Here is a 71,214-nt window from a genome sequence, read left to right on the forward strand (position 1 = left end):
CAGTCACTGTCCGTGAGTCTGGATGGACACCCTGTGGTTGGTGGTTGGTGGTTGATTGGTGGGTGGCTATAACTGGAGGCACCAGTCACTGTCCATGAGTGTGGATGGACACCCTGTGGTTGGTGGTTGATTGGTGGGTGGCTATAACTGGAGGCACCAGTCACTGTCCGTGAGTCTGGATGGACACCCTGTGGTTGGTGGTTGGTGGTTGATTGGTGGGTGACTATAACTGGAGGCACCACTCACTGTTCGTGAGTCTGGATGGACACCCTGTGGTTGGTGGTTGGCGGTTGGTTGATTGGTGGGTGACTATAACTGGAGGCACCACTCACTGTCCGTGAGTCTGGATGGACACCCTGTGGTTGGTGGTTGATTGGTGGGTGGCCATAACTGGAGGCACCACTCACTGTCCGTGAGTCTGGATGGACACCCTGTGGTTGGTGGTTGGTGGTTGATTGGTGGGTGGCTATAACTGGAGGCACCACTCACTGTCCGTGAGTCTGGATGGACACCCTGTGGTTGGTGGTTGGTGGTTGATTGGTGGGTGACTATACTGGAGGCACCACTCACTGTCCGTGAGTCTGGATGGACACCCTGTGGTTGGTGGTTGGTTGGTTGGTGGATGACTATAACTGGAGGCACCACTCACTGTCCGTGAGTCTGGATGGACACCCTGTGGTTGGTGGTTGGTGGTTGATTGGTGGGTGACTATAACTGGAGGCACCACTCACTGTCTGTGAGTCTGGATGGACACCCTGTGGTTGGTGGTTGGTTGGTGGATGACTATAACTGGAGGCACCACTCACTGTCCGTGAGTCTGGATGGACACCCTGTGGTTGGTGGTTGGTGGTTGATTGGTGGGTGGCTATAACTGGAGGCACCAGTCACTGTCCATGAGTCTGGATGGACACCCTGTGGTTGGTGGTTGATTGGTGGGTGGCTATAACTGGAGGCACCAGTCACTGTCCGTGAGTCTGGATGGACACCCTGTGGTTGGTGGTTGCTGGTTGATTGGTGGGTGGCTATAACTGGAGGCACCAGTCACTGTCCATGAGTCTGGATGGACACCCTGTGGTTGGTGGTTGGTGGTTGATTGGTGGGTGGCTATAACTGGAGGCACCAGTCACTGTCCGTGAGTCTGGATGGACACCCTGTGGTTGGTGGTTGGTGGTTGATTGGTGGGTGGCTATAACTGGAGGCACCACTCACTGTCCGTGAGTCTGGATGGACACCCTGTGGTTAGTGGTTGGTGGTTGATTGGTGGGTGGCTATAACTGGAGGCACTAGTCACTGTCCGTGAGTCTGGATGGACACCCTGTGGTTGGTGGTTGGTGGTTGATTGGTGGGTGGCTATAACTGGAGCCACCACTCACTGTCCGTGAGTCTGGATGGACACCCTGTGGTTGGTGGTTGGTGGTTGGTTGGTGGGTGGCTATAACTGGAGGCACCAGTCACTGTCTGTGAGTCTGGATGGACACCCTGTGGTTGGTGGTTGGTGGTTGATTGGTGGGTGGCTATAACTGGAGGCACCACTCACTGTCCGTGAGTGTGGATGGACACCCTGTGGTTGGTGGTGGTGGTTGATTGGTGGGTGGCTATAACTGGAGGCACCAGTCACTGTCCGTGAGTCTGGATGGACACCCTGTGGTTGGTGGTTGCTGGTTGATTGGTGGGTGGCTATAACTGGAGGCACCAGTCACTGTCCATGAGTCTGGATGGACACCTTGTGGTTGGTGGTTGATTGGTGGGTGGCTATAACTGGAGGCACCACTCACTGTCCATGAGTCTGGATGGACACCCTGTGGTTGGTGGTTGGTGGTTGATTGGTGGGTGGCTATAACTGGAGGCACTAGTCACTGTCCGTGAGTCTGGATGGACACCCTGTGGTTGGTGGTTGATTGGTGGGTGGCTGTAACTGGAGGTACTACTGTCTGTAAGTCTGGACAGACACCCTACGGTTGGTTGGTGGTTGGTTGGTTGTTCGGTGGTTATAACTGGAAGCAGCGCTGTCCGTGGTTGAACACCCTATGGTTGGTGGGTGGTTGGTTAATTGATGGGTGGTTACAACTAGAAGGACTGTTGTCCGTGAGACTGGACGCCGCCCTGTGGCTCAGGAGATAAGGCTGCTCCTGGAGACTCCAGGACTTGGTGTAAGAGAAGCAGCAAGAGGACACCTGGTGGAACAGGGGCAGGAATGAAGACCTGGGCGATCCGCCCACCCTGGGAACCCACCGCCTCCCACTGGGCGAGTGGGGACGTGTCGGAGGTGGAGACCCTGGGTGGGTGAGATTTGGTCTGTGCACAGTGGGAGCCAGGTGGCCTTGACCACCTGCTTCACCTGTCCTGCAGGACCTGATCATCCACGTACGAGATGTCAGCCACCCCGACACGGAGCTGCAGAAAGCCAGCGTCCTGTCCGCGCTGCACAGCCTGCACCTGCCCACCCCGCTGCTGGGCTCGGTGGTGGAGGTGCACAACAAGGTGGACCTGGTGCACGGGTGAGCCCCTGCCTCCTGGATCACCTAGTTCCAGTGTGGTGTGGTGGGGTGGGGTGTGCATGGGCCCCTCCTGACCCCTGCCTCCTGACCTCCGTCTTCTGACCCCCGTCTCCTGAGTCGCCTGGTTCCAGTGTGGTCGGGTGGGGTGGGGTGAGCGTGGGCCCCTCCTGACCCCTGCCTCCTGAATCACCTGGTTCCAGTGTGGTGGGGCGAACACCTGTCTTGCTTCCTCCTCTGTGACGTCCACACCTGTCAGTCCTCCTCAGTCTCCTCAACTCACCTGGCTGGTGGTAGGGTCAGCCCTCTTTGCCTTGGTCTCTACTCTTTCATTGATGTCCACAGATGGATTTAATGCAGGGCTGAGTTCAGGTGCCCTCACCTGACACCTCTCCACCTTTCTTCTCCTGCACTCACCTGGCCAGCCACTGGGGTAAATAAAGTCATACATCCATCCCCCTTGGTGGGGTACCCCTCGGTCTTCACTCCCCAGCAGCCGACCTTGCTGCAGGCTTCACACGAGTTTTTGCTTCACAATTTCCTTTGCCTTCATCATCCAGGACCCATGTTCCTTCTCAAGTAAACCCACGGCCAGCAGGACCCCGAGCACCCAGGGGTCGCAGCAGCTGCTCAGGGCCTTGCAGTGACCTCGGCCACACTCCCCGGCTTGGGTGTACAATTGAGTAGGGTCTCCCTCACACAGGTACAGCCCCATGGACCCTGGTTCGCTGGCTGTGTCCGCCCTCCTGGGGTGGGGGCTGGAGGAGCTGAAGGCGGAGCTGGAAGCCGCTGTCTTGAGGGCTACAGGGAGGCAGGTCCTCACCCTCCGAGTGCAGCTGGCAGGGGATCAGCTGAGGTGAGTGGGCGGCCAGCCCGGAGGGGGCGGAGATGGGGGTCTGCCGAAACAGCTCTGAACACCTTAGAAAGTGGAGGTGGGCGTCCCCTGAAATGGCCATGAATGCTTTATAAAGCGAAGGTGGGTGTCCGCTGAAATGGCTGTGAACACCTTGTAAAGTGGAGCTGGGTGTTTCCTGAAATAGCCATGAATGCTTTATGTATAAAGTGGAGGTGGGGTCCCCTGAAACGGCTGTGGACACTTTATAAACTATGTCTCATTGTCTCTGAAAAAGTCCTTCTTGCCACCGATAAGTCTGTGTTAATTACTCGCATACACCAGGTACCTAATCGGTGCTGTTTACATTCAGGCCTGCTGATACCTCCCCAGCCGCAGTGAGAGGAAGCTCTGGCTGATGGGCTTGGGATGGCTCTTAGGGTGAATGTTTATTACGACTGGGTTGGGTTTGACTGGCCTGTGCTCCTGACAACAGCAGGCTAAAGAGTGCCCCCTTCGTGTCCCAGAAACACACATTGCAGAGAGTCCCTGCTCCCCCCATGTGATTCAGATAAGGCTCACGGATGCCCCTGGTCCACCTGGGACAAGGCTACACACACACACACACAAAACAAACCCGTTGCCGTGGGGTCAACTCTGACTTAGGACAACCCCACGTGTCACAGTAAAACTGCTCCACAGGTTTTCAGTGGCTGGTTTCTCAGAAGTCGATCATCAGCCCTTTCTTCCAAGGTACCTCTGGGTGGACTTGAACCTCCAGCCTTTGGGTTAGCAGCTGAGTGTGTTCGCCATTCGTGCTGCCTCGTACCTGACTTGCTGAACTGTGTGTTCCCACTCATCAATAGCAATAGATTCTTGTTAACCACACCCTGGCTGGGATTCTCTCCTGCCCCCCGAACCCTAAACTCCGGCCATTCAACCTGAACCGGCACACAGCCCGTCCTCAAGGGCCCCCCAGAACAGGCCGGCCTCCACGGAAAACATTCTCTGACCCGCAGCCTGGTCACACCACCCTCTGCCCATTCCCCACACACTTCTAGCCTTGTTTTCTCCTCTAGAAAAGGGGAGCCCTGGTGGCTCAACAGTTAAGTGCTCAGCTGCTAGCCAAAAGGTTGGTAGTTCAAATCCACCCAGCGGCTCTGAGGGAGGAAGAACTGCTCCTGTAAAGATTAAAATAGATAAATAAACCTGTCACCATCCAGCTGATTCTGGCTCATAGCGATCCTATAGGACAGAGTAGAACTGCCCCTTAGGATTTCCAAAGAGTGGCTGGTGGATTTGAACTGCTGACTTTTTGGTTAGCAGCTGAGTTCTTAACAACTCTGCCACCAGGGCTCTCTGTAAGGATTACAGCCTAGAAAACCCTATGGGGCAGTTTTACTCTGCCCTGTAGGGATCCAGAAATCAATTCAACGGCACCTAACAACAACAGAAAAGAAAAACCCCTTTTGCCTCTCCCTAGAGACACAAGTTTCTGAGATCAAAGCTTCTCCCTACTGCAGTTGTCTGTTTGTCTGAGTCAGGCCACCTGCTGTCTGTGTCCAGATTTGTTCTCTATCTGACATTATGAAAGAACCGTCAAAGAAAAAACCGCAGCAGACAGGGTTAAAACGTGGAAGGGTGACCTTTATTCAGAGGGCAGTCGCAGAGACAAGGAAGGGATAAGGGAGATGGGGGAGACCACAGCTGTGTGACCCTCACCCCACTGAGACACATACCTGCGAGAGCGTTAGGGGGCTGGGGGCGAGGAAGGCGCCTGCAAGTACCGCAAGGCTCCAGTGTTTTCTTTCTCAGGACGGGGCCCCCTGGCTCCTGGGAGCCCAGAGGAATTGGGGAGGGAGGGACAAAGAAGGGGAGTCTAAAAGTTACTCAAACCATAAATCAGGAAGCCCTGGTCAGCCCTTTGCAGGAAGCCCTGCCGGTTTCCAGAACATAAAAGGGTGGGGGGTTTCTAACAGAGGACCTAGGTAAAATCCAAACTCATCTTAACTGCCAGAGGAGCCTGTGGTCCAGGCGTGTGGCAGGACGGGAGACATCCCATTCACACCCCTCAGACCAAAACCAACCAAACCCACTGCTGTCAAGTCGATTCCGACTCACAGCGACCCTATAGGACAGAGTAGAACTGCCCCATAGAGTTTCCAAGGAGCGCCTGGTGGATTCAAACTGCCGACCACTTGGTTAGCAGCCGTGACACTTAACAACTACGTAACCGGGGTTTCCACACCTGCCCCTCAGAGGTGACCACAAAACGCACCTGACCACCAGTCAGCAAACCACCCACCCACCTACAAACCACCCACCTACCCATCATTCACCAACCAACTAACCACCTGCTCACCCACCAACCATTCCCCCACCAACCAACCACTCACCCACCAATCATTCACTTACCAGCCACCATCCAACCAAACCACCCACTCACCTGCCAGTCAACCAAACTACCGACCCATCAACCAGTCACCCATTTACCTACCAGCCAGCCACCAACCGACCACCCACTTACCCACCAGCCACCATCCAAACCATCCACTCACCCACCAGTCAACCAAACTACGGACCCATCAACCAACCACTCATCTACCTACCAGCCAGCCACCAACCAACCACCCACTCACCCACCATCCAACCAAACCACCCACTCACCCGCCCACCAGCCACCTATAAACCAACCACCTGTCCACTCACCAGCCACCACCCAACCAAAGCCCCCACTCAACGGGCCCTTAGGTCAACACTTTGGGGTATTTTTATCCGCAGCTGGTTGCACCGGGAGGCCACCGTGCAGGCTGTGGACGTGATCCCCGAGGATGGGGCGGCTGACGTGACCGTCATCATGACCAACAGTGCCTATGGAAAATTCCGGAAGCTTTTTCCAGAATAAGACACCGCAGCCTGTGGGGTTGTTTGGTTTGAACATGTGAGATGGAGCAGGACGGCCGCTTGTCCCACTCACCCCCCCCAGCTCCCCCCAGTGTATTTGCTGCTGAGTGAGCCTGACGTGCCAATGTGTTCACACTGAGGTGGGCCGGTCACACCAAGGTGGGCTGTTCACCCCGAGGCGGGCCGGCCACAAACCAAGCAGCTGCCATGGAATCGATGCCAACTTACGATGACCCCGCGTGTGTCAGAGTAGAGCTGGGCTCCACAGAGTTTGCAGTGGCTGGTTTTGCAGAAGTAGATTGCCAAGCCTTCTGAGGCATCTCTGGGTGGACTCGAACCTCCAGCCTTCTGATTAGCAGCCAAGTGCTTAACCATCTGCGCTACCCAGGGATTTCCCGCCAACCTCGGGACCTGCTAATTCTAGATTATTCCACGTCGAGAGCCCACAAGTCGTACGAATTAGTTTTCTCTCTGGAACAATTGTTAACGAGACTTTAAGTGCTGTCTGGCTTTGTTCTTCTCTCCGTGAACCAGGGTTTCTGGTCCTGCCAGCTTGTCACTCCTCGGCTCGGCACAGCAACCTTGGTGACTGTCTCCGGCCGAGCGTGCGTTAGAGACGCCGCCAACTGCCACGCTTAGCTTTCCTCCAGTGGAAAGATCATTAAAAGTAAGGCCTGTCGACCCTGAAATTCCTCTCCACAAAGGCAGAAGACCCCGACTCACGGCGCCCCCGGCGTGTGTCAGAGTAGAGCTGTGCTCCATAGGATTTTCAGTGGCTGAGTTTTCTGAAGTGAATTGCCAGGCCTTTGTTCAGAGACACCTCTGGGTAGACTGGAGCCTCCAGCCTTTTGGTTACCATTTGGGAATAACAGAAAACAGACCTCTGCCTCTCTCCTGAGCACCAAATGGAGTGTGTGGACTTCCTGAAAGTGGACAGAGGCTCTATTTTTCAGGGCTCACTTGTACTTGCAGCTCCCGCAGTGCCTGCTCACCACCCTCTCCTGAAGCCCAACTTTCCTAACCCTTCGTCCTGCGCAGACTCAATTTTGGAAGATGTGGCGGACTGAAAATAGCCCCCAAAGATGCCCACGTCCTAACCCCCGGGATCCGTGAACATGGTACCTCACAGGCCAAGGGGACTGTGCAGGCGTGACTGATGTAAGAATCTGGAGATGGGGACATTGTCTCGGGTGGCCTGGGTTGGCCCCCAGAGCAATGACAAGTGTCCTTCTGTGGGGGAGGCAGGAGGGTCTGACTCATAGCAACCCCGTGTGACAGAGCAGAACTGCCCCATAGGGCCTAGGCTGTAATTCTCATGGGAGCAGATCTCCAAGTCCTGCAGAGCTGCTGCGTAGGTTGGGACCACCATCTTTCAAATGGCAGCTGAGCACTCAACTGTTGCGCCACCAGGGCTCCTTGGGCAATCTCTAGAAACAGGAAAAGGGATTCTGTCCCTGGAAACTTCAGAAGGAAGCAGCCCTGCCACACCTTGATTTTAGTCAATAAAGCCCGTTCTGGCCTCAGAACTGTGAGGATAAATCTGTGTTTTAAATCACCTAGCGCCCGGTCCTTTGTATGGGAGCCAGGACACCCACACAGCAGGACTTCTTGGGGTGCAGGACAGACGGGATGAGAGCCCCCTTTCCTGGGAGCCCGCCAGGTCCCACCCCACGGCAGCCTTGAGACAGGCTGTGCTCCGGACAGGGGGCCACTTACCTGGACCCCATGGGTGAAGTGGGACGTGGATCGCTCCACCACCAGGACAGACGGGTGGGACCCTGGGCCTTGGCCCTGGTCTGGGCATCACGGCCCCCACCTCCTCCAGGATGCAGACGCCCAGGTGTGCGGGGGACCCAGGTGTGCACAGACACTGGGTGCACAGATGCTGGGTCCAGAGCCTGGGTGCTGGCGGGTCAGACCTAACTGGAGCCTGTCCACTTCCAGTCGGCCAGAGGTCTTGGGGGCGGGGTGAGGTAGAGTGCCGCCCTGGGTGTCGCATGAGAGGCACCAAGGAGCAGTTAATACCGAGCATCACTCTGAGAGCTCACTCAGCAATTTAACCCCCATTGCCCTAAGCATTGTTTTCTGTAGGTCGGCCCCTCTGCTCTGTCCCAGAGGCTTTGTCCAAGTCGTTGGGGTTGAGGAGAAGCCCAGGTGGGCCAGGGCGTCCTGCCATTGCCCAGAGGTGTCCAGTGCATCCCCCTGGCTCCTGTCTGACCTCTGTGGGCTCAGGGGCTGAAGGCTCCATCTTCCTCCTGGCCAGCTTCCAGGTGGTGTCTAGTCACCCCAGTCCTCCTCTTGGCTCCTCGCTCTCTACCAAGGACCCCCCCCCCATTGCCCAGGGTCCCCCTTCCCAGCAGGGGGACTCACAGAGGGGCAGTGAAGGATCAGCCCCCCAGGGCTGCCTGACGCTCAGAAACCCACAGCAGGGAACTTACCCAAGAGGGGTGGTGATGAAGGGGAGGGGGAAGTGGGGTCTCATGGGACCCCAGAAGAGAGGAGAGCGTGTCAGACTTCATGTGGGATACGACCGGGCACGAGAGCCCCACTCCACCCCACAGCCCCACCGTGACGACTCCTGAGATGTCTCTTCCTACAGACTGACTTCCCCCTCCCAGTTCCAGGCTCCTTCTCCACACACATACCACACACATGTATACAGCACACATGTACACACACACCACATACCACCACACATACACACATGTATACATCACACGTACGAACATGTACAAACCACATGTATATACCACATGTATACAACACGACACACATGTACACACACCACATACCACCATACACATGTACACACATCACATACCACCACACATGCATGTACACACACACACACTCCTAAGACATCTTTTTCTGTGAATGGGCTTCCTCACCCCCTACCCCTCTCCATCTTAGCTGTCTAAAAAAAAAATAGGAATACCACAAGTGGGTGGGTTTAACAAATGTATTTTCTCACAGTGTAGGGAGTCTACAAGTCTGAATTCAGAGTCAACTCTAGGACATGGCTCTCTCAGCTCTGGAGCAAGGTCCTTGTCTCTTCAGCATGTACGTCCTGGTTCCTTAGAGACCTCCATGTGTCTTGGCATCTCTCTTCCCCCGTCTCTGCTTGCTTGTTTAATCTCTTATATCTCAAAAGAGATTGACTCACCACACACCCTACACTAATCCTGCCTCATCCACGTAACAAAGACAACCCGTTCACAACCAGGATTATAACCACAGGCATAGACACGGGATTTACAACACATATTTGTGGGGGACGCTATTCAATCCGTAACAACTCCCAATTCCAGGCTCCAGCCGCACCCACAGGAGCCTGGGGTCATGAGGGCCAACCTGCGTAGGTGGGAGAGTTCTCACGGGAAGACCCCCACGGGGGCCCGAAACACAACTCTATCATGAGCAGGGCAAGGTCATTCAGAGAAGAGCCCAAGACACACGACCACGGGCAGTCACTCACTCAGTCGGCAGCGTTTGTTGAGGGTTACAGAGAAGCGTGCTGGGTCTGCAGGGCCTGGAGGTGGACGGGATGCAGCGCCTTTTCAGGGCCGGAGCCTGGGCAGGTGAGGCCACACCCCACCAGAGAGACACGTCCCACAGGACAAAACATCCCTCCAAATGCAAAAGTCTCAAAAGTTCATCTTGAATGTTAAACACAGAAACTCTGCTTAACGTGCCTGTGGAAGAGCTTAAAATATTTAAAAGATTAAAAAATATGATCCATTCCTTGAATTTGTATCACAAAATAAAACAAAGAGGAAGGAGGCACAATTTGATTTTAAACTCAAAAAAGTACCAAATCACTGAACGTGTCCTAATGATCCTTCTCGAGTGTTAAAATGACAGCTTCCAAACATGCTTTGGTTGTCTGTTTTGTAAAAAAAAAAAAAACCTATAAGCATACCTGGCTTTAATTTCCTTTAATTATTCTGTAGAATTGAATGATTCATGTTGGATAGTTCCTGCCGCAGATTTAGAGAAAACTGACGGTCATTAAGTCACAGACTTAATGGTTCTTCATCTTCGACTTGTCTTTCTTGAGCATCAAGTTCCTATCTTCTGGGGAGCCTGACCCAGCAGAGTCATGGGTCTGAGGTACTCAGTGGGATATGGTCCCCAAAGTTTGTCTTTCAGGTACTTTCATTTAAGGGATCAAAAACAAAAACAGGTTTTCTTTTGGAAAATGAGTAATTGGATTGGAAAGAGAATTTATTCCAATATGGATTAAATAGTCATTTTTAATACTCTAATAAGAAAACCTAGTGTCTGATGTCCTTCCACTATAGGCAGAATGTTCTAGAACAGGAGTCATAAAAGAATTCCTAGCTCCCCTCTTAAGACAGAAGTGAGATAAGAACAGTGGTCACTGTCCACGATTTGTCCAAGAACTTAAATCACCAATTCTAAAAATCTACATGGACAAAATGAGGTATTTCTGGGACCTTCCAGTTTTGAAGCCTGGAACCCTGATGTCAGAAAGCAGAGCAGAACCTGTCTGGAAAATGGCCAGTCTCCCACAAGGCCTTGAGGCAAAAGGAGGGTTAGAAAGTTGGAAAACTGACAAACACTGATCTGCAGCCTTGGGAGGAAGGAGAGAATCACAGGTGTGGTTAAGAGGGCAAAAATAGGAGAGTGAAGACAAGAGGTTTGAATTCCAGTGTGCACCAGAGGAGCAGTGCAGCCAACATACCTGCGTCTGGAGTGACTGGGCAGAGAAGAGGAAGGTTGAGGAACCTTATCTGAAGTGGCCAGGTGAGAGAGGAAACATGGGGAGGGTCCAAAAGCGCAGTTATGAAAATGAGAAACAACTTGTAACAGCAACGTCACAGCATGGGCTTGGGGCAAGGCCTTTTATATGTGTGTTATACCTGCCCCACCTGTGTTCTTACCCCAGTGAAGTCATGAGCAGTGTCCAAGGGGCGGCCATGAGGACAAGAAACAACTTGTAACAGCAAGGTCACCACATGGACTTGGAGCAGGGCCTGTTATACGTGTGTTATACCTGCCCCATCTGTGTTCTTACCCCAGTGAAGACGTGAGCAGTGTCCAAGGGGCGGCCATGAGGACAAGAAACAACTTGTACCAGCAAGGTGACAACGTGGGCATGGAGCAGGGCCTGTTATACGTGTGCTATACCTGCCCCATCTGTGTTCTCACTCCAGTGAAGACGTGAGCAGTGTCCAAGGGGCAGTCATGAGGATGAGAAATAACTTGTAACACCAAGGTGACAACATGGGCTTGGAGCAAGTCCTATTATACATGTGTTATATACCCGCCCCACTCATTTCCTTACCCCAGGGAAGACGTGAGCAGTGTCCACGGGGTGGTCATGAGGACAAGAAACAATGTGCAATAAGGTCACAACATGAGCATGAAGTGGGGCTCATTATTCCTGTGTTACACCTGCCCCACCCATTTATTACCCCATGTGAAAACATTACAGAAAGGCCTCTGGGAAGTGTGGGGGAGCATGTACTCAACACCATTCTAACCCTGCCAGTCATTTCCACCTTTGTAATAAATGTGAACATTCCATTCCATTCATTTCTGTTAACACTTGGAAAAAGTGAAATAAAACCAGCCAGCCCTTAGGAAGCCTGCTGGGCTGGGAAAAAACAGCCTGTGATTTCATTGGAATTTTTTTTTTTTCTTAATAGGATTCCAACATCTTCAGTCCTATCCAACCAGCATAATAATCTTGAGCACTCTGTGTGTTAGCAGGCCCTTGAAGCTATCCAAATGCTATGCTGAAACTCTCAAAGCCACCAAAACGAGGCAGCCTAGGGAGGCTCTCTCCTCAGCAACCACAGCACAGATGAGTTGGACCCCAGAAGATCAGAACTCTACACTACAGGTCCTTTTCTTCCTTCCAAGATGCTGTCATGTCATCCTTAATCATCTGCGTATATATTTAACCCCTCCCAGTGGAGAAACTGTGACCACTGGTGGTGAGAGGCTCCATGCCAGGGAGGCAAGAGGAGGCTGAGCAGACCCCACGCAGACCCCACGGGACCCCAGTCCTCCTCACCGGCATTTGGTCACAAAAATGGTGGCATACTTGTAGGACTAAGGGTCAGCCTCGGAGCCGCTGCATACTGGACTTCACAAAAGGGCCTGATAGCTGAGGATCACCACGTACTGGACTTCACCAAGCAGCAGGTCAGCACCTCAGCAGCTTGTCATTGAGCCGTATGACGTTGCTGACGAAATCGTCTGCACCGATGAAGTCGCCGGCGATGATGTTGGTGCAGCAGGAGCTGGGCCCTGGACACTGCTCTCGGACCCAGGCACCCAGGTACGGGAGGCTGGGCAACGTCATGGTCTTCAGGGACTGTGATGGGTGCACGAGCACATATCCCAGATTCTCAGTGAGATTGATGCCGGCCACAAACAGTTTGTCTAGAACAGTGAGGCGGTGGAGGGAATTAGGCAGTGTTTTTTAAACTCCACTGCCCACTGAGTCCCTCCTGCTTGTCTCCCCAGTTTCCCATCTTTGGAGGTTCAGATTTCTGGACAGAGACTACCACGCACAACATAGTGACCCACCTGGGCGCCCGACGCTTTTCATGAGCTCCAGGTAGCGAATGAGGTCACCCGTCTTCACCTTGTTCCCCCACCAGTACGGGATGCCCAGCCACAGCTCCCCGTGTCTGCTCACCGAGCCCTCATCCTCATAGGAGATGACGACCTGGTGGCCGCGCGCCCACAGCTGCCGCAGGGTGGGCACCTCCTGGGGGGCACTAGGGTTAGGGACATGGGGCAGGAAGGTGGGGGGATGGGGGTGGGAAGGTGGGGGGATGGGGGAGGGAAAGTGGGGGAATGGGGGCGAGGGGGTGAGGGGGCAGGAGAGGAAGGTGGGGGATGGGGGCGGGAAGGTGGGAGGGAGCGGGAGGGTGGAGAGGTGGGAGTGGGAGGGTGCAGGGGTGGAAGCGGAAAGGTAGGTGGCTGTCGCCAGACACCACCCTGCTTCACCAACTCCTGAAGGTGCCGGCACCTCTGTAAACATGCACAGCCCAGCCCCCAGCCCAAGTGACTCATTTAGAGCAAACACCACGCAGTGGGGGAAGTTGAGCTAGTAAGAATCAGGAATCAAGGAGCTTGCACTGTGGGCTCTCAAAGGGGTGAGTCAGGCTTCCACCCCTCTAGCCCTCCACTAGTAACCTCAGTCCACTATCAAAGTCCCTGAGCTGCTGATTGGTGCATCCCAAACTGAGTCTCTGGGGGTGCAAACGTGACTTCACCTGCCAACCAAAATGTTGGAGGTTGAGTCCACCCAGAAGCACCTCAGAAGAAAAGCCTGATAATCTACTTCTAAAAAATCAGCCACCAAAAACCCTGTGGAGCACCTTTTTACTCTAACAGGGTCACCAGGAGTCAGAGTCAACACGTCGACTGTTTTTTTCTCCGCTAGGAGCACTAAGAGGCTAGTTTTCACAGCTGTGCTCTCTGCTCTTTCTTAGCACCCAGACACTGGGGACTGGGTTTCTCTTTGTTAGTCTTATGGGATGCAATTGGACAAGTATCAATTGTACAAGATCTGAAATTAATTAACACAACTTCAACCTCAACCAAGACTGATCGTGGGCTTAATTCTTCATGCTTCCTAGAGATCAAATGGGAGTCCCTGGGGGGTCAAATGGTGAACATGCTCACCTGCTAAGCAAAAGGTTGGAGGTTCGAGTCCACCTGGAGGCACCTCAGAAGAAAGACCTGGCTATCTCTTTCCAAAAAATTAGCCACTGAAAACCCTGAGGAGTATAGTTCTATTCTGATACACACGGGGTCACCATGAGTTGGGGTCGACTTTGGTACTGGTAGGTACTAAGGAAAGGCAACATCATGACCACCAACAAAATGGAAAATGTACTACAGACACGCAGCCCCCAGTGGGTGGGTGTGAAGCAGCAAAGAGCTGAGCCGATTTCTAACAAGTCATCCAAATCAAAAACCAAACCCATTGTCATGGAATCGGTTCTCACTCATGGCACCCCAGGTGTTACAGGGTAGAACTGTGCTCCCTAGAATTTTCTTGACAGTTACCTTTACAGAGGTAGGTCACTAAGTCTTTCTTCCATGACGCCACTGGGGTTTGAACCTCAACCGTTAAGTTAGTTGAGTGCTTAACCTTTTTGCACCACCAGGGCCCTCAAGAAGCCCTAAGGGTAACCCAAAGTGTGAACACACAACCCTTCCACATGGTTCTGTCCGCCTGTGTCTCCAGAAATTTTATAAATACGGGGCCAGCCTCCAGTCATACCCTGAACCTAAAAATGGCCCGTGCCAGGCCAGCCAGGTGCCCTCTTCACGGGAGAACCCAGAGGATCCATTCACCTGCCTGACCGCCACAGATGAACGCAGTCACCCCACAAACACACAGGAGTCTGCTGCCACCCCAGTAAATCCCTGCCGCCTTCTTGCCCAATGTGGGAGGAGAAGCAGGCTGCACCCCGGCTCACCCCGCGGGGGCACAGCACGTGCCCGAAGATGTTCTTGATGCAGGTGACCAGGTACTCGTGCAGATCCTCCGTCATCCCCTCAAAGTTCCTGCAGGCCAGGATGACTACCTCCCGGGGGTGCTTCTCCAGCCACTCAGAGATCTCGGTCAGTGTGTCCTGGGAGGGGGGTTGGGGGCAGGGCTGTGACAGGTGCCGGGAGGGTGAGGGAGCACACCTGCACCCCAGGGACCTCCACAGCAAGCCGCAGTCTCTCATTCCAAGCTCACTCACAGACATGTCCAGTCCTGAGGACAGACGGACAAACAAAGTACGGGGGGCGGGGCAGGCTGGCTGAAGGCACAGTGCTGCAGCAGGGACAACCGCGCAAAACTGCAATGGGCTAGGGAGGAGGGGCGGTGGGGAGGGTGGGGACTGTGTGTGCCTGTGTGTGTGTGCGCCTGTGTGCACGTGTAAGTATGTGCATGTGTATATGTACGCATGTACGTGTGCGTGCGTATACGTGAATGTGTGTGCACGTGCGGACATGAATATGCCTGTGTGTACGCATGTGTACACACACCTGTGTGTATTGCGTATGCATGTGTGGACATGTTTGTGTCTGCATGCCTGTGTATATGTATACATGTCTGTGTGTTCATGCATGTTGGTGTGCGTGTGCACGTTTGCTACGTGTGTGCTGCATGCACACGTGCGTGTCTGTATGCACGCATGCATTGTGTAAGTGTGTGCATGCGTGGGCACATGTTTGTGCGTGCACGTGCTACCAGACAGAGTTTGGCGGAGCCGTGAGGTCTGGAACCTCAGGGGTTCCAGCAGGGGTGGGCGTGAGGTTCTAGGAGCGGTGCCCCCAGGTCCCGACGGTCAGTGGGGCCTGCCGAGGGGCACAGGGAGCACGGGCAGGATTGAAGCAGCAGGGTGACTCGGTTATATGGGGATTGTAGAAACAACCCTCGGGCAGCTGGTCAGAGAATGAGCTGGAGAAAGCGCCAGGACCCTCTCCGTGAAGCCCAGGAGGCACCTGGGAAACCAGGTATGAACAGCAACCTCTGCAGAAAAGAGGTAGGCTTGGAGCGGATGAAGGAAGGAGAGCGGCCTGGTGGACAGCAAGGGACAGGGGCCCGGTCACCAGCCCCCAAACCCGCCACGGCCATGGGACGGGTGTTGTATCTGAGTCCACGCCTGTCAGCACCCTCAGAAATGCATCGATGCCAGACCAGCTCCCGCTGCTGAAAACAGCCGGCTCTTCGTGCACCCTGCCCCCACAGCCTCGCTTCGGTGGGGGGTGTATCTGCAGGTACACACGCACACACACACAAACGCCTGCACACACAGCGCGCATACACACATGCAGGTGCACACACACACACACGCACCACATACCACACCCAAGACGTTTTCCTGCTCCTGCAGAGCGCCAGCCCTGCCACAGACGGTGACCTTCCCGCTGTCCCCAGGGGACCGCCCCCGCTCTGCGACAACCTTGCTCAGTGTTTGGTCCCACAGTCACGCCCCCGCAGCTCTACCAGCGCCATCGCGCGCACATCCCTGTCTGTCGTCCGCCCCCACCCCTCCCGCGTCCTCCCGACCGCCCACCCCTCATCCCCCGCCCCTCACCCCCACCAGCCCTCAGGTACACCACCTGCACGTCCCTGACCGCGCGGCGCCCGCCCCCCATCTCTCCGGACTCCCCGGGTCCCCCGCCCCCGCCCCCTCACCGCGCCCACCGCTGTCACGTACACCAGGTGCACGTCCCCATCCGGCTGCCCCCCACCCCTCCCGTGTGCCTTCCGGCCCCGCAGCCCGCACCCCTCCCGTGTGCCTTCCGGCCCCGCACCCCTACCCCCCATCGTGTACCCCACGTGCACGTCCCCGTCCGGCTGTCCCCCACCCCTCACATGTGCCTTCCGCCCCCGCACCTCGCACCCGCACCCCCGTCATGTACACCACGTGCACCTTCCTGTCCGGCTGCCCCCACCCCTCCCGTGTGCCTTCGGGCCCCGCACCCCCCACCCCCCACCAGCCCCATTGTGTACGCCAACGTCCCTGTCCGCCGGGCGCCCCCCACTCACCCCTCCCCTGCACCCCGCCGCACCCCTCACCCCCCACCAGCCTCATTGTGTACACCACGTCCACGTCCCTGTCCGCCCGGCGCCCCCCACTCACCCCTCCCCTGCACCCCGCCGCACCCCTCACCCCCCACCAGCCTCATTGTGTACACCACGTCCACGTCCCTGTCCGCCCGGCGCCCCCCACTCACCCCTCCCCTGCACCCCGCCGCACCCCTCACCCCCCACCAGCCTCATTGTGTACACCACGTCCACGTCCCTGTCCGCCCGGCGCCCCCCACTCACCCCTCCCCTGCACCCCCCCGCACCCCGCACTCCGCACCCTGCACCCCCTCACCCCCCTCACCTCCACCAGCGCCGTCGTGTACACCATGTGCACAAAGTGCAGGTTCTTCTCAGGGCCCCCCGCCATGTGCGCCACCCGCAGGTCCAGGTACCGGACCCCCGCGTCCAGCTGCTCCGTGATGTTCAGAACCTGCAGACAAAGAGCAGCGTCCCTCTGGGCCAAGGCCGCTGGCCAGTCATCATCCTGAGCCGGGACAGCTGGGCTGACCACCAGGCGCGCAGTGTGAGAGGCCGCGGCCGGTGGGGACAGTTGTCACCACACACGTGGGCTGGGGTGCTGAGGGCCTGCACTGGGGACCCACCGTTGGGTGACACTGGACGCATTTACCGCAGACGCGTTCTTCAGTCCTGCTGGCGGTGTCCCTGGAGCCGGTGTCCCCCCATACGGATCTCCGGGCTCTCTGCAGGGCCCCCCACCCTCCTCCTCCTGTCACCGAGAGGGACCATCAGGGACCCCAGAACCTGACGAGGCTTCCAGCAACCCAGAGCGGTCTCCAGGGGGCCATGGGGACCCACGGGGACCCGGACCCAGGAGAGCGTGGGGGAGGAGCTGTGGTGGCCCAGGAGGGGCCCCACAAAATAGTACCCCAACCCCAGTGCCAGAGAAGCAAATTCAGGTAAAGGTGGAATAGAGGAAAAGGAAATGGTACCAAGTCTGCTGACGAAAGAATAACAGAAAAGCAAAATTAATACTAGAATAAAAGAAAAGAACGGCGTGTGTCCTCTACAGGAAATATTAATACTAAAAGGCCAAAATTAACACAAAGATGGATTAAAGGAAAAAGAGGTGGCACACACCACTCCACACAAAATATTGGGAGGAAACGCAAGAATTAATATAAAGGCAGAATAAACGACAAGAAAAGGACACTATTCCCTCTCACAAAATAATTACAGAAAAAGTACAAAATAACATGAAAATAAAAGAAAGGAAAACAAAATGGTGCTATGCTCCTCTTTGGGTACTTCCTTGGGCCTGGGGTCTGTATTCCCCACCCCCCACCACCAGCGACAGCCCGAGACAGGCCCCTGGCACCCATACCCACCCGTGCTCAGGGACAAGACCACAGCCAGCAGCAGTGCCCCCTCCCCAGCCTGGGGTAGCCCAGGGGTACACACTGCAACACCCATTCCTCTTCATGCCACATCAACGCCAAACTGCCCCCCAGTTCCTGTAACCCCCATTTGCATCAGGGCAGGCTGGGTGGGGGTCAGGGAACCACCCAGGGAGTAAGGGTATGGGGTCCCGTCTCCCCACCAGGTGAGCGTCCCGGAGCCCCTACCTGTGTGACCGACCACTTGAGGATCACGGGGCGGGTGACGCAGGGCAGCACCTTGCTCAGGAGCTGCAGCAGTTTGGGCTCCCTGTGGGAAATCGGGGACTTCTTGTTCAAGCAATAGGTCATGGTGTCGTGGCTCCCTGGGTGCAAGACACGAGGGGACATTTCACCTGAGATCCCCCACCCACGCTTGGTTGTAGCTACATGTGAGGAGTCAAGTAGCGGTCTGAATTATGTCCCCCCAAAAGATAAAGTCCTGATCCTGGTACCTGTGAACATGACCTTGTTTGGAAATAAGGTCATTGAAGATGTTATCAGTGAGGCTAACACCCCGTCATACTGGAGCAGGTTGGGGGCTAATCCCATCTTGCTGTTGTTGGGTGCCAACTCATGATGACCCTGTGTGACAGAGCAGAGCTGCCCCATGGGGTTATCTAGGCTGTAATCTTTACAGGAGCGGAACTCTGGATCTTTTCTCCCGGGAAGCCACTAGTGGGTTCGAACCACCACCAATCTTTTGGCTAGCAGCCAAGCGCTTAGCCATTGGGCCACCAAAAAAGCAAAGCCTTTGCCGTCAGGTCGATTCTGATTCGTGGCGCCCAGGGCTCCTTAAATCCCATCTTAGTAGTGTTGTTATAGAAGAGAAGAGACACAGAGACAGACACACAGAGGAAAGACAGCTACATGACGACAAAGGCAGACATTGGAGTGACATGTCTACAAGCCAGGGAATGCCAAGGACCGCCAGCAACCACCAGGACCTGGGAGCAGGGCAGGGAATAGGTCCTCCCTCAGGGCCTCGGAAGGAATCAATACAACTGACCCTCTGATCTCAGACTTCCAGCCTCCAGCGCTGTGAGAGAGTATAGTCCGCTCACCTGGGATGGAGAGGTGGTGCAGGGGCACATCCCAGAGCCGAGGACACAGCTCTGACATCCAGTTAGCATTGGTGCAGCACCGAGTCTGGAACCTGCCGGAAGTGCTCACCTGCCAGCCCATTGGAGGTGAACCCTGGGCTCTCGGCCTGAGGAAGGAAAGGAGGTTTGCAGAGTGGAAAAGGGTACGTGTTTTATAGGGTTGCTATGAGTCGAATCTCCTCAATGGCAAAGGGTTTTCACACAGGGCTTGTGGCTTGAAAAAAAAAATCACCAATAGATTTCCTCAGGGAGACAAGGATGTGGTCGGAAGTGTGGAGGGATGGAGGAGAGTCTGTGGGAGGCAGAGACCCGTGAGAGAGGAGGGGGGAGATAGAGACAGACAGACAGAGACTGAGAGAGAGACATAGCAGGGAGGGAGGAGAACAGGGGAGAGGAGCAGCCAAAAATGTGCAATTGCTTCCTTGTCAAATTCCCACCTCTCTGCTAACAGGTGCGTCCCAGACATGTTAGGAATGTCACCTGTCCATGTTCTCACCCAGCGGAAAACTGGGTGTATGTTGAAACGTTCATTCACACTCCAAATACTGTTGTTTTGGGTTTACGGCTCCACACTTTTGCGGCACCTTCCCTCCTGGGCTTGTCAAGAGCACAGATGAAGGGAAGTGACCAGTCCTTAAGTTACCCTCTAGCCGCTGTGTCCCGAGCACGGCCATGGGTTAAATCTTCGCGTTCATATCTAACTCCCACCCACGGTGAGCAGATAGGTAGGGTGTGTGCCTAACCGCCCTGCACAGACAGGGGGCTGACGACGAGGGTGCAGGGAGCCAGGCCGCCCCACCCCAGCCCACACCTCTTTCCAGAAGGGTTGCCTCCTGCCCCCTCTGTCTTTCTTCGGGACCCTGTTCTTCTTGGGAAGTGCTCAGTCCACCCTAACCTCGGACAACTTGGGACCTATCCACCAGTTACCTAACGCTTCTCGCTGTGCCTCAGCTCCCTAACGGTGAAACGGGATGGCAACACTGCCCGCCTCCTGGGCCCTCTGTGAGCTAACACGTGCTGGAGCCACTCAGAACGAGCCCACCTACCCACTTGGTGTGTTAGCTGTTCCCAACACCGCGTGACTTCTCTCCTGGGGAGGGCAGAGTCCCCTCTAGTCAGCAGGTGGCCTGGGTCCCCTGACTGTCTCCAGCTATAGAAAGCCCCCTTGATTCCGTGCAGAGCACACCAGACACAACACCCTTGGTTCTGTCCTGCCACTGAGCAATGAGAAGCTGTTCCCCTCTGGGTCTGTGACCAAACACCCATTTCCAAGGAGTCAACTCTGAGTCATGGTGACCTAGTGTGTGTCAGAGTAGAACTGTGCTCCACAGTGTTTTCAATGGCTGATTTTTCTGAAGTAGATTGCCAGGCCTTTCTTCTGAGGCACCTCTGGGTGGATTTGAACCTCCAACCTTTTGGTTAGCAGCTGAACATGTTCACCATTTGACCCACCCAAGGGCTCCCATGATTCTGTACTCTGATAGAATATCTCCAATACAATGAGATGGAGGGTGGATGCAGGATGGAGGATGGAGGGGGATACAAGATAGAGGGTGGAGACAGGATGGGGGTGGAGACAGGATAGAGGGTGGATAAAGGATGGAGGGTAGAGGCAAGATGGAGGGTGGAGACAGGATGGAGGATGGAGACAAGATGGAGGGTGGAGAAAAGATGGGGGTGGGGACAGGATGGAGGATGGAGACAAGATGGAGGATGGAGACAAGATGGAGGGTGGGGGGATACAAGTTGGAGGATGGAGACAAGATGGAGGATGGAGACAAGATGGAGGGTGGAGACAAGATGGAGGATGGAGACAAGATGGAGGGTGGAGACAAGATGGAGGGTGGAGACAAGATGGAGGGTGGAGACAAGATGGAGGAGGAAGACAAGATGGAGGAGGGAGACAAGATGGAGGATGGAGACAAGATGGAGGGTGGAGACAAGATGGAGGGTGGAGACAAGATGGAGGAGGGAGACAAGATGGAGGACGGGGGTGGAGACAAGATGAAGGGTGGATATAAGATGGAGGGTGGAGGATGTAACATATACTATTGCCATTGAGTTGATTTCAGCTTATGGTGAACCCATAGGACAGAGTAGAACTGCCCCATAGGGTTTCCAGTGCTGTAAATCTTAACAAGAGAAGGTTGCAACATCTTTCTCCCGCAGAGCGGCTGGTGGGTTCACACTGCTGGCCTTTTGGTTGGCAGCCGAGCACGAGTGCTTTAACCACTGTGCCACCTGGGATCCTTATACAATGTCATGCATGTTGTTGTTGTTAGCTGCCATCGAGTTAGCCCCTGACTCATGGCAACCCCATGCACGATGGAACTACACGCTGCCCGGTCCTGAACCACCCCCATGATTGGCTGGGGATCGGACCGCTGTGATCCACAGGATTTCATGAGCTGATTTTCAGAAGCAGATTGCCAGGCCTTTCTTCCTAGTCTATCTTAGTCTGGAAGCTTGGCTGAAACCTGTTCAGCATCGGGGCAACACGTAAGCCTCCCCTGACAGAAGGGCGGCGGCTGTGAATAAAGTGCACTGAGTGGGAACCGAACCTGGGTCTCCAGGATGGAAAGTAAGAATTCTACCACCGAACCAATGGTTAGTGCTCAGCTGCTAACTGAAAGGTCTGCTTCAAGCCCACCAGCCACTCCGAGGGAGAAAAGACCTGCTCATCTGCTCCCATAAAGATTACGGCCTAGAAAACCCTATGGGGCAGTTCTACTATGTCCTATAGGATCACCATGAGTCGGAAAGGACTCGATGCCACACAACAACATATAACACGTATTATATTATGTATGCCAACTATGACCTATAATACATATACATTCCGTAAACTGTTCTGTATTATATAATTTTATAATCCCAACCAGTGCCGTCGAGTCGATTCCGACTCATAGCGACCCTATAGGACAGAGTAGAACTGCCCCATAGAGTTTCCAGGGAGCGCCTAGTGGATTTGAACTGCTGACCCTTTGTTTTATAATGCAAAGGAATATCAGATAAAACAAAAGGGATAGCTATAAAAAGACGACCACCAAAACCACAGGAATTTAAAGGGGGCCCCCGTCTGCCAGCCTGTTAGTTTGACTATAGAAATTGGATTTTCAGTAAGAGCTGACATCATCAGGTCTCAGAATGTGGCAATTTTTTTAGCATATTGACAGGGACATGCAATATTTTCATTTTTTTCTTCAATTGATATTTTCATGTTATAAAGAATCACATCACACTTGGTGCTGAGTGGATTGGGCTGGATCTGAGGTCTGCTTTCCGCTGACTTCACAGCACAGAGTCTCAGTGAGACACGCTCACATCTAAGGAAAACATCAGCTGTGTTGCTCCATGGCAGGGAAGCCTTCACAACCCACACAGACCAGGTGGGGACGCCGTTCAGAATATCATCGTGTCCTGGGTAAAGGCAGGGCTATCTAGTCAGATTCCGCTTCCATTCTAATCCTGCTTCTACCGCTTTTTGTCTCTGTGACTCGGGAGAAGTCGCTGACCAACTCTAACCCTTGGTTCCTTTGCTGTAAATTAAAACAAAAACCACCAGTTGGTTCCAACTCATGGCTCCCCCATGTGTGTGAGTAGCACAGAGCTCCACAGGGTTTTCAGTGGTTGATTTTTCAGTAGATTGCCAGGCCTTTCTTCCAAGGCTCCTCTCAGTGAACTCGAACCTCCAGCCTTTCAGTTAGCAGTGAATGTGTTCACTATTTCCCCCACCCAGGAACTGTTGGGGTCTGTAACAGAGTCCTTTAAACACCGACCAGCGTGCCTGCCCTTGATTGCGCCTTCCCCAAGGCAAACCTGCAGTTCCCTGGCCCTTTCTCAGCCCTCTCTTGTCTTGTCAATGTCCCCCCAGGAGCTGAGCACAGGATCTGGTGGGGGGCCGTGTGGTGTCCTAATTCAGGATGAGCCAAACGTTCCGGCAGCCTGGAGATAGGACTCTGCCCCGGAGCCTGCACCCAGGTGCCTGCCGTGCTGGGCGGATCGGGGCCAAGGCTTATCCTGCACGACCCCCCGAGGACTGACCATGGACTGAGGCCAGCACCACCCCTCAGGACTGATCATGGGTCAGGGCCAATGCTGGGCCTGTGAACCCCCTCCCAGGACTGCCGGCAACCAACAGCGTCCGGAGTGAAGGTTTGGGCAGGTCCTGGCTGGGATTCGGTGGGTCTGATGTCCCTAGACGCACAAAGGTTCCTGGAAATTCCGCAGGGTTCACCCTCTCGCTTCAAGTGAAGACCTCTCACCCCCTTTGTCCTAACCTTCAAGTAGCTGAGGCCTGGGTGCAGGGCCGGCCATCACGGGCTCAGGGAAGTCAGTGATTAAAGGTTCAGAAAGGGTGAGCCAGTGTTTAAACACAGCCGCGATGAATAATTAGATCATAACCTTGCAATTGAATAAATTACATGAAAAACACAGGTTGCAGGTACTCATAGCCCACCGCTCTGCACTGTGATTTACTGACAGCTATTCTCTTGCCGTTCTTCACTCCTGTAGCATCTGCAGGAGGCCCTTGTGGTGCAAAGGGTGAGTGCGCTCGGCTGCTAACCCAAAGGCTGGAGGTTTGAGTCCACCCAGAGGCATCTTGGAAAAAACATCCATTAAAAACCCTGTGGAGCACACGTCTACTCTGACACACACAGGGGCACCATGAGTCGGAGTCGACTCCGCGGCAGCTGTTTTTTTCTTACAGCATCTGCCTGTGGAAATACTACACGACGGTGAGCCCATTTCCTCCCAGCTCCACGCTCAGGCTGGTAGCTTGAAATTGGTCAACGTGGGAGTCTTTACACCACAGCAATTGGCAAACGTTACAAACCAGGGCTTGATTTAGGATTGTGTTGTTGATTGTGTGCGTGGACAAAATGCCACTGATCCAGCTGAAAAGTCTACTGTGCCTGTTGGTGTGTTGCCAAATGTTTTGGTGTGTATCTTTTCAGCACAATAAAAAGAGGAAAAGAAAAGAAAAAAGTATGTTGTGCCTGGAGCCATAAACCCGTGACCGTTGATTCTGACTCATGCTCACCCTATAGGACAAAGTAGAATTGCCTCATAGGGTTTCCAAAGAGCATCTGGTGGATTTGAACTGCTGACCTTTTGGTTAGCAGCCAAACTCTTAACCACTGCACCGCCCAGGCTCCTTCATGCATTACGTTGCAAATAGCAAAAAAAAATTGAGAAAATATTCTTTCAATATTCAAAGACCCAGTTCAGCAAAGAAGTCCTCAGGTCATTGTGGAACGAGGTAGGGTTTGTTATACGTTAAGTTCGTAGTCTTACTAATTCAGGATGAAATGTCAACCAACATTCATGTGGGAACCACACTTGTTCGTCAAGTGCAGCAGTAGGTTGAATGTGGATACAAGAGTTTGGGAAAAGTCAGCCAAAGCTTTCTGGGTGAATCAACTAGCTGTACGGAATTTACAATAAAGAGTGTCATGGATGGAACTGTGTCCCCCAATGTTTGTGTTGGAATCCTCACCCCAATAAGACAGGCCTAGAGCCATTTTCTTAAGATCATTGTCTCCTCAGGACAGCCCCTCACCCAGCCCATTTCCTGAAGTTGCTTTTCTCCTCAGAATTTCTTTGAAAAGAATCAGCCTCCTGCTATCCGGAATCGGCTGAAACAGTCCCTGCCCTCCATTTCGGCACTTCAGATGACCTTTAGATTATTAAGTGCCTCATGCGTGGTAAATCCTCCGCCCCTGATCGGAGAGCTAACGTGCTACCGAACAAAAAAGGCTAACTTCCTCCTGTGTGGAGAATCGAACCCAGGCCTTAGAAAACGTTTACTCATTCTAAAATGTTCCACACCTGCATGCGTGCCATTTTGTATTCTGAAACTGATCCTGCCCACATAAACTAACCTCCAGAAGTTACCTGGGAGGCAGTCTCGGATGGCACGCACCTCGACTGTCTCCTTGCTTGGCCAACCAATAAAGTTGCCTTTTGTTCTCTCTAACTCAGTCTCTGTCATTTTGGCCCGGGACGGAGTTGTGCTGAGCAGAACCCAGAGTTCCTGGCAACACCTATACCTGTGGAAAGGAGACCTGGTAGTCCAGTGGTTAAGCACTCAGCTGCTAACGAAAGGTCAGCGGTTCAAACCAGCCTCTCTGCGGGGTGAAAATGTGGCAGTCAGCTTCTGTAAAGGTTACAGCTTTGGAAACCCTTTGGGGCAGTACTACTCTGTCCTATAGGGTTGCTATGAGTTGGAATCAACTCCGTGGCAGTGGGTTTTTGTTCCTACCTGTGGAAGGAGTCCCTGGATGGTGCAAATGGTTAAGAACTCTACTATCAGCCAAAAGGTTGACGGTTTAAACCCACCCAGAGGCGCCTTGGAAGACAGACCTGGCAATCTGGTTCCGAAAGGTCACAGCCTTGAAAATCCCATGGAGCACAGTTCTGCCCTGACGCACGTGGGGTCACTGTGATTTGGGATCAACTAACAACAACGATGACGACGACGACAACGGAAACCCTGGTGGTGTAGTGGTTAAGAGTTCGTCTGCTAAGCAAAAGGTTAGCAGTTCAGATCCACCAGGCACTCCTTGGAGACCCTACGGGGCAGTTCTACTCTGCCCTATAGGGTTGCTATGAGTCAAAACCCACTGGATGGCAGTGGGTAGTATAACAACAACATAGCAGTGGGTGTAAGCCCATTTGGGAAAGGGCTCTCTCTGTTATGTTAATAAGGCCGTATCAGCATTGGGTATGTCTTAAGGCATGCAATCACTTTTGACATATAAAAGGGTGGATTAGGCACAGAAGGAAGCAGACAAAGGGGAAAACCCACCCTATCTGAGGACCAGGGAGGCAGAGCAGTCTACAAGCGAGACACTCCAAGCTGGACCGGCTGGAGAAGCTGAGACAAGGACCTTCCCCCAGAGCCGACAGAAAGAGAGCCTTCCCCTAGAGCTGTCACCCTGAATTCCGATTCTAGCCTCCTGGACTGTGAGAAAATAAAGCTGTGTATGTTAAAGCCACCCACTGAAGTATTTCTGTTATAGCAGCACTAGCTAACTCAGGCACTAAGAGGACATCTTATATACAGCAAAACCTGCAAGGGTCAGATCCTGTGTATGGTGGAAACCTGTCGGAGAAGGAAAACGCAACTATTTTCCACTAGAACAAGCAATAGCAAAGTTACAAGACTGCACCCTGTCATAGGTGAAAAACTCGTGAGATCTGGGAAAACAAGGCAGCCCTGTTGAGTTCCGGCTCTCACAGGTTCCACAGCATTATCGTTTGTTACTTGTGTGTCCTCTGTCTCTGTTTATATAATAAACTATGTGCCTCATCAAACCCAAAAACCCATTGCTGTCAAGTCAGTTCCGATTCATAGTGACCCTAAAGGGCAGAGTAGAACTGCCCCACAGAGTTTCCGAGGAGTGTCTGGTGGATTAGAACTGCCAACCTTTTGATTGGCAGCCGTAACTTTTAACAGGGTTTCCCTGTGCCTGCACAGGCAAACTTTTCTGTAGAGTTGGTTGTTGACCATTTTCCAGCTCACCACAGGCCCTTTGCACACCCCTCAGTCCAACTCAGGCCCCGATGTCTCACCTCAAACGTCGACTGGACTTAGAAACAAGAGATGTGAGTTCTCCAAATCAGCACCTCAATTCTCCGACCAATAGGATAAAAACAGCCGCTTTGTACCCGGAAATGTCTCCTCGGCTTGTGCAGGGCTCCTGTGAGATGAAGGAGGAGGCTTCCAGTGACCACAGCTGGCAGGTGTCCTGATCTTTATTGCAAAAAAGCCCTGAGACCGTAACACAGGATCAAAGGAGCCAGCTACTGAGCATGTGTTCGTGCATAGGGCCGCCCCATAAAGCTTTGTGGAGAGATGGTCTCAGGGGACCTCAACTCCTCTCACACCTCAGAATGAATGAATGAAGACAGCGGTGACCCGGTGGGTCATCACACACAGGGGCTCCAGGTCTCATAACAACATTCACCGGGCAAGAAGGAAACCCCACACCCTATAAACAGTTGTCATCAAGTCCATCCCAACCATGGAGACCCATGTGTGTCAGTGGAGCTTCTCCTCCCAAAACTACCAAGCGGGGTCTGTGTCCAGCTCACACAACAGGGGATGGAAGGAAAGAAAGGTGCTGGGGTCAGGGGGGAGCTGGTGGGTTGGGGGTAGCTGCCCCAGGCCACAGACTGAATCCTCAACCACATCTCTGTGCTGTGGGTCATGCCCTGTCCCTCCTGACCACCGAGGGGTCCTGTCACCTCCTGTCCCCCACCTCTCCTCATAGGACAAGACCCCAGGTACCTGTCCACCTCCTGTCCCTGATCTCTCTCCCATCTCTCCTCACAGGTACAGGAGTCTGGAGTCACCTGCTGCCACAAGGCACCTGCCCCCTTCCTGTCCCATCTCTGCAGGCAGCAGACTGTCCTTGTCAGAAGGAAAGTCCTCCCCACAAGCTTTGACACAAACACTGCACCCGCCAGCCCTAATCTTCCCAGGTACACTGACCTTGCTCACCTGCGCACTCCTCCCTCCTCCCAGAGCTGAGCCCCGGGGTCGTTTGCATTCCCACAACCCTACAGCAAGTACCCAGCCAACAGCTGTTGCCCCGCTTCCTGGGGCCTCGGAGCCTGGCCCCTTCCCGGCACACCTGGGCTGCAGCCCTCCCCGCTGACCCCTTTGCCATGGGGCCTCCTACTCCCTCCATCTCAGAACCCGGGAGCCTAAGGAATGTGGGTCACTTTCCAAAACGACGCCCAGAGGGTGGCCCGGCCAGGCACCCCCAGGACGTCCCCATCCTGAGTCCGGGGAAGCTCTTGGTGTCCTGTCCCCGTGTCCCTGTCCCCGTCCCGCACGTCCCGATGTCGGGACCACGGGGCAGCAGACTCAGTAAACAGTTGGAGGGTGAGCAACCAGTGACTGCGCCCGCCCACATTCCCGTCCCGTCCCGGCCCTGTCTCTGGCCCTGTTCCCGGCCCTGTCTCTGGCCCTGGCCCCGTCCCGCACATCCGGATGCCTGGACCGCGGAGCGGGAGACTCAGTAAACAGCTGTGGGGTGAGCAGCCTGTCCCTGGCCGGCCACCCCCGCATTCCCGGCTGCGCTCACTGCGCTGAAACGCCCTCCGCCCCGGCTGCTCGCTCCCTGCGGGGACAGGGGAGCCTTGAGCCCGAGGCCAGGCCCCTGTCCAGCTCGCGGTCCTGGGCCCCAGTGGCGGCGACCCAGCCTGTCCGGTCGCTCCCTGTCCCGGCCCTCGTCCGGCTGCCCGGCCCCCTCCAGCCGCCCGGGTGCAGGGGATGAGCGAGGCCCTTGGGGTCCCCCTAGTGTCCACCGCTGTAGGGGGCAGAAGCCGCCCTGCGCCTCCCGGCGCCCGGCACCCCAGCACTCTGCGCCCCTGACGCGCACGCGGGCGGCGCTCACCTCGGAGTCTGCTGGGTCCTGGTCGAGTCCCCGGTTCCTCCTGCTGTCTCTGCCGCGGGGCAATGGCACTTCCTAAACTCCACGTCCGACCGGATTGGCAGCCAGAAACTGGGCCGGCAGGGCCCCAGGGAGGGAGTGGCCTTGAGGGGCGCACGTGTCCCGACCTGCGACAGGGCCACGGAGCTGCTGTGACATCCGCCCCAACCGGTTCTCACTGGCCGGGACTGGGCGGCCCAAAGGTCGGTGGAGAGTCCCACGGGGACTTGGGGGTCAGAGAGGGGACGCTCACGGGAAAACGGGTACAGACTGCACCCCCAGCCTCTGGCCCTCGGTGACCCTGTGGTCACACTTTCACTCCAGTACTTCTGTTGCAACATCCCTGGGCAGAGTGGCCTTTGACCTCTGAGCAAGTCTGATGGGAACTGGCCAGAAGGTGTGCCCCCCTCAAGCTGCTCCTGAGAGCCGGTGGCCCCGGGACAAGTGTGGCCTGTGCCTGTCTGTGGAGTGGCTTCCTGCCTGGTACGGCCTCTACCCCTTCACCACTTGTTCTCCTGGGCTGACCCAGGGGTGACCCAGCTGAGGTCCCTAGCTTACCTCCACTCTCCTTCCCCCTCCTCCCAGTGAGGAGGCACAAACGTTTCCTGTCCACCCTCTCTCCCAGTGAGCACTGGCCTGCAGCCGGGTTTACACAGCAGACCACTGGGGTGCCATGGTGTGAGGGCCAGGAGAGCTGACCTGGGACCTGGCTGGTCCTGGGTGGAATCCCCCTTGGGCCACTGGCTCCTGTCCAACCCCCTTTCTGTTCTGGATGTCCTCATTCTGGGCCACCCGGGCTGCCAAACCCCTGGAGCTCGCTCCCCTGTGTGGTCATCTACCAGCTTGCAACCCCCACCCTCTCTTTCTCCTCCACCCCGTCACCATCCTAAGGCAGGCCCATCAGCTCCCCAACCTGCTTCCCTTCCTCCCTGGACCTCCCCTCCCTCCATCCCTTACCGCCTCCCTCCTTTCCTCTCTTCCCCCCACCTCTCCCTACCTTATTCCCTCCCTTCCTTTCCCTCCTCCTGGGTGGTGATAACATGGACCAGGAGGTGATGGGGACCTAGTCAGTGTCCCTGTGTGTTGTCTGGGTGAGGATTCGATGCATCTGTGTGGTGATGACAAGGACCAGGAGGTGATAGACACCTGGTCAGTGCCCCTGTGTGTTGTCTAGGTGAGGACTGTGTGCATCTGGGTGGTAGTGACAAGGACCAGGAGGTGGTGGGGACCTGCTCAGTGCCCCTGTGTTGTCTGGATGAGGACTCCGTGCCCCTGGGTGGTGATGACAAGGACCAGGAGGTGATGGGGACCTGATCAGTGCACCTGTGTGTTGTCTGGGTGAGGACTTTGTGCCTCTGGGTGGTGAGGACATGGGCTGGGAGGAGATGGGGACCTGGTCAGTGCCCCTTGTGATGCCTGGGTGAGGACTATGTGCATCTGGGTGGTAATGACAAGGACCAGGAGGTGATGGGGACCTGGTCAGTGCCCCTGTGTGTTGTCTAGGTGAGGACTGTGTGCATCTGGGTGGTAGTGACAAGGACCAGGAGGCGGTGGGGACCTGCTCAGTGCCCCTGTGTTGTCTGGGTGAGGACTCCGTGCCCCTGGGTGGTGATGACAAGGACCAGGAGGTGATGGGGACCTGGTCAGTGCAGCTGTGTGTTGTCTGGGTGAGGACTGCACACCTTGGAGATGACCTGAACTACGAGGTGGTGAGAACCTGGATGGTGCACCTGTCTGTGTATTAAGCGCTCTTGGGTGACGTGATAACAGCATCCTCCCTTAGTCAGGCAGTGTACCTGGGTGGGTCACGCCAATTCAGTGGTGTGCAGGGCTTGTTTGCCTGTGTCTGGAATACTTCCTCATTTCCTGAGTCCCGATTATTCTAGAATGTGGTTTAATTTAAGTAGGCCCAGCGTGAGCACCAGCCCAAAGTTAGCTTCACTGGGACTTCCCCATTGGCAATGCTCTGTGCTTTGCAAATAGCATGACAACCTCTTAAAGAGCTCAGATTGGAGCGGCAAAGCGTTCCTTCCAGGTACTTTCCAGCACAGGAAGTGGTGCCCACGGTTCAGAGAGTTCTCACGACCCTCACCTGCTCTCCAGCATCTGGCTGCCTGTTTGTCAGACCTGACCTGACCTGACCTGACCTGACCCTCCGGGACTTGGCAATCCCAGCACAAGGTTAAGGGCGGAGGGTGTGTGGGCAGACCTGTGAATGTCTATCCGCAGGCCAGCAGGCGCAGACACCACGGACGTACTCAGTCTCCAACTACAGAGGCTACCTATCAGCTCTGGGGGTTCCCACTGCTCTCATGCCAGGTGTGAGCAACCTGCCAAAGACTGTTGGCATGGGAGGATGTGGGAGGGGCTGCTAACTCATCGGGTTAACCTGCTGGGCTAACCTGCATGGAGCTCAGACAACATGTGGGCGGAGACCTGGGAGCCCCGGGTGACTAACTCCCTGCCTATGTGACTTCTGCAGGTGACCATACTCACCAGGTGTTTTGTTTTTTTTTTTTAATCTAGTCTCTTGTCTCCTCATTGAGGATTGTTGTTGTTAGCTGCCTGGGTGTTGGCCTGGATTCATGGCAAAACCAAGCACAACAGAGCAAAACACTGCCCGGTCCTGCGCCATCCCCATGACCGGTTACAGATCGGACAGCTCATGAGTCATAGGATTTTCATTGGCTGATTTTCAGAAGTAGATTTCCAGGCCATTCTTCCTAGTCCTTCTTAGTCTAGAAGCTCAGCTGAAACCTGTTCAACATCACAACAACACCCAAGCCTCCACGGACAGAGGGGTGGCAGCTTCGTATGAGGTGCACTGGCCGAGGATTGAACCTGGGTCTCCTACATGGAAGGAGAGGGTTCTACCATTGAACTGCCATGCCACTGCCTCCTTTAAGGTTGCATTGTTGAGGATTGTGTCGTTTGTTGTCGTTAGGTGCTGTTGAGTTGGTTCAGACTCACCGCGACCCTATGTACCACAGAACAAAACACGGCCTGGTCCTGTGTCGTCCTCACAATCGTTGTTATGCTTGAGCCCGTTGAGGGTCTTCCCCTTTTTCGCTGACCCCCTGCTTTACCAGGCATGATGTCCTTAAAGTGAAATAAAATCCACAGGGGATGATCTACTGAGAACTGCCTCTTCTGACCTCTTTACCAGAAAAAGAAGAAAGGAATCTCTTCTTTTTCCCCTTTGACCCATCCCCGCTCCACTCCCCTCACCTTGCCACGCCATCCCCAGTCCCACGTTTGTACCCTGGCCCCAGGTCCACCAGCCACAGTCAGAGGCGTGAACAACTCACAGCAACCCTATAGAATAGAGTAGAACTGCCCTCATAGGGTTCTCTAGCGGCGACTGGTGGCTTTGAACTGCCGACATTTTGGTTAGCAGCCCAACTCTTGAACCACTGCACCACCAGGGCTCCGTTTAACAGGGAAATATGATTTCTTCCTCATTTTTCTAAATGTTGGTAAAAATGTATATTTAACAAAACATTTGCTAATTCAACAACTTCTGCATGAACAATTCAGTGACATTAATTACATTCATCGCGGCTATCGCCACTGCCTGCACCCAAGGATGAAAACTTGGAAACTCGGGGCCCTGAAGCAAAAACTCCCCCTTCCCCCTGGGAGACACTGACTTTCCTCAGTAACAACCTCGCCCTAGTTCCCACCCATTGGAAGAGGGGTTTTGTTTTCTGGCCTTTGGCTCCACAACCACAAGGAAACCCAAATTGCAACCAAATCCGATGCTGACCCCTTAAAGCTTCCAGAAAAGTCACAACGCGTTTCCCAAAAGAGACTGGAGCTCTCCAGGCTCAGCCTGGAGAGGCTTGTGACCTACAGCCCTGTTTCTGCCGAGACAGCTCTTACCTCAGGCTTTGGACAGTAAGAGAGAAAGAGGAACTTGGAGTCAGGGAGGGTGCTGCAGCCCTGAGGGTGGGGCGGAGCTGACTAAGCCCTGGGAGCCTCTCCACCATCCCCCACCCCATCCCACCCCCACTGATGGGGGCCCATCACACAGGCCCAGGGTGCAGCCCCCTGAAAGGGGGTTCCTGCTCGAAGACACTGTCACTGTCAGAGGGTGGGACAGGGAAGAGGCTGTGGGAGGCTGCATAGCGGCCCTGGTATAAGTGTCTTGGGGCTGCCATAACAAAAATATCACAACCTGGAGGCTTAAAACCAGAGGGATTTATTGTCTCAGTTCTGGAGACCGGAAGTCTGAAATCACGGTGCAGGCAGGGCCGGGCTCCCTCCAGAGGCTCCAGGGGAGGATCCTCCTCATCAATCCCAGCTTCAGATTCACCTGACATCAGCAATGATATCCCTCGTTCCAAGTCCTCTTCTGAATCCAGCTTGAATTTCTGGCAGTTCCTGTGTTTTATTGACTATGCGAAGGCATTTGACTGTGTGGATCATGACAAATTATGGATAACATTACAAAGAATGAGAATTCCAGACCACTTAATTGTGCTCATGTGGAACCTGTGCATAGACCAAGAGGCAGTCGTTTGAACAGAACAAGGGGATATTGCATGGCTTAAAATCAGGAAAGGAACACGTCAGGGTTGTATCCTTTCACCATACCTATTCAATCTGTATGCTGAGCAAATAATCCAAGAAGCTGGACTATATGAAGAAGAACGGGGCATCAGGATTGGAGGAGGACTCATTAACAACCTGCAATATGCAGATGACACAACCTTGCTTGCTGAAAGTGAAGAGGACTTGAAGCACTTACTGATGAAGATCAAAGACCACAGCCTTCAGAATAGATTACACCTCAATATAAAGAAAACAAAAATCCTCACAACTGGACCAATGAGCAACATCATGATAAATGGAGGAAAGATTGAAGTTGTCAAGGATTTCATTTTACTTGGATCCACAATCAATGCCCACGGAAGCAGCAGTCAAGGAATCAAACGATGTATTGCATTGGACAAATCTGCTACAAAAGACTTCTTTAATTAAAGTGTCGAAAAGCAAAGAAGTCATTTTGAGGACTAAGGTGTGCCTGACCCTAGCCATGATATTTTCAATTGCTTCATATGCATGTGAAAGCTGGACAAAGAAGAATTGGCACCTTTGAATTATGGTGTTGGCGAAGAACACTGACTATACCATGGGCTGCCAGAAGAAGAACAAGTCTGTCCTGGAAGAAGTAGAGCCAGAGTGTTCCTTGGAATCAAGGATGGTGAGACTTTGTCTCACATACATTGGACAAGTTATCGGGAGGGATCAGTCCCCGGAGAAAGACTTCACGCTTGGTAAGTAAAGCATCAGCAAAAAAGAGGAAGACCCTCAACGAGTTGGATTGACACAGTGGCTGCAACAATGGGCTCAACCACAGCCACGATTGCAATGATGGTGCAGGACCGGGCAGTGTTACGTTCTCCTGTACATGGGGTTGCTACGAGTTGGAACAGGCTGGATGGCACCTAGCAACAACAGGGGGAAGCAGCCTCCCTCCCATGTGAATGCAGGTTGAGGGGCAGGTGCTGGGGAGGTGAACATTCACCGTTGTCCCCCAAAGCCCATGGTTTCAGGGAGTCCTTGGGAAGGCGGGATGGGGGCCCTCTAGCCTGAGTCCTAGCCAGGAATTGACCTTTACTCCCTAAAAGGCCAGCACTCAGAGAAGACCCCCTATCCAACCCAGGGGCTCTGATGAGGGTCCAAAATGGCGTGGGTAAAGGAGAGCCAACACTGGAGTTGCAAACATTGTGAACAGAGGCAGCTCCCCGGAGAAGGCTCCAGAAGAAGCCTGTCCTGGGAGTGAACTTGGCCAATGCAAAGACATTCACTGTGGGCAGATGGTGACGGGGGCAAGAAGTCCAGAGCCCTCAGGGAGAAGTTGCACACTGGGTGGGGGCCAGGGGGAACTCGCCCAAAGAGGGGCCCTGAGACCCCTTCCTCAGGCAGGTCAGGGGCTGTAGACCACTCAGAGCCCACCACCCCACTGAGCCCCCAGCATGCCATGCCCAAGATAACCCCACAGAAACACACGTGCGTTCTCACTATAAGACAATGACGTGCCGTCACGTTGACCCCAACTCAGTGACCCCACAAGTGTCAGAGTAGAACTGTGCTCCACGGGGTTTTCAATGACTGACCTTTCGGAAGTAGACCTCTGGGCTCCTCTTCAGAGGCTCCCCTGAGTGAACGTCATCCTCCAACCTTTTGGTTAGCAGTCAAGCATGTTAACCGTTTGCCCCACCCAGGGACCCTAAAACCAAACCGGGTGCTGTCCGGTTGACCCCAACTCATGGCAACCCCATGTGTGTCCCAGCGGAACTGTGCTCCATAGGGTGTTCAGTGGGTGCTTTTTCAGAAGCAGATCACCAGGACTTTATTTCCAGGCTCCTTTGGGTGGGTCCGAACCTTGGGTAGCAGCCAGTCATTAGCCATTTGATCACCCATAGATACCCACCATAAGGTGCAAGGGGAGAATTCCAGGGGAGACTCCGATTCCTACTCTTACCTTCTCATGGTCATATATACACTCAGACCCGTGGCCTCCAGGTTCTCAAAGTAATTGTGAACCACCACCACTCCCCCCCCCCCAGTTAAGCACCAACCTCGGCCTCTGTTCCTTCAAGACATCACCCCTTGCTCCCCTCAAGCCAGGCTCTGTGACCCTCTCCTACCCCAGCTGCGCCTGCCAAGGCCACCGTGACCCCACAGAACTGCTGAGTGATGCTGATGTCCCCCAGAGCAGTCCTGATGTGAAGGAGGGGTCCCTGGGCCTCTCCATGGGGCACAACTTGATGAGCGCCCTCAGTGAAAGACAATGGAGCTGAGAGGGGCGACGGGTAAACCAGAGTCAGAGTGGGTGACAATTCCACCTCACAGTCCCCAGAAATGGCTGTCATCAGTCACATTCCAGAACCTTCTACACAGCAGCCAGTCTGAGCACCCTCATGAGGACAAGAACAACAGGGCTGAGAGAGGGGAAGGGTCAACCAGGGTCACAGGAGGTGACAGTACCACCTCACAGTCTCCAGAAATGGCTGCCTTTAGTCACATTCCAGAACCTTCCACATGGCAGACAGTCCTGGATGTCACCTGGCTGAATGCCGTCATGCTAAAGAGGAGTATCATACAGAGAGTCCTTTGGGGATGGTTCATGGGAGCTGTGGGTGGGCAATATCACAGGTGGAACTACAAGACCTGAGAAACAGGAACCCCAAAGCCACACCTCAAGACCTGGATCCAGAGTGGGAGGACGAGCAGGAAGAGGAATCCCAAAGCCACAGGTCACGGCCTGAACCCAGAACAGGAGGACGAGCAGGAAGAGGAACCCCAAAGCCACAGGTCAGGGCCTGGACCCAGATCAGGAGGACAAGCAGGAACAGGAACTCCAAGGCCACAGGTCAGGGCCTGGACCCACAGCAGGAGGACGAGCAGGAAGAGGAACCCCAAAGCCACAGGTCAGGGCCTAGACCCACAGCAGGAGGACAAGCAGGAACAGGAACTCCAAGGCCACAGGTCAGGGCCTGGACCCACAGCAGGAGGACGAGCAGGAAGAGGAACCCCAAAGCCACAGGTCAGGGCCTGGACCCAGATCAGGAGGACAAGCAGGAACAGGAACTCCAAGGCCACAGGTCAGGGCCTGGACCCACAGCAGGAGGACGAGCAGGAAGAGGAACCCCAAAGCCACAGGTCAGGGCCTGAACCCAGAACAGGAGGACGAGCAGGAAGAGGAACCCCAAAGCCACAGGTCAGGGCCTGGACCCAGAACAGGAGGACGAGCAGGAAGAGGAACCCCAAAGCCACAGGTCAGGGCCTGGACCCACAGCAGGAGGATGAGCAGGGACAGGAACCCCAAAGCCACAGGTCAGGGCCTGGACCCACAGCAGGAGGATGAGCAGGGACAGGAACCCCAAAGCCACAGGTCAGGGCCTGGACCCAGATCAGGAGGACAAGCAGGAACAGGAACTCCAAGGCCACAGGTCAGGGCCTGGACCCACAGCAGGAGGACGAGCAGGAAGAGGAACCCCAAAGCCACAGGTCAGGGCCTGAACCCAGAACAGGAGGACGAGCAGGAAGAGGAACCCCAAAGCCACAGGTCAGGGCCTGGACCCAGAACAGGAGGACGAGCAGGAAGAGGAACCCCAAAGCCACAGGTCAGGGCCTGGACCCACAGCAGGAGGACGAGCAGGAAGAAGAACCCCAAAGCCACAGGTCAGGGCCTGGACTCACAGCAGGAGGACGAGCAGGGACAGGAACCCCAAAGCCACAGGTCAGGGCCTGGACCCACAGCAGGAGGACGAGCAGGGACAGGAACCCCAAAGCCACAGGTCAGGGCCTGGACCCACAGCAGGAGGATGAGCAGGAACAGGAACCCCAAAGCCCCAGGTCAGGGCCTGGACCCACAGCAGGAGGACGAGCAGGGACAGGAACCCCAAAGCCACAGGTCAGGGCCTGGACCCACAGCAGGAGGACGAGCAGGGACAGGAACCCCAAAGCCACAGGTCAGGGCCTGGACCCACAGCAGGAGGATGAGCAGGGACAGGAACCCCAAAGCCACAGGTCAGGGCCTGGACCCACAGCAGGAGGATGAGCAGGGACAGGAACCCCAAAGCCACAGGTCAGAGCCTGGACCCAGAACAGGAGGACGAGCAGGAAGAGGAACCCCAAAGCCCCAGGTCAGGGCCTGGACCCACAGCAGGAGGACGAGCAGGAACAGGAACCCCAAAGCCCCAGGTCAGGGCCTGGACCCACAGCAGGAGGACGAGCAGGAACAGGAACCCCAAAGCCCCAAGTCAGGGCCTGGACCCACAGCAGGAGGACGAGCAGGAACAGGAACCCCAAAGCCCCAAGTCAGGGCCTGGACCCACAGCAAGAGGACGAGCAGAAACAGGAACCCCAAAGCCATACGTCAGGCCTTGAACTCAGAGACGAAGGGTAAACGGGAATAGGAACCCCAAAGGCACACATTAGGGCCTGGACCCAGAGTAGGGGAAGAGCAAGGTCAGGACGCCTAGATGTCTGCTCGCCTCTGCTGCTGTGGGTGTATGGCCTTGGGTGAGCCTCGGCCTCCTCCTGCTCTTACATGACCTGGACGGTGCTTCTTCCCTGGACAGTGAGGAGAGCTTGACGCTCCAGCTCCAGGGGCCTGTCAGAACCGCTCCAGAAACAAGGCCCTCGTGCACTTTTACGAGGGAGCTACTTGCCGCTTTGTACCTTCTCAGGCTTCCGGAACGGGGCTGTAAAGAGGTTTTATGACTCCGCTCGGGTGTCTGTCAGCTTTTAATGTTGTCTGAGCTGTTTATTAACCGTCTCTGGGCTCTCAGAGGTTGTCTGTGCACAGCCGTGGCCGGGCCCTACACGCGTGCTCGGGGGAGAAGGTGCTCTGGACTCTTCAGTGGGAGCATGTTTGCTGAGTTGGCACCATTTTTCAAGCAAGATTCTGTATTTGGAATTATTTATGGTGTTTGTGGAGTTGGTTACCATTTTTTAAGGAGCCTTCTGTATTGGGGTTGTTTGTGGATTTTATATCGGGTTGTTTGGGGAGTTGGTACCATTTCAGGAAGGATTCTGTACCAGGGTTGTTTACAGTGTTTGTGGAGTTGGTACCATTTTCGGGAACGATTCTGTATTGGGATTGTTTGTGGTGTTTGTGCATTAGTGACCATTTTCAAGGAGGCTCCTGTATTAGGGTTGCTGCCCCTTGCCCCCCAAGGGACTGGTGCCCACCTCACCCCTCCCCATATCCTCACTGCACTGGCCTGGAACCCCTTCTCCTCACTTCTGCATCCCACCCTCTCACATGCTCCTCGAGAACACGGGCAAATGTGTCCACACTTGCTGGGTCCCATGCAGAGGGACGTTCAACTACTCAGCTTAAGCAAATTACGCTTTTAGATTCCATCACGGGAAGCTTTAAGCATGATGAAATCAGTGCCTTTGGTATGACAAACCTTGGTCTCACCATCATTCAGCTGCACAGTTGCCAACGTGGCCACGCTGTCTCATCCACCTGCACCCCACCCTTTCCTCCATCTGCACCCCAGTTCTCCTCCATCTGTACCCCACTTCTCCTCCACCTGCACCCTCCTCTTCTCCACCTGCACCCTCCTCTCCTCCCCAGCACTCGGCCCCTCCACCCCACCCCAGACCCATACTATAGAACCCATCCCAGACACCACATAATTTTTACAAATTTTTTACATTGGTGGAAGTACACACAGCCAAAGATAACACCAGTTCGACAATTTCTGCATGTACAGTTCAGTGTCATTGATCACATTCCTCGAGTTGTGCTACCATTCTCAGTATCCTTTTCCAAATTATTCCACCACCATTATCTTAAACTCACTGCCCCCTAAGCCCGGGCATCAGAAAATTTTATTAGTGAATATTCAGCAAGTATCTCTAAAGAGAAGAATTAAAAAAAAAAAAAAAAAAAACTAAATAAACAGTCCCACTGTTCCGTTCTTTTTATTTTTTTAATTATGACGTTATTTATCATAGCGAAGGAGGTTAGCCGTCCAAATGTCCATCAAGAGCTCCAGTTGTTCAGTCAACCTTGACTCATGGCCACTGCATGTGTGTTAGAGTAGAAATATGTTCCACAGGGTTTTCAGTGGCTAATTTTGGGGAAGTAGATTGCTAGCCCTTTCTTCCGCCAGTATTCCATTCTTGTCGTTGTTGCCGTCAAGTGGGCTCTAACCCTCGGCTACCCCAAGTACAACATAACTAAATGCTGCCCAGTGCCATGCCATCCCCATGATCGTTGGTATGTTTGATGTAAATTAGAAAGACTTTTAAAAGGGAGTTTGCTCATAGAATTCTGGATTTTCAGCAAAATATCTTCCCAATACCCAATTTTTCAGGAAATTCTTTCATTCTTTAACTTGGGGTACAAGTGGCCCACAGGTGCTCTGTGTTTGTAGTGGCCTGTGCTCACTCCCTGGGGTGCCCGGCTCCCCACAATCTTCCTGGGCATGAGATCGCCACCCAGGTGCCCTGGGGGTTATCTTCTACGTTGTTGTTGTGTACTATCCAGTCAACTTTCAACTCATTGTGACCCCAGATGACAGAGTAGAACTGCCCCATGGGGTCTTCTAGGCTGCAATCTTTACAGGAACAGATAACAGGTCTTTTCTCCCGAACAGCCGCCGGGTGGGCTCCAACTGCCAACCTTTCGGTTAGCAGCCCAGTGCTTAATCATTGTGCCACCAAGGCTGCTCCTCCTGTGTTGTTGCTGAGTCAACTCCGTCTCCTATAGATCCTGTAGGACAGAGTAGAACTGCCCCATAGGGTTTCCAAGGCTGTAAATCTTTACGAAGCAGGTGAGCGCTTACTGATTGCACAACGAGGGCTTCCTCTCCTGTGTTGTGTTCATCAGTTATTCCCACTCAAACAAACCGTTTGTGTGTTTGTTCACCTCTTTCGCCAGCACCCTTCATCTGACCGCCCCACCGTGGCCCAGGGTCGGGGTGGATTTTCTGGCCTACCCTGCCCCTGGGACCTTCTCCTCTCAGCAGCCTGAGGTCTGTTTCCAGCTCTGAAATCACCACCACACTCCGTGTGTCAGGAAACCTCAGGACCCCTTCTCGTTTGTAATTAGTCAACATCCTGAGGTCACAGTCAATTATGGTCACCCCAAACGGCCTACCTGCTCCGTCTCCGCTGACACTACTCTTTCCCACATCCTTAAAACCATGTAATCTTTTTTTCTTTACAACAAACATAACTTCCTCTGGCAAATGTTTTTAGTCTCAAGATCAAAGTCAGTAGTTCTTGGCGCAATGAAAACAAAGCTTCCAAAATTATAGGGAAGGTTTTGTTCCCAAGCAAGCCAACTTAGATGGAAACTCCATCAAGGTGGTAAAATACAGGGAAAGTGATGGCTTAAACTTCACAGTAGCGGGTACACAAATAGTCACAGAACGTTTCTTTATCAGCTGTTATGGACTGAATTGTGTCCCAAAAATACGTGTTGTAAATTCTAACCTTTATGACTGTGGTTATGATCCTATTTGGGAATGGGTTGTCTTTGTTATGTTAATGAGACTGGATTAGTGTAGGGTGTGTTTTGAGTCAATCTCTTACAAAATATAAAAGGAACAGATTTCAACGATCAGAGGTGGGGGAAAATAGATGCCAAGCCACATGGACATTGCCAAGGAACCAGGAAACAGAAGCTGAAGAGACAAGGAACTTCCTCCAGAGCAGACAGAGAGAGAGCATTCCCCTCAAATTCAGACTTCTAGCCTCCGAAACTGTGAGAAAATAACTTTGTTTGTTAAAGCCACCCATGTGTGGTATTTCTGTTTTAGCAGCAATAGATGACTGAGACACCAGCCTTAACAGCCAGCTCAGCGCTTTTTGTCTCAGATACCCTGGCGTTATGTGTTGAATTGTGTCCCCCAGAAAGGTACAATCCTAACCCCAGTACCTGTGAATGTGACCTTATTTGGACATAGGACCTTTGCAGAAGTTATCAGTTAATATGAGGATAGACTGGAGTAGGGTGGGTCCTAATCCCATCGGAGTGGTGTCCTTGTTAAGACAAGGAGAGGAGGCACAGCAACAAAGACGCAGAGGGAGGACTCCATGTGAGGATGGAGACAGAGATTGGAGTGATGAGGCCACAAGCCCAGGAACACCTGGGGCCACCAGAAGCTAGAAGAGACAAGGAAGAATCCTCCCCTAGAGCCTCTGGAGGGAACACGGCCCTGGCCACACCTTGATCTCAGACTTCTGGTCTCCAGAACTGACAGAAAATAAGTTCCTTGGTTTTAAGCCCTCCAAGGTGTGGTCCCTTGTTGGGGCAGCCCCAGGACCCACTCACCAGGTCTACAGGATCCCAGGCTCTCTAAGTTCTTCTTAGCTGGGACTGTCAGCTGGCAGCTCCGATGGACACTTTATTGTTTTCCCCTCCCCAAAGGAGAGCTCTTACCTGGCAGAATGCCAGGCACACACCAGGTGCTCAGTAATTGCTGGGGAGTAGCGCCTGAAACTCAAGCCAGAGAATGATATTCCTGGAATCTTACTGAGATTCCCTGAATCCCATCCAGGTTCCCCAGGGACATACCCACCTGCATCTTTCACAAGGTGCTGGGATGTGGAAGCCCCTTCCTTCCACACCACTGGCCCATTTGCAGGTCCCCGCAGTGTCTATATGCAACAGCCTCGCAGGACAACCTTTCCAGAAGCTTCCTAAACTCCTAAATACCTGTGTTACAGTCATTTCCATTTTCTTGGAAGGTGCCTCTGGGGTGGGGCCAGATTTGAGCCTGTGGATTCCACAGAAGGAAAGCATGAGTGGGTGATGCCGGTCAGTTTGACAAATGGATGGATGGATGGATGGATGGAAAAATGGATGGATGGGTGGGTGGATGGATGGTGAATACATGGATGGAAAATAGTATGGATGGTGGATGAGTGGTGGATGGATGAACGGACAGATGGACGGACGGACGGATGGATGGGTGAGTGGGTGGATAGGTGAGTGGGCGGGTGGATGGATGGATGAATGGATGGATTGGTGGGAGGGTGGGTGGGGGAGTGGATGGATGGGTGGATGGGTGGGTGGGAGGTAAATGGATGGATAGAAGGATGGGTAGATGGATGGATGGATAAGTGGGTATATATGTGGGTGGGTGGGTGGGTGAGTGGAAGGATGGATGGGTGGGTAGGTGGATGGATGGGTAGATGGATGGATGGGTGAATAGGTGGATGAGTGTGTGGATAGACGGGTGAGTAGGTGGATGGATGGGTGGATGATGGATGGATGGGTGGATGAGTGGGTGGGTGGGATGGGTGGGTGGGTAGCTGGGTGGATGGTGGATGGGTGGATGGCTGGATGAGTGGATGAGTGGATGTTAGCATGAATGAGGGAGTGAGCTGCCTGCCCATCAGAGGGGCCCAATTTTGGGGTGAGGGGCAGCTGGCAGTGGTCTGGATGCCTGAGGGGGCCTCAGGTGTGAGCTACGTGGCAGGACCAATGTTAGTCCCCTGAGATCCCAATTCCAGGGGAGCAGCAACACCCTACCTCACGCCCATCCAGGGCTCATTCTTGGCAAAAGAACAAGGAAAACACCAGGGTAGGTTTCAAAACGGCCTTGGGTAAAATAGCTGAGATCAACTTTTTTTCTTTTTAACTTAATAGCAGGTTTGAAATCTGTTGGGCAGAAAGCCAGCAGACACCTTTGAAGAGTCTTCACACAAAGCCTCCACTGTGTCCACTTCTCTGGGAGGCTCAAAGTCTGTCGTGGTTTTACTGTGCTGTGAGGCGGGCTGGGGGCAGGGGCGGGATGGAGAAACTCCATCGCCTCTGCTGACTGGGCGAACCCAGTGCTAAGTCACACACACACACAGGTACACACACAGACATGTAAGCACACACACCACACACACACACAGAGACATGTAAGGACACACACCACACACACAAATACACACAGAGGTACACACACAGACATGTAAGCACACACACAGATACACACACGGACACGTAAACACACACACACTCATATACACACAGACATGTAAGCACACACACCACACACACCTGTACACACACACAGATACACACATGGACATGTAAGCACACACAGTCACACACACACACAGACATGTAAGCACACACCACACACACACGGGTACACATACAGACATGTAAACACACACACAGGTACACACACAGACATGTAAGCACACACACACTATATGCATGCGCACAGATACACGTACACAGAGACAAGCAGACACGTTCACACACACATTGTTGAGAAAATAAAAGTAAAAACCAAAACTACTCCCAACCCAGAAAACCTCTCCACAAAAGTAAATGAGAAAGAAAAGAGTTTTTCATTGATTGAGCAATTCACTGAAGAGACTGAAGTGCCAATAACAGCTTTCACCTTGTTTATAGCTGAGTGGATACAACCCACCACATCCATGTTTTCAAGATAAAGTTGCTAATTTTCTGTTTTCTTCCAGTCCAGAGCGGGGTGGGGCCGCCGGGAGCCAGCTCGTCTCCGCCCAGGAAACCAGGAGGCTGTTAGCTGTGGTGAGTGGATTCCCGCTGAGGGCGGCCGGTGGGTGCAGAGTAGAACTGCTCCGCAGGGTTTTCAAGGCCATGACCTTTCAGAAACAGATCGCCAGGCCTTTCGTCCATGGTACCTCTGGGTGAAACCGCCAACCTTTCGGTTAGCAGCCAAGTGCGTTAGCCATTCGTACCACCCAGAGAACCCCTTAACTGTTCTAGATTTACAGTAAGGTTGACGTCTGGTCACACAAGAGCCATCCTCACACTTTCCTGGTCTTTTTTTTGCATTTGAAATCGTATTTTCATTCCACATCCTCAGAGAATGTTATTTCAAAGTAATATACTTTCATGTCTAAATGGATATTTCAAAAGTGGTTTTATTTACTATGACCATACATCTCTAAGGGTTAAATTATTTCTGGGTTATTATGATAATTATTACTAGCTCCAACTGATTCAAATAGCACAAATATGATTATACACTTCAATAAATAATTATTAAACAAAAATAAAAATGTATTTGAACAACTTCTTTTTGTAAAGTGGAAGAAATTTCTCTTTTTTCCACAATTGATTCATATATCCAGGGTTGACATGACTATACTGCTAGGGAGAGAAAAGACTCAGTAAATTAGCAGCCAAGCTCTTAACCACGACACCACCAGGTCTCCAGATAAAATTATATAGAACTAATATAAATATATAATATAATATAAAATTATATAGAATTAATATAAATATATAAAATTATATAGAACTAATATACCAAGACATCATGCTTGGTAAAGTATAGGGTCAGTGAAAAAGAGGAAGACCCTCAATGAGATGGATTAACACAGTGGCTGCAACAATGGGCTCAAGATAACGATTGTGAGGCTGGCGCAGGACGGGGCAGTGTTGTATTCTATAGTATATAGGGTCACTATGAGTTGGAAAGCGACTCAAGGGCACGTAACAACAACACCATAAAGACCATGTTTATTTCATGAGTTACAAAAACAAGATAAATCAAGACGCTGCTTCTCGTTCATCTACTCAATGTACAGTAAAAAAACAAACCCACTGCCGTCCAGTCGATTCCAACTCATGGTGACCCCATAGGGTTTCCCAGGCTGCAAATCTCTACTGAAGCAAACTGCCACATCTTTCTTCCTCGTAGCTGCTGGTGGTTTCCAACTGCCGACGTTTTGGCTAGCAGTCGACCGCTTCAACCAGTGTGGGACCAGGGCTGCTTACAAAAAACCCGCTGCCGTTGAGTTGATTCTGACTCAGCAATCCTATAGGGCAGAGTGGAACTGTCCCTTGAGGCTTGCAAGGAGCAGCTGGTAGAATCGATCTGCTGACCTTTTGGTTAACAGCTGTAGCTCTTAACCACTACGCCACCAGGGTTTCCCAGTGTGTAATAAAAAAATAGTTATGTGTAATTAGCTAAAATCCTGAGGTATTTTTAACACCTTTATGGAGGCATAATTGACATATAATAAAATGTACATGTTTAAAATGTACAATTTGATACACTTTGGAATCAGTGTATACTTGTAAAACTGTCACCCACCCATCACCCCAGAAGTTCCCCCTTCCCTTTGTGACCCCCTTTTCCCACTCCCGACGTCCGCATCTCCAGGCAACCACTGCTCTGCTTTCTGCCGCTACGGATTAGAAATGTGTGTTTGTGAGTGTGTGTGTGGGCACCTGTGTAAGGACGTGAGCGTGTGTGTTTATGTGTGTGTGTCTGGTGTGTCTGTAAGAATGCGAGTCCGTGTTTTGGTGTGTGTGAGTGTGGCCTCGTAAGGATGTGAGTGTGTATGTGTGTGTGTGAGACAGAGTATATCTGAGAGTGTGAGTGTGTCGAAGTTTGGTTTTCAGCCTTGGTAATCAGTAAATAAGAAGGCATAAAAAAATTTTTTTTAACCAATAGTTTTACCGAGATCAAACTTTAATGCAATAGAAAGGTATCTACTGAGAAAATAAGAAGGTCAGACCAGCAGGCAGCCTAGATCCTATTTATTAACAGAACCAATATAAGCATTTCATAAGATTAGGTAAGACGAAGATGAACAGCAAGCGGAAGGATCGTTTTATGGCAGGTAAAGTGCACTTTCACTGCTTCTTTACTTAATCGTTACCTCCTAAATGCTCCTTACCTGAAAGCGGTCATGACGAGTTAGCCCCGTGGTTTCTCTCAAAGTATCTGAACACTCTGGAGTCCAGGACAGTCCCTCAGCCAACAGCCCTCCCTGTGTGGACCCTTTTCCGAGGCTCTCTTATCCCTAGGGGAACCCTAGTGCCATAGCGGTTAAGAGCTACGGCTGCTAACCAAAAGGTCACCAGTTCAAATCCACCAGGCGCTCGTTGGAAACTCTATGGGGCAGTTCTACCGTGTCCTGTAGGGTCACTATGAGTTGGAGTCGACTCGATGGCAATGGGTTTGGTTTGAGGTTTTTCTTCCCCCTATCTGCCCATACAACGGAGTATTACTCAGCATAAAGCAGGATGGAATTCTGAAATATGTTATAACATGGATGATGCTTGAAGACATGAGACTGAGAGAAATAAGTCAAACAAAAAGCCACGTACTGTTTGATCCCACCAACGTGAAATGTCCACAGAGACGGAAAGTAGATTAGGGTTGGGGGGAGGGAAGCAGGGAGTGGCTGCTGATGGACACGGGGTTTCCTTTGGGGTTAATCGAAGGTTCTGGAACCAGGTAGAGGTCGTGGTTGTACAGCATTGCGAATGGACTCAGTGGCACCGAATTTCCCGTTTAATGGGTGGATTTTATGCTCGGTGAATTTCATCACAATTAAAAAAAAAAATTGTCCATGACTTGCACCAAGCCCTGGGCATCAGTCTTGTCCGACGATTTAGGGCCATGCTGGGACGGCGCAGAAGACTATAAACGGGGTGTGCACCACGCACAGCTGGCACTGGGGGATTTGGGGCAGAGACCATGGCGCTGGGTTAACGCGCGACTCCAAAGCAGCGAGAGACAGACATTGACTGGGAAAGCTGGTCAGCTTTATTATCCATCTGGCTGTGAAGCCCCCGCTGCCGCCGTGATGGGGAAACCATGCAAACGCTCCCGATCTTGCCCAGCCCCTCTGGGCCTGAAGCTGCTTGTAGACGTGACCTGTGCTCAGCCGGTGAACGGGCGTGAGGGGATACCTTTCGACCCAAGGCCAGTTACCTGCAGAGGAATCAGAGTTCTTGAGGGTCAGCACCAAAGACTATCCCAACAGAGGGTGTCACTCTGTGTTCACCACGCTTATGGGTGGATTTATGTCCCCCCAAAAGACACGCTGAAGCCCCTACACCTGTGGACGTGACCTTGTTTGAAAATGAGTGTGTGAAGATGTTATCAGTTAACGTGAGGTTATACCTGAGTAAGGTGGGTCCTGCCCTTATGTCAGTGACATACGATGTTGTTATGTTTTCAACATGTTTATGTTACAGAAGACCAGAGACACAGAGGGAAGACCGCCAGGTGAAGGAACATCTGCAAGCAGCCACCAGAAGTGGGGAGAGCGGCCTGGGATGGTTCCTTTCTCAGAAGGAATCGACACTGCTGATACCCTGATTTGGACTCCGAGCCTCCAGGATGGTGAGAAAATAAGTTTCTGTTCTCTAAAGCCACCTGCTTTGTGGTGTTTTTGTTTGTTTGTTTGTTGTCGTTTTGTAAAGCCACAGCAGTTCCGCCTGCTTTAAGACCACACATCACAGACACAGTTTGTACGTCACTCAGGGCTCGTAAAGGTTTGAGGTGCTTGTCTCCTTAGGTAAACGGATGGACACCCGCCTCTGCCTGCGCACCGCTGGTCCTGCCCACAGCCCCACAGATGGTTCAGGAGGCCCCCGGCCCACCTCAAAGCCACAAAGCTCCCTGGGAGTACAGACGAACTGCCCCTCCCCACTAGAGCACCTTGAAGATGTATCCAGCCTGGGGCTCCCGGGACAGCTGCTCGGCACTCAGGCCGTCGGAGGCGGAGGTCACGTAGAGGTCAGAGTAGTGGGGCCCCCCAAAGCAGCAGGAGGTGACTCTGGACACAGGCATGTTCACTGTCCGCAGCACGGTCCCTGGGGGTGGGGAGACTGCCTTCAGGAACTGTGGCCCCCATACCTGCCCTCCTGCCCAGCCCCCTCACAGGCACGTCCATGCTCACAGCAGGGTCCCTGGAGGTAGGGGGGGATTACCTTCAGGGACTCCCCCAGGAGGCAGTCCTCCCTCCTTCACTCACCTCAGTCCCCTCCCCCTAGCAGAAACCATCTCCATTGGCCCCTGCCCCTGGACAAGAGTGGGGTCCCACTGACCCAGCACCCCCGACCCTCTGGACTCTGCTCCTCCCTCCCCATTAGGGCCTCCTACGTGGTCATCAGCCATCTCTAACCCTCACCCCCCTGCCTTCCCTGTCCATCCCTTACCCTCTCTGGGCCCGTCCTCTACCCTCCCTTGCCTAGCCAGGCCACTGGGAGTGAGCAGTGGTCCTTGGGCACTCCTGCTTTGTGACCCTTTTATCCTCCCCCCCCATGGCACTCCAGAATCATCCTCAAACATCTGTCCACCCACAGCCACCCCAGCTCAAACTCATCTTGAGGTGAGGCCTCCCCTCCCCCTTGTCCTCCTTCCCTTCCTTCACACCAACCTGACCAAGGCTCCTTCCTTCTCCCAGCCTCTCCCCCATCCCACTCCACCCACACATTCCCATCGTGGATGCTCACCTACTTGTCTCAGGGTCCAGGTGGACCACCAAGCCTCACAGATGCAGACCACCCAGAGCCTCTCTAGGCTGATGCTCGCATGTCTCAGGGTCCAGATGGATGACCTACCCCCCATCAACAGAGGCCACCCAAGCCTCCCCGTGGTGACACTCACCCTGTGGTGACACTCATCTGTGGTGACACTCACCCAAGTCTCAGGGTCCAGGTAGATAGCCCATCCCCCCTCAACACAGGGCTCCTGAGCCTCCTGGTAGTGACACTCACCTGTCTCAGGGTCCATGTGGATGACTTGTCCCCCGTCAACACAGGCCACCCAAGCCTCCCTGTGGTGCCACTCACCTGTCTCAGGGTCCAGATGGATGACCCGTCCCCGGTCGATGCAGGCCACCCAGAGCCTCCCCTCGGTGTCCACACACATCCCATCGGGCATGCCGTCCCCCTCCTGCAGCTGGAGCAGCAGCCGTGGGTTCACTGGAATGAGAGGCAGAGGGGCCAGCTGAAGTGTCTGTGTGTCTGTCTTCTCCCGACACGCATTCTAAGTGTCCATGCTGACCCCCTGCACACGCAGCACTTCCTTCTCTGTCCAATCACTGGAGCTAGGTCAGACCTCACACGCTAAAGAGCACAGTCCTGCAGATGGTCAAGTCTGCCCAAGACCTCACATGCTAGAGAGCACAGTCCTGCAGACGGCCAAGTCTGCCCAAGACCTCACACACTGAAGAGCACAGTCCTGCAGGTGGTCAAGTCTGCCCAAGACCTCACACACTAGAGAGCACAGTCCTGCAGACGGCCAAGTCTGCCCAAGACCTCACATGCTAGAGAGCACGGTCCTGCAGATGGTCCAGTCTGCCCAAGACCTCACACACTGAAGAGCACAGTCCTGCAGATGGCCTAGTCTGCCCAAGACCTTAGACACTAAGGAGCACAGTCCTCCAGATGGTCAAGCCTGCCCAAGGCCTCAGACGCTAAACAGCACAGTCACCAAGATGGCAACTCTGCCCAAGATCTAAGCGCTAAAGAACAGAGTCCTGCAGATGGCCAAGTCTGCCAGGACCTCAGACACTAAAGAGCACAGTCCTGTAGATGGCCAAGTCTGCCAGGACCTCAGACACTAAAGAGCACAGTCCTATAGATGGCCAAGTCTGCCAGGACCTCAGACACTAAAGACCACAGTCCTCCAGATGGCCTAGTCTGCCAGGACCTCAGACACTACGGAGCACAGGCCTCCAGACGGCCAAGTCTGCCAGGACTTCAGACACTAAAGACCACAGTCCTCCAGGTGGCCTAGTCTGCCAGGACTTCAGACAGACACTAAAGACCACAGTCCTCCAGATGGCCAAGTCTGCCAGGATTTCAGACACTAAACAGCACAGTCCTACAGATGGCCTAGTCTGCCAAGACCTCAGACACTAAAGACCACAGTCCTGCAGATGGCCAAGTCTGCTAGGACCTCAGACACTAAAGACCACAGTCCTGCGGATGGCCAAGTCTGCCAGGACTTCAGACAGACACTAAAGACCACAGTCCTCCAGATGGTCAAGTCTGCCAAGATTTCAGACACTAAACAGCACAGTCCTGCAGATGTCCTAGTCGGCCAAGACCTCACACACTAAAGAGCACAGTCCTCCAGACAACCATATCTGTCAGGACCTCAGACACAAGCTGCAAGCTGGGGGCTCTCCACAACACCAGCACTTCTGACCTATGGCTATAAATTTGGAGGTTCCCACTATCCCCTCAAGATACCAACAGTAAGCTCAGGGATCCCAGCACCCCCTCACTTCTGACCTGCTGGCTTCCACTACTCCCTTGGGTTTGATAATTCTAGAGGACTCATGGAACTCAGGAAAGCACTCTGCCTATACTTAGGGTTACAGTTTTATGATCACAAAAGAGATGCAGTTGAAGAGACGCATAGGGTGAGGTCTGGGAGGGTTCCCGATATGGGGAAGGGGGTTTCCCTTCTTGCTGGGACAGGAAGAGGCCAGCTTCCTTCCTGGTCCTCTCAGCTCCTTGTCCATCTCTGCCTGGACACTTCAGTCCTGTGACTTGCCCAGCGAGGGGGCATGGAGCCAGCCTAGGGTGTCCTGGTGGCAGGGCCTGGCTGCTGGCCCTGAGCTTGCCCATGCCTGCTGCAGAGGACATCCTGCGGCAACAGGAGGTGGGTGGTACAGATGGCCGCTGAGAGGGCCCCTCTGCTGTGTCGGACAAGCCACAGGTCTGCCGCCCTCCTCCTGAGAGAAGGAGGCCCTTTCCTACAAGGGGGGGGGGGGCACCCTTCTTGTCTGTGACTGGACAGTGAGCACCCAGCTCCACTCAGAAGACAGCCCTTCCCCTTTCCCCTTCCCAATGCTGGATGAAAAAAACACACAAAACTTGCTGCTTGGGATGGGGGAGAAGGAAATAAACCCAAAGGACAAGTCTCCCCTTGAGCCAGACCTTCCTCAGGTGAAGCTTAAATGGGATGGAAGGGTGAATGGGCAGGGGTTCATGGGGTGGGGTACGTGAGGTGGAGAGTTAATAGAATGAGGGGATTAATGGGGTGGAGGGTTAACAGGTCGGGGGTCCATGGCGTGAGGTCTCAAGGAATGGGGATTAATGCCCTGGGGGTTCATGGCAGCTGCGGGCCTGAGGAGGCAGGTGGGCGTCACTCCTACCGATGTTGCCGGTGGGCAGGTCATAGTCGTAGGCCCGCACGACGTACTCCAGGCTGTCCACGTGGTAGAAGGTGCGGTGGTCCAGGGACCAGTCCAGCCCGTTGGAGATGCCCAGCCTGTCCAGGTGGCGCACCACTGAGCCATCCGCGTAGAGCGTGTACAGGGAGCCCTGGCCACGTTCCCATACCCCTGGGCCAGAGGGCTCAGGCATGGTGCCTGGAACGGCCAGGAGGTCAGCAAGCGGGACCCTTCTCCTGCCCCCATGGGTTTCAGTGGTGTCCTCTCACCCCAGCTGCTACCAACCACAGCCCTTCAGCAGGAAGTTCTCTGCAGGGGAACGGACCATGTGGCCTGAGTCCCCTCCAGGAAGACCTTGCAGCCGGGCAGGTTTCTGAGGGTCCTGGGCCCCACAACAAAGCACCACCCCCTGGGGGCTTACGACTACTGACATGTATCTGCTCACAGTTCTGGAAGCAACAAGTCCCAATCGAGATGTGGGCCGCACTCCCTCCAGAGGCTCCATGGAGGACCCCTCCTTGTCTCTTCCAGCTTCCTTAGTTTATAGACACACCTTCACGTGGCCCTCCTTCCTCTGTGGGTCTCTCTGTATCTCTTCTCTTATAGGACACCACTCACATGGGATTAGGGTCCACCCTACTGCAGTATGATCTCATGTTAACTGATAACATCTGCAAAGATCCTATTTCCAAACAAGGTCACCTTCACAGATACGAGGATTAGGACTTCAACATATTTTGGGGAGGGACACAATTACACCTATATCAGTGGGCATTTGGGAACTTGGATGGTATAGTGGGTTGAACAGTGTCCCCCAAATGACATTGTCCAAGTTCCAACCCCTGAGTTCTAACTGTGAATGTGACCTTATAGGTAAAATGTCTTTGCAGAGGTAACTGAGGACCTGGAGACAAGGTGATCCTGTATTAGGGTGGCCCTAAATCCAATGACAAGTGTCCTTATAAGAGACAGAAGAGGGAGATTTGAGAAAGACACAGAGCAGGCCACACAAAGACAGAGGCAGAAACTGGAGTGAGGCAGCCATGGAACAAGGAATTCCTGGGGCCACCAGAAGCTGGGACAGCCGCGTGCAATGGGTCCTGCCTTAGAGCCCCCAGCGGGAACCAACCCTGACCTTGATTTTGGACATCTGGCCTCCAGAACTATGAGTAAACAAACTCCTGTTGTTGCAATCCCCCAGTGTGGGGTAATTTGTTACAGCACCTGTACGATTCTGATACAGGTGTGCAAACAACATGGGTCATGGTGATATCTGCTTTCCTCTGGGGGCTCTAGAACTTTGATAGGTGCCAGGCAGGGGGTGCCTATGATCAGCCTCTGATGAAAACCTCCAGATGGCACTACCTTCAACTCTGGGTTCTCCCCAGGATAGAGACGAGGCTCAGGGGTCTCTGAGTTGCTGCCCCAAGAACTTACTCAACAAGTGAACTTCCTAGTAAACGTTGAATGCCTAAGAGAAGTGCTCCCCTCTGGGGGACTGCCATGTGCTGGCAGATTGGGCGTTCCAGCGGCCTGAGGTGACCGCTGCCCCATGCCCCTCCCTCTGACCCAATGCCTGGTGCTCTAGGGGACCACTGCCCTGTGTCCCTCCCACTGATCCCACCCAGCATCTGAGCCCACCTGCCACAAACCGCCCGGCGGGGTCCACCTTGCCATCATTGAACCTATTGTTGGGCCTGTCCCTGTCCAGCTGGGACAGCCACTGCACCTGCCCTGTTGTCCAGTCCAGGATGCCGAGGTGCTTGCCGACTGCCACCACGTAGGTCCCACTCCGATGCAGGGCCATGCAGCCCACACGGTCTCCTAGGGGCAGGACAAGGGGTGACCACGAGGCTGCATCTGCTGCTCAGCTGCCGTGCCCCACTGGTCAATGTGCGGTCATCTCCTGCTATGGTCCATGAAGGTACCTCCCCTTCCCAGGATGGCTGCAGGCTGCTGACCCAGCGTGGTCTAGCCAGACACTATGAATCCCAGGGATCGCTCCTGAGCCATCACTTCCCTGAATTCCCCCTCTGCGACCCCCAGGTGTCCCCCAAAGTGGGCGCTGCATGATTCCTGCTGGGCTGCAGCCCACCAGTGACAGAGGAGATGCTCACGGCCACCCTCACCTGTGCGTCCAGGCATAGCACAGTTAGCACCATGGCACAGCCTGAGCCACCAGGCCCGTGCCCAGGCTGAGACGACCCCGCATGTGCGAGGCCCCCAAGGCTGGCTTCCTGCCTCAGTCCCTTCAGTATGTGGGGATGCTGGTCTCTGCCTCCAAGGGTGGCTGTGAGAGTGAGTGGAGTATGCCCAAGGGTGCATAGAGCACCTGCTAGGTGGACATAAAAGTCCCACACGGGTGTGTGAGCTCCATACAGATGTATGAGCCCCACACAGGTGTGTGAGCCCCACACAGGTGTGTGAGCTCCATACAGGTGTGTGAGCACCATACAGATGTGTGAGCTCCATACAGCCGTGTGAGCCCCACATAGGTGTGTGGGCACCATACAGGTGTATGAGCACCATACAGGTGTGTGAACCCTATACAGGTATGTGAGCCCCACACAGGTGTGTGAACTCCATACAGGTGTGTGAGCCCCACACAGATGATTGAGCTTCATACAAATGAGTTGGCCCCGTACAAGTATGTGAGTCCCACAGAGGTATGTGTGCCTCAGACAGGTGCGTGAGCCCCAGACAGGAACATGAGCGCCATACAAGTGAGTGAGCTCCATGCAGGTGTGTGAGCCCCATGAAGGTATGTGAGCCTCAGGTATGTGTGCTCCATGCAGAATCACTTGTCTTCATCCTGCTGTGCCCCAGGCCTGTGCCTGACACACAGAGGTGATGAATACAAAAGCCCCAGGAGGGCTAACACTCAGGTGGCTCTCAGTCACGAAAGGCACCAACAGGCAGAGCCAGGGGTGAGACTCCCTGTCTAAGAACTGACCCTCCTGTACTGACAGCTGGTGAGTATGGCACTCATAGTCTGTGCATACGTCTAGGTGATGTTTGGTCCTGGTGACCAGCTGCACAGGTGCTGACCACCCTGATGCCTCTAGCTGAGCCCCCATGCCCTCATCCTGCTGACCGTGCTGGACCCTGCCACTGGCCACACGGCCATCCCAGAGCCATAGGGGCTGGTGCTGGATGGCATGTGGGAATGGCCCTGATCAGCTGACCCTCCAGGAGGACCCTGAGGGACAGGAGAGCACCATCTCAAACCCTCCAGGAGCCCATCCTCCGGCTCCCTCCCCTCCGCAGACCCTGCTTACTCAGGGTCACCGTCTGCACTGCCCTGCTGAGCGGATCCCACCGGCACGCGCTGCCTGCATTGATGTCCACGTACACAAGCCGCTCTGCCTCTTCTTCCCACACTGGGCACTCCGCCATCCTGTGCCGTTCCCTGACCACAGCCTCGACCTTGGCAGATGCCATACCTGAGAAGAGGGACAGGCCCATCAGCACTGAGAGTGGCCCATCCTTCCCCTCCAATGGGGCACAGGGGAGTTATAGGAAACTATATATACATATATATATATAGTATTTTTATATATATATACTTTTTATATATACATCCCAGACCATATATAGTATATATATACAGACTACAAAAATACACTATATTGTATGTATACAGGTCTGTCACTTTGTCATACTGTGGTGGCTCGTGTGTTGCTGTGATGCTGGGAGCTATGCCACTGGTATTTCAAATACCAGCAGGGTCACCCCAAGGTGGACAGGCTTCAGCTGAGCTTCCAGACTAAGGCAGACTGGGAAGAAGAACCAGGCTGTCTACTTCTGAAAAAATTAGCCAGTGAAAACCTCATGAGTAGTGGCAGAACGTTGTCTACTTTGGTGCTGGAAGATGAGCCTCAAAATACCGCTGGGGAAGAGCCGCCTCCTCAAGGTAGTTGCTGTTGTTGCCAGGTGTTGTCCAGTCAGTTTTGACTCATATCCAGTCAGTTTTGACTCATATGTAAAACAGAACAAAACACTGCCCAGTCCTGTGCCATCCTCACAATTGTTGTTATGCTTGAGCTCATTGTTGTAGCCACTGTGTCAGTCCATCTCGTTGAGGGTCTTGCTTTTTTTTGCTGACCCTTTACTTTACCACTCATGACATCCTTCTGCAGGGATTGATCCCTCCTGATAACCTGTCCAAATTATGTGAGACAAAGTCTCACAATCCTTGCTTCTAAGGAGCATTCTGGTTGTACTTCTTCTAAGACATATTTGTCCGTTCTTCTGGCAGTCCATGGTATAGTCAATATTCTTCGCCAACACCACGATTTGAAGGCGTCAATTCTTCTTCAGTCTTCCTTATTCATTGTCCAGCTTTTAAATTCATATGAGGTGATTCAAAACACCATGGCTTGGCTCAGGCACACCTTAGGCTTCGAGGTGATGTCTTTGCTCTTCAACACTTTAATTAAAGAGGTCCTTTGCAGCAGATTTACCCAATGCAATGCGTCTTTTGATTTCTTGACTGCTGCTTCCATGGCTGTTGATTGTGGATCCAAGTCAAATGAAATCCTTGACAACTTCAATCTTTTCTCCGTTTATCATGGTGTTGCTCACTGGCCCAGTTGTGAGGATTTTTGTTTTCTTTATGTTGAGGTGTAATCCATATTGAAGGCTGTGGTTTTTTCATCTTCATCAGTAAGTACTTCAAGTCCTCTTCACTTTCAGCAAAAAAGGTTGTGTCATCTGAGTATCATAGGTCGTTAATAAGGCTTCCTCCAATCCTGACGCCTCGTCCTTCTTCATATAGTCTAGCTTCTTGGATGATTTGCTCAGCATACAGATTGAATAGGTATGATGAAAGAATACAACCCTGATACACACCTTTCCTGACTTTAAACCATGCAGTATCCCCTTGTTCTTTTCGAACGACTCCCTCTTGATCTACGTAAAGGTTCCTCATGAGCACAATTAAGTGTTCTGGAATTCCCATTCTTCATAATATTATCCACAATTTGTTATGATCCACACAGTCAACTGCCTTTGCATAGTCAATAAAACACAGGTAAATATCTTTGTGGCATTCCCTGCTTTCAGCCAGGATCCATCTGACATCAGCAATGATATCCCTGGTTCCACGTCCTCTTCTGAATCCAGCTTGAATTTCTGGCAGCTCCCTGTCAATATATAGCTGCAGCTGCTTTTGAATGATCTCCAGCAAAATGTTACTTGTGTGTGATATTAATGATATTGCATAATAATCTCTGCATTCGGTTCGATCACCTTCCTTGGCAACAGGCATAAATACGAATCTCTTCTAGTTGGTTGGCCAGGTAGCTGTGTTCCAAATTTCTTGGCATAGATGAATGAGCAGTTCCAGCGCTGCATCCATTTGTTGAAACGTCTCAGTTGATATTCTGTCAGTTCCCGGAGCCTTGTTTTTCGCCAACATCTTCAGTGCGGCTTGGACTTCTTCCTTCAGTACCATCGGTTCCTGTTCATATGCTATCTCCTGAAATGCTTGAATGTTGACCAGTCCTTTTTGGTATAGTGACTCGGTGTGTTCCATCTTCTTTTGAGGTGCCCTGCATCGTTTAATATTTTAAACGACTCGTGGGGTCCTCAAAGTAGAGTTGACCTTAATGACGTGGATGGAGTCAAGCTTTCAGGAGCTTCATTTGCTGATATGGCACAATTCAAAATGAGAAGAAACAGCTGCAAACATCCATTAATAATATGAACACAAAATGTACAAAGTATGAATCTAGGAAAGCTGGAAGTCATCAAAAATGAAATGGAATGCATAAACTTCAACATCCTAGGCATTAAACCCGTTGCCGTCGAGTTAATTCTGACTCATAGTGACCCTATAGGACAGAGTAGAACTGCTCCATAGAGTTTCCAAGGAGCACCTGGTGGTTTGGACTTTTTGGTTAACAGACATAGCACTTAACCACTACACCACTAGGGTTTCCATCTTAGGCATTAGTGAGCTGAAATGGACTGGTATTGGCCATTTTGAATCAGACAATCATATGGTCTACTATGCTGGGAATGACAACTTGAAGACGAATGGTGTTGCATTCATCATCAAAAAGAAAGTTTCAGATCTATCCTGAAGTACAACACTGTCAGTGATAGGATAATATCCATACGCCTACAAGGAAGACCAGTTAATACGACTATTATTCAAATTTATGCACCAACCACTAATGCCAAAGATGAGAAAATTGAAGATTTTTTTACCGACTTCTGCAGTCTGAAGTTGATAAAACGTGCATTCAAGGTGCATTGATTATTACTGGTGATTGGAATGTGACAGCTGGAAACAAGAAGGATCTGTAGCTGGAAACGCTGGAAATCGCATGACAGAATCTTGCAAGACTAATGTCTTCTTTACTGCAAGTACTTTTTTCACCAACATAAACAGCAACTACACATGCGGACCTTGCCAGATGGAATACACAGGGATCAATAAGCAACATCATGATAAAGGGAGAAAAGATTGAAGTTGTCCAGGATTTCCTTCTACTTGGATCCACAATCAACACCCACGGAAGCGGCAGTCAAGAAATCAAAAGACGCATTGCATTGGGCAAATCGGCTGCAAAGGACCTCTTCAAAGTGTTAAAAGCAAGTATGTCACCTTGAAGCCTAAGGTGTGCCTGACCCAAGCCATGGTGTTTTCAGTCAATCGCTTCATATGCATGCGAAAGGTGGACAATGAATAAGGAAGAGTTGACGCCTTTGAATTGTGGTGTTGGTGAAGAATATTGAATATACCATGAACTGCCAAAAGAACGAACAAATCTGTCCTAAAAGAAATACAGCCAGAATGCTCCTTAGAAGCGACGGTGGGGTGGTGAGACTTCGTCTCAGTACTTTGGACATGTTATCAGAAGCGATCAGTCCCTGGAGAAGGACATCATGCTTGGTAAATTAGACGGCCAGTGAAAAAGGAGAAAACCCTCAATGAAATGGACTGACACAGTGACTGCAACAATGAGCTCAAGCATAGCAACAATTGTGAGGATGGTGCAGGACTGGGCATTGTTTCGTTCTCTTGTACATAGGGTCACTATGACTCGGAATCGACTTGATGGCACCTAACAACACCAACATATATATATACACTACACCTAAACCAAAAGCCTGTTGCCGTTGAGTCAATTTGGACGTACAGCAACCCTATACGACAGACTAGAACTGCCCCATAGAGCTTCCAAGGAGCGCCTGGTGGATTTGAACTGCCGACCTTTAGGTTAGCTGCCGTAGGTCTTAACCACTACACCTCCAGTGTTTCCATACAACATGTAGACTATATTTATTATAGGTTATATATGGTGCATATATACTGTGTGTAATACATATATTTATACACACTACAAACACGGTATAATACACACTATGAACTATATAGTCACCAAATAAACACTATAAATTATACATATATACACTTTATATATTTATATACACTGTATTATACAAATAAATATACTACATAAACATGTTTTTATGAACTATATGTACACTGTATATACATATGTACTACATATACAGTATATATATATAAAAAAAAAATATATATATATATATATAAAAAATACACACACCCTAAATATACTTTACAGTATATATACACTAACTGTAGACTATAAGAACACCCTGGTGGTGTAGTATTTAAGTGCAACGGCTGCTAACCAGAAGGTTGGCAGTTCAAATCCACCAGATGCTCCTTGGGAAATCTATGGGGCAGTTCTACTCTATCCTATAGCGTCGCTATGAGTTGGAATCAACTCCACAGCAGTGGGCTTGGGTATTTTTTTTATGGACTACCCATGAACATATGTGCACTACATATACACTGTGTGTGCCCTATATGTACACCGTGAACTATGTATGCACTATCTATGACATGCAGTGTATATGTGTACATATACACACACTCCATGTACACTATAGGTGCCCTGTGTGTACCCTGTGAACTATAGATGCACTATGTCCACTATAGATACTATCTATGAATTATGTTCCCCACGTGTCTGTCAGTTTGTCGTACTGTGGGGCCTTGCCTGTTGCCGGGGTGCTGTAAGCTATGGCCCCGGTATTCAGATACCAGCAGGGTCGCCCATGGAGGACAGGTTTCAGCTGAGCTTCCAGACTAAGACAGACTAGGAAGAAGGACCCGGCAGTCTACTTCTGAAAAGCATTGGCCAGGGAAAACATTATGAACAGCAGCGGAACATTGTCTGATACAGTGCTGGAAGATGAGCCCCCCAGGTTGGAAGGCACTCAAAAGATGTCTGGGGAAGAGCTGCCTCCTCTAAGTAGAGCCGACCTTAATGATGTGGATGGAGTAAAGCTTTCGGGACGGGACCTTCATTTGCTAATGTGGCAAGACTCAAAATGAGAAGAAACAGCTGCAAACATCCATTAATAATCAGAGCCCAGAATGTACGAAGTATGAATCTAGGAAAATTGGAAATCGTCAAAAATGAAATGGAACGCATAAACATCAATATGCTAGGCATTAGTGAGCTGAAATGGACTGGTGTTGGCCATTTTGAATCGGACAATCATATAGTCTACTATGCTGGGAGTGACAACTCGAAGAGGAATGGTGCTGCATTCATCGTCAAAAAGAACGTTTCAAGATCTATCCTGAAGTACAACGCTGTCAGTGGTGGGATAACATCCATACACCTACAAGAAAGACCAGTTAATACGACTATTATTCAAATTTACGCACCAACCACTAAGGCCAAAGATGAAGAAATTGAAGACTTTACCAACTTCTGCAGCCTGAAATTGATAAAACATGCAATCAGGATGCATTGATAATTACTGGCTATTGGAATGTGAAATTTGGAAATGAAGAAGGATTGGTAGTTGGAAAATATAGCCCTCCATAATAGAAACAAGGTAAGAGATCGCATGGTGGGATTTTGCAAGACCAACGACTTTTTCATTGCAAATGCCGTCTTTCACCAACATAAACAACGATGGCATTTTCAACTGCCTCGTATGCATGTGAAAGCTGGTGACGAATAAGGAAAACCAAAGAAGAACCTATGCCTTTGAACTGTGGTGTTGGAGAGGGATGTTGAATACACCATGGACTGCCAAAAGAAGGAGCGTGTCTGTCTTGGAGGAAGCACAGCCAGAATGCTCCTTAGAAGCAAAGATGGTGGGACTACGTCTCACATACTTTGGACGTGTTGTCAGGAGGGATCAGTCCCTGGAGAAGGACATCATGCTTGGTAAAGTAGAGGGTCAGCGGAAAAGAGGAAGACCTTTAATGAGATTGACTGACACAGTGGCTGCAACAATGAGCTCAAGCATAACAATTGTAAGGACGGCGCAGGACCGGGCAGTGTTTTGTTCTGTTGTGCATAGGGTCGCTGTGAGTCGGAACCGACTTGACGGCACCTAACAACAAGAACAACCATGAACTATGTATGCGCTGTGTATACACATCCGGTGTATATGTTTACGTATACATACACTACGTATACGCTATATGTATATATACACCTACGTGTTATTGTTACTGTTTAGTTCCCATGAAACAACTCTGATTCATAGAACTGTGCTCCGTGGAGTTTTACAGGCTGTGAGCTTTCAGAAGCAGATTGCCAAGCCTGGCTTCAGAGGCGGCTCTGGGTGGGTTCAAAGAGCCGACCTTTCTGCTAGGGGTCCAGCGCATATGGTCTGGGCCGCCCAGGGCCTCCTGTTCACATTACCTACGCAGTGTAACACCCACTCTGTGTGCTGAGTAAACAATCCAAGAAGCTGGACTGTATGAAGGTACACCCACTGTCTGATACAGGTGTGCCACCACACTGTGTGCGCCCTCACCACCAGGCTATACCACCTCTTAACAGGCTTCATTTTACAACCTTCTTAACGGGATTCATGTACCAAATGACGCGCCCACCCCTGGGACCTCAGTCACCCAAGGGACCCCACACTACACCACACTCCTAAGGGCAGATTTCACAGGGAGCCGTCATCACTTTGGTCTCAGCTCAGACTTGTTAACAAGCTTAGGGTCTCGGAAGCCACTGCCCATCCCACCTCGCCCCTCCCTCCCCGTCCTCTCCCACCTTGGCTGGAGCTGTCCCAGTCAGAGGGGCCACTCCTCAGTTTCTCCTGGGGTGGAGGGAATAAAACGTACCTGCGGCAGCCTCCGCACCAAGGGGCCCCAGAACCCCGGCCAGGTGTGCGCAGCACCGGCCAGGTTAGGGTTAGGATCTGCACAGCCCTCGCCAGGTGTCCGCAGACGCCTAGGTGTGTGCAGCCCTGCCCCCATTTCCTCTCTCGGGTGTGCGCAGGGATGCAGTTCCGGGCAGTGGGGACCGCAGGGGCGCCCACCCAGCGCTGCCCACCTGCCAGCGGTTTCCTCCCGTGTTCCCGCTTCCCAGGAGCAAACCAAGGCAGCTCATTCCACCTCGCAGTTCACCTGGGGCCTCCCTGGGGCAAGGCACTGTACGGCGCCGGCACCTAGTGGGTGTCCCAAGGCCCCCAACCCCTGAGCCAGCCACCCTCGCTTGTCAGTCTGAGAGGGGTCCCTAGAGCGGCCGTCAGAGCCAAACTTTGACACGCGCCTCCGACGCCTTTCCTTTACCCTCCAACCCCGGTAGGGTACTGGTTGAGCCCAGTGATAGTAGTCTGATCCCGGCAGTTTCCAGAACTGTCTGCTCCCGGAGAACACTGGCCCACTGCTTCCGGGGTGCCTGCTTGCTGGTCCGGGGTGCTTGCTGCGTCTAGGAGTGCCACCTGGGTCCAAGGCACCAGCTGCGTCGGGGGTGCTCGCTGCTTTTCAGGTACTCACTGCTTTGGGGGGTGCTGGCTGCCCTCCTCCATCCCCTCCTCCTGCGAGCATGTCTTCTCCCAAGGCCCCCCCACCCTGGGAAGCCACCTCTCACGGAGCAGTTGGGAAGCCCCACGCACCTTCACGCCAGAACCCGGGGGGTCCTCCACTGTGGACCAGGACTTGGCACTGCCAAGCGCCGTGCTCTCCCAAAAGTGCTGGTTCCTGAATGTGGGTGCCCCGCGCGCCCCCCCCATCTCCTCAAATTCGGACCCACCTCAGCGCCCCAGGGACCTGGGCCTGCTCAGCACTCAGCAAGTTGCCCCCTCTGGGGACATAGATCCGAAGTGCTTCCCGGGGAAGGTCTGCCCCTGCCCCCTCGCTCCCCAGCTCCACGCGCCGCCCTTATCCGCTCCCCTCCTCTTGGGGGTGCGGCTGCCTTCATGCCCACACCCGTGGCTCCTCCTGGAGACGGCACCTGCGTTATCCATTTCATAGGGGCTCGTCCCACAAGTGCTTGTGAGGGGTGCCGGTGCCAGGGAGACCCAGCCCAGCCTGCACCCCAGGAAGGAGCCACCAGAACGTGGCCCTGGAGAAAGCAGGGCTGGGGAGGGGACTTAGAGGGAACTAGAGGGGCCTGACATTTGGAATGGGGGGACCCAAAGCACACTGTCCGCTGAAAGGGGTCTTCGACAAAACATGGAAATGTTGCTTCCAATCAAGTTAAACAGGTTTTTGCCCTGCAGAGCTTTTCTGCCCCGACAGCACGGTTCCCCAAATGTGTTTGGCTTTTCTAGAGTGTCTCAGAGAGGAATTTTCTTGGGATCCCAAATTGGGAAATGCCGCCCTGTCCCCGACTTGGTCACCCTAGTTTTCAGGGTGCCACCTTCTGCGGCACCTTCCAGCAGCCACTTGGAACTGACCGCAGGTCTGAGAGTTTAAGCAAATGTCCCCCATCGCCACCACCTCCCCATCACCCCACACCCATCACCCCAGCTCCTCACCACCCCAGCCCCCACCACCCCAGCTCCTCATCACCCCAGCCCCATCACCCCACCTCCTCAACACCCCAGCCCCATCACCCCACCTCCCCATCACCCACCCCCATCACCCCAACTCCTCAGCACCCCAGCCCCATCACCCCACCTCCTCACCACCCCACCCCCATCACCCCACCTCCTCACCACCCCAGCCCCCATCACCCCAGCTCCTCATCACCCCAGCCCCATCACCCCACCTCCCCATCACCCACCCCCATCACCCCAACTCCTCAGCACCCCAGCCCCATCACCCCACCTCCTCACCACCCCACCCCCATCACCCCAGCTCCTCACCACCTCAGCCCCCATCACCCCAGCTCCTCATCACCCCAGCCCCATCACCCCACCTCCTCAACACCCCAGCCCCATCACCCCACCTCCCCATCACCCACCCCCATCACCCCAACTCCTCAGCACCCCAGCCCCATCACCCCACCTCCTCACCACCCCAGCCCCCATCACCCCAGCTCCTCATCACCCCAGCCCCATCACCCCACCTCCTCAACACCCCAGCCCCATCACCCCACCTCCCCATCACCCACCCCCATCACCCCAGCTCCTCATCACCCCAGCCCCATCACCCCACCTCCCCATCACCCACCCCCATCACCCCACCTCCCCATCACCCACCCCCATCACCCCAACTCCTCAGCACCCCAGCCCCATCACCCCACCTCCTCACCACCCCAGCCCCCATCACCCCAGCTCCTCATTACCCTTACCCCCATTACCACCCCCACCATACTCACCTCCTATAATCCCCACTTCCCCATTACCCTCACCCCCATCACCCCCCACCACCCATCTCCCTCAGCCTCCATCACCCCACTGTCTGTGCAGGGCCCCCATGCCCCTCATGCATCAAGCCTGCTGGGACATTGATGAGACCAGAAATGCACACCCAGACCCAGGGATGGCCCAGGTCTTAGAGGTGGAGTGAGCACCTTCCACCTGCCAGCTGCCCCGGGCTGCTGATGTCCAGGGTCCGGCAGCTGCAAGCCAAGGAGGCACCTGAGTGGCCCAGCCCTCACTCATGGCAGCTTGCAGCTCCTCTCTCTCCCACCGGCCAAGGCGGAGACCTTCCTGTTTGCGTAATGGCAGGCACCAGGCCGGCTGCCCACACCTGAGGGTGGTGGGAGGGTGTGGGGAGGGTGGTGGGTGGGTGTGGGGAGGGTGGGCTCTGGGAGGTGGGAAAGGTGGGCTGGAGGGTGGCAACTGACGACACCAACCCTAGTGACGCCGCTGTCTTGCTGCCCCTCGCTCAGTGGTACCGCTGCCCCAAGCCCCCTCTGGCAATGTCGGGGGTGTGCTCCACAGCCTTCCCACTGGCGCCCACTGGACTGGAACATCAAACTTTCAGTGAGCAGCCAGGCGGGCTCACTGTACCACTGGGGACGTCCCCTTGGAATCAAAGCAGTAGCCCTGGGGTTGGCCCTGACTCATGGTGACCCCACGTGTGTCAGAGTAAAACTGGCTCCGCAGGGTTTTCAATGGCTGATTTTTAGGAAGGAAATCTCCAGGCCGTTCTTCTGAGGGACTTCTAGATGAATGTGAACCTTCACCTTTCAGTGAGCTGCCAGCGTGTCCACAGTTTGCACCACGCAGGGACTCCCTCTTTTACAAGGACCTTGTGATTACATTGTACCCACCCAGATAACCCGGGGTCACCCCCCATCTAAAGATCCTTCACCCCGTCTGCCAAGCCCCTTTTGCCTGTGAGATGACGTAGAATCCACAGATTCTGGGATTAGGACATGGATGTCTTCAGGGGCCATCATTGCTGGAAGCCCAAAATTCAATGACGAGAGCCCCAACTTTGGGCACGTCTCTGGGAGACCCCACTGAAAAGGGATTGTCATTAGCACCCTAATTATTCTGGGGGAGCTTCTGGGGAGCAGGGGCAGGTCTGCCCTGTGGGAGTAACTCAGAGGGGACAAAGCACAGGAGGGTATCCAGGTGAAGGGCCCCAGGGCCATCCAGGTGAAGGGCCCCAGGGCCATCCAGGTGAAGGGCCCCAGGGCCATCCAGGTGAAGGGCCTCAGGGCCATCCAGGTGAAGGGCCCCAGGGCCATCACTGGGCACCGCCCCCCAGGGGGTGGGACATGGGGCAGCCACCATGCAGCACGTCGGTCAGGGAGTAAGGAATTCAGGCAACAAGCTGGGAGATTCTGGAACCTTCTTCCTGGCCTCCCCCCTGCACCCCGGAGCCAGTAACCCCAGTGCCTGCATCCAGGCGTGCCAGCAATGCTGGGGTGCAGACGCCCCAGCCGTCCCCCGCTAGAAGGCGGTCAGGCGGAGGATGGTTTCAGGCCCCCTGAGGTGGCTGTTCTAGCTACCTGGAGGAGCAGGTCCCCACTGGCTGATGTGGGAGAAACTTAAAGCCTCTTTCCCGGGTCACGCGGGTCCTCTGCGCGTTTGCTGCCTGGCTGCCCCCACAGCCCTAGGTCTTTGTGCTCATGGGAGAACAACCACGGGAGCTGGAGTGGGCCGAGAATGTCTTTGCTGGGCCCGGCCGTGTACACACAGGCTGACTGCACACACCCCCATGGAGGAAGTCTGCAACACGGGAGGTAAAAACCCTCGTTTATTTTTACCCACATAACTGATTGCTACTCTGTGCAGTTAATTAAACTGATTGTGTTTACGTAAGAAAAACAAAACACAAAAAAACAAGAGTGGAGCAGCCACCCCACCCCCTCCTGACCCCTCAAGTGCCTGTGGCAGGGGTGCTGTCTGCCCCCTTGACTCGGTGATGAGCATCTCACCTGGACTTATCTGGGCCCACCTGGTGATGCGTAAACCCACCTGAGCAACTAAATCACCAAGGCCAGCCCTCAGGGCTGTGGCACCCAGGCATCTAAATCCCCCCAGAAGCCGAGTACCTCCTGCCCTACCCACGTCTGTGGGCCAGGCGGCCAAGGAGGGGGATGAGAGGGGCACTGCCGGCTAGGTGGTCTGCAGTGGACCTTTGTGAGGACCTCCACAGGTAGAACCCAAGCCTGGTAAGGAAGAGCGTTGTAATGGTTATGTGCCAAATTGGCCAGGCCATGATTCTCAGTGGTTTGACAGATAGTATATAATCATCCGCCATTTTGGGATCTGATGTAATCATCCTCCATTCTGTGATCTGATGAACAGCCAATCAGTCAAGAAAGGGGAGTTCTTGGGGGTGTGGCCTGCCGCTAATACAAATGTTCTGGCAAAGTTCACCCGCCCATCCTGCATCCCACTTATTATCATCCCACCTCCGGTTGTTGGGACGTGAGCCAGCAGCCTGCCGCCTGACCTGCCGATTTTGGGTTAGTCGGCCCCTGCAACCATGTGAGTCAGGAGAAGCCTCCAGCCTGACACCTGACCCATGGATTTGGGACTCGCCAGCCTCCGAAACTTGTGAGCCATTTTCTTGAGATAAATCTCTCTTTCCATGTGTATACACACGCCTCTCTGGTTTTGCTCCTCTAGAGAACAAGCGTCTTCCCACACCTGCTGACATCAGATGCTTCAGGAAAGAGCACCCAGGCTGGAGCAGCACCTGTGAGGTGCCAGGTGCTCAGGGTGGGACCTGTGCATTCTTACCTGTGGGACCCAAGTCAGGTAGTCAGGGCCCTCAGCTTCCCGTCTGGACAGGTGGGGTGGACAGCATCTCCCCACCCAGCTGGTGTGGGATCCAGTAGGGTGGTGCGGGTGGGGGTTCCAGAGCTTCGCCCAGACCCCGGGGTCTGTCACACAGGTTGGAATTGCTAACGTGGTTGTACTTGGGTTTCTGGGCAATGCTTAAGGAGTGGTTTAAGGCCTTCTGGTGAATTCATGAGCTTCCAGGAGTCTTATTCGGTGTCCCAACAGGGAAGGGAAGGGAAGGGCCGGCTTTTGGCTTGTACCCGCTTCCAGGTCTGGAGACACGGGGGCTCCTGCCTGTTTCATCAGCTTCCTCCTCTCCCCACCTCACCCTGACTGACATGGCATTGGGAAGCAGGCAGGACCCCTACAACGTCCATTTGCATTTAGTGTTTTTCTCAGCTGCTGTCAAGTCCACTCCACTCAGGGCGACCCCACACGTAACAGAACAAAGCGCCGCCCCTCCTGCGCCATCCTCACGATGGTTGGTATGGTCGAGTCCATTATTGGGCTTTTGTGTCCATTAACGGCAGATTAAGTTAAGGCTTCCATATTTATTAGGAGGTGTGTGTGGCGTTAACCTGGCTCTTGAGAAGCCTAAGATATGTAACAGGTGTTCCTGCACCAAGTTCATACAATCCCACCCAAAGCAAAGGAATCGACAGGTTAGCTGATTATAAGCACGGCTTTTGCTGAGAGTTTCTGCTCACCTTTGGTTTGACACAATGTCCGGCCTACGGAAAGGTGACCATACAGGACATAGAAGCCCCACGTCACCCCCTTGTCATCCCCCAGGGGTTAACGTGTCACATTGCTTCGTGGTGGGTCCCAGCCGAGGGAGAAAACGGTTCCGAGTAGTGAAGTAACCTCATCGTGGGCGACTGAACGGCCCCAGGACCAGGGCTTACAAAGGGGCCCTTCGGTTTGACCCCTGCTGAGAGTTTGCATTTCCACCCCATATATTGCTGAATCAGAAGCTGCGGGTTGTAACAAGGTCCCAGGTGACTCTTCTGTATGATACATTTTGAGAACCACTGCCCTAGTAGTGGTTCTCAGAATTGGTCCCGAACCAGCAGCATTAGCACCACCTGGGAACTAGTTAGAAAGGCAGATTCTCAGCAGGGGTCTGAACCAGAACCAACGGGTTTGAAGCCCTGCCAAGGAGACTTGTATGCCACTCAATGGGATGTTGGGGTGCTGGAGGACACCCAGGCACCTTCCTGGTTTAAAGGGTCCGGGGCCAGCTCCGTATTCCCCAGGAACTGGGAAACCACTTCTCACAGGAAGGGACCCAACACCAGGGCTGGGACAGGGACTTGGGAAGCTGGTTATTCTGGAATTGTATGTTACGGATGTCTTGTGACCGGTAATTAGGGACGTCTTGTGACCGGTAATTACAGGCTTAGGAGAAACGGATCCTTCCACATGTATTGGCAACGCTGTCACTTTACGCTTAGCAAGACCAAACGAGGCGTGTTTGGAGCCAGGGAAGCTTTGAGGAGCCCAGAAAGTCGCTCCCTGGGTGCTTGCAAAACGGTTGTCATGGAAACCATTCTAGTCTTCAAGGCAGTGGCAGGGCTGGAAAGAGCCGAATCCTTTTAAAGGGCCCGGCTTTACACACCAGTTCCTGAGTAATATGTAAAGATTAAAACTAAAAACCCAAACCCATTGCTGTTGAGTCAATTCCCACTCATCGTGACCCCCTAGGACAGAGCACAGCTGCCCCATCGGGTTTCTGTCTTAGTCACCTAGTGCTGCTATAACAGAAATACCACTAGTGGACGGCTTTAACAAAGAGAAATCTGTTCTCTCACAGTCCAGTCTAAGGGGCTAGAAGTCCAAATCCAGGGTGCCAGCTCCAGGGTAAGTCCTTCTCTCTGTTGACTCTGAAGGAAGGTCCTTGTCATCAATCTTCCCCTGATCAAGGAGCTTCCCAGCACAGGCACCTCAGGTCCAAACAACACACTCTGCTCCTGGCTCTACTTGCTTGGTGGTATGAGGTCCCCCTGCTTCTCTCTGCTCACTTCTCTCTTTTATATCTCAAAAGAGATTGACTCAAGATAAAATCTTATCTTGTAGATTGAGTCCTGTGTCATTAACATAACTGCCTCTAATCCTACCTCGTTAACATCATAGAGGTTAGGATTTACAACACATTGGAAAATCACATCAGATGACAAATGGTGGACAATCACACCATACTGGGAATCATGACCTAACCAAGTTGACACAGATTTTGGGGGGACAGAACTCAATCCATAACAGTTTCCAAGGCTGTAATCTTTATGGAAGCAGACCGCTGCATTTTCTTCCGAGGGCGGCTGCTGGCTTCAAACCACCAACTTTTCAGTTAGTAGCTGAGCTCTTAACCACTGTACCACCGGGGCTCCTCTAAATACTACCCCCTAGGACACCCTGTGGGGCAGTTCTACTCTGTCACAGGGGGTCATCATGAGTCCGAATCCACTCACACTCAACAACCACCTAAGTAATAGGAATTGGCTTCTTGGTGTTGGTGTGGTTTGAGGAAAGCGAGTTAAATTAGATCTCATTTTCTGCTATAGCCAGCGAGGGGCTTACGAGCACATTTGTTTTTTAGGGTAAAAGACTAAGTTACTGAAACAAAGGGTCCCAACGAATCAGGGGCAGACAGAACAAGGTGTTTATTTCTCCTTCATGGGGTGTTGAGGGCAGGTTGGTGGATAGCTCTGCTCTGTGCCATCAGTCAGGGACCCAGGTTCTGCCTACTCTGCTTGTCCATATCCTCCAGGGTAGAGAGAGGCTGACGGGAGTGTGGAGGGCCACGGGCATTATTCAAGTGGACACTAGGGTGTGAGGTCCACTCACCCTCTCAGATATCACATGTGTCCACTCCTGTCCTGAGTCCATGTGGACACTAGGGTCCGAAGTCCACTCACCCTCTCAGAGCTCACGTGTGTCCATTGTCTGTCCTGAGTCCACATGGACACTAGGGTCTGAAGTCCACTCACCCTCTCAGTGCTCACGTGTGTCTATTCCTGTCCTGAGTCCATGGGGGATTGATGGTGGTGAGCAGTTCTGGGCTTTTCTGAAATGAGGCCGGGGTCTCCTTGATCCCCTTAGGTGCTTATGGACTAGCTCTGGAAACTACTCAATGTCAGAAAACACTGGCTATCCTCACACCTACAGGGAGGCATAGACTTGGGCTATCTATCCATATGGCCACTTCCAAATGACTCCTCAGCACTCTTGGGGAAACCTTGGGGGAGACTGAAGTGGGGAGCACAGGGCTGACTCATGCTTCACAGGGAACCCATGGGCAGGTGTAAGATGAACAGTAGAGCCAGGAGCCTCGTTGGGGAGCTCATGGGTACACCCAGGACCAGGTGATGGTTTGGACCAGCTTTGGCTGTAGACTTGGTCAGAAGTGACAGAAATTTTTTTTTTTTTTTTTTTTTATTGGAGGAGGAGGAGCTGACAGGGGCCACTGACCCACAGAGATGGGGCCTGAAGGGAAGAGAGAGAGGCAGGTAACTCCCAGGTGTTTGTCCGGAGCAGACAGGTGGATGACAGCTTCCTCCTGGGAGGGGAAGGCACCAGATCAACTGTCACCACCACGTAACTGACCGTGTGTGGCCCCAGCGGTTGGGGACTGTGGTTGCACTCTGAGCCTGGTGTTCCTGAGAGAACTCAGGCTGCAGAGACCCGTGTTGGAGTCATCTGCACCGGGATGAGGGGAAAAGGCCGAGGGGGTGTGTTGACCAGCAGACAGTGCAGACACCAGGTGGTCCCGGTGGAAGTATGTTCCAAGATGCTGACAGCAACAGCCACCATGGCCCAGCTTTACAGTTAAACCTCAAACGTCTCAGCCACTGAACCCAGCTGCGTCGGGTCCAGTAAGGGTGGTATGAGGGGGACTCGTGTCTATTCGGGGTTGGGTGGGCAGGCCGGGGACCCGTGTATCCAGTCAGGGTGGGCAGACTGGGCACCCGTGTCCAGTCGGGGTTGAGGTGGGCAGGCAGGGACCCGTGTCCAGTCAGGGTTGGGGTGGGCAGGCTGGGGACCCATGTGTCCAGTCAGGGTGGGCAGACTGGGCACCTGTGTCCAGTCGGGGTTGGGGTGGGCAGGCAGGGACCCGTGTCCAGTCAGGGTTGGGGTGGGCAAGCTGGGGACCTGTGTCCAGTTGGGGTGGGCAGGCCAGGGACCCGTGTCCAGTCAGGGTTGGGGTGAGCAGACTGGGGACCTGTGTGTCCAGTCAGGGTGGGCAGACTGGGCACCCGTGTCCAGTTGGGGTTGGGGTGGGCAGGCAGGGACCCATGTCCAGTCAGGGTTGGGGTGGGCAGGCTGGGGACCTGTGTCCAGTCGAGGTGGGCAGGCCAGGAACCCCTGTCCAGTCAGGGTTGGGGTGGGTAGACTGGGGACCCATGTCCAGTCGGGGTGGGCAGGCTGGTAACTGAGCAGCACTCTGTTGTTCCGTGTCACTTCGGGACTGCAGCAGGGGACTCGTTTGTGGGCGGGGAAGGTCTAAATGCGGCAGGAATGTAGCCTTCTCCTGTGGAATTTTCCGCAGACTGCTGAGCTCCTCCTTGCCTGGGTTCCATGGTTACCACTGCCTCCCCCACTGCGGTGTTGATGGCCTC

At 53.3% G+C, this 71,214-nt stretch overlaps 2 protein-coding genes across 4 annotated transcripts in view; one reads left to right on the forward strand and one right to left on the reverse strand.

Moving 5' to 3' along the window:
* The window catches only part of LOC135229062 (putative GTP-binding protein 6), an 18,989-nt gene extending 11,232 nt beyond the window's left edge, over positions 1-7,757 (forward strand). Inside the window, exons 8-10 of the mRNA XM_064278849.1 lie at positions 2,350-2,498; positions 3,199-3,351; positions 6,109-7,757. Of these exons, the coding sequence (XP_064134919.1) occupies positions 2,350-2,498; positions 3,199-3,351; positions 6,109-6,232 (426 nt within the window). The 3' untranslated portion in view covers positions 6,233-7,757. The remainder of the gene's footprint in view (positions 1-2,349; positions 2,499-3,198; positions 3,352-6,108) is intronic.
* A 2,353-nt stretch (positions 7,758-10,110) lies between these two features.
* On the reverse strand, positions 10,111-30,866 carry LOC135229063 (PI-PLC X domain-containing protein 1-like). 3 transcript variants are annotated; one of them, XM_064278851.1, is made up of 8 exons: positions 28,721-28,834; positions 26,889-27,016; positions 19,272-19,417; positions 18,397-18,533; positions 17,115-17,243; positions 14,703-14,858; positions 12,793-12,976; positions 10,111-12,645 (listed from the first exon to the last, which is right to left on the reverse strand). In XM_064278851.1, the coding sequence occupies exons 3-8, from the start codon at positions 19,390-19,392 to the stop codon at positions 12,407-12,409; spliced, it is 966 nt and encodes a 321-aa protein (XP_064134921.1). In that variant the 5' UTR covers positions 19,393-19,417; positions 26,889-27,016; positions 28,721-28,834; the 3' UTR covers positions 10,111-12,406. The 3 variants fall into 3 exon arrangements, with proteins under 3 accessions (XP_064134921.1, XP_064134920.1, XP_064134922.1); XM_064278850.1 differs by lacking the exon at positions 26,889-27,016 and having other exon boundaries at positions 28,721-30,866; XM_064278852.1 differs by lacking the exon at positions 28,721-28,834 and having other exon boundaries at positions 26,889-28,471.
* Between the last annotated feature and the right edge of the window lie 40,348 nt (positions 30,867-71,214).

The sequence above is a fragment of the Loxodonta africana genome, chromosome Y (genome assembly GCF_030014295.1).
Source record: "Loxodonta africana isolate mLoxAfr1 chromosome Y, mLoxAfr1.hap2, whole genome shotgun sequence".
NCBI lineage: Eukaryota > Metazoa > Chordata > Mammalia > Proboscidea > Elephantidae > Loxodonta > Loxodonta africana.

Excerpts from the sequence above, each read along its gene's own strand:
- LOC135229063 (XM_064278850.1), bottom strand. The coding sequence starts at position 29,097 with ATGTTGCAACAGAAGTACTGGAGTGAAAGTGTGACCACAGGGTCACCG. Across the intron at positions 19,418-28,720 it reads AGGACCCAGCAGACTCCGAG|GCCGAGAGCCCAGGGTTCAC; the intron begins GTGAGCGCCGCC and ends TTCCTTCCTCAG. Across the intron at positions 12,977-14,702 it reads ACGTGCTGTGCCCCCGCGGG|GAGGTGCCCACCCTGCGGCA; the intron begins GTGAGCCGGGGT and ends AGTGCCCCCCAG.